The following is a 64,592-nucleotide window of genomic DNA, read 5'->3' on the forward strand; positions in this document are numbered from 1 at the left end:
CCAATACTCAGCCCCATACAGCATGGCCGGTCTAACCACCGCTCTATAGAACTTGCCTTTAAATTTTTGTGGCACTTTCTTGTCACATAAGACTCCAGATGTTAACCTCCATTTCATCAATCTCACTCCTATACGATGCGCGACATCCTCGTCTATCTCCCCATCCCCCCTAGATAACTGGCCTAGGGTACTTGAAACTTCCTCTCTTGGGGATGAATTGTGAGTCAAGCCTCACGTCTATGTCCGCTTCCCTTGATGCATCACTGTACTTACACTCCAGATATACTGTCTTAGTCCTACTCAACTTGAAACCTTTAAACTCAAGAGTCTGTCTCCAAACCTCCAGCATTTCATTAACGTCGTCGCGCGTATCATCAATCAGAACTATATCATCAGCGAACAACATACACCATAGCACCTCACCTTGAATATAGTGTGTTAGTGCATCCATCACAGGGGCAAATAAGAACGGGTTAAGCGCAGACCCTTGGTGCAACCCCATAACTATCGGAAAGTGCTCTGAGTCACCTCCCACAATCCTAACTTGAGTTTGAACTCCCTCATACATGTCCTTTATCACTTTAATATAGGCTACCGGCACAACTTTCACCTCCAGGCATCTCCAAAGAACTTCCATAGGAACCTTGTAATACGATTTCTCTAGGTCAACAAACACCATGTGCAAATCCTTCTTCCTATCCTTGTACTGTTCCATCAACCTCCTGATAAGGTGAATAGTTTCTGTAGTAAAACGAGCATGAATCCGAATTGGTTGTCAAATATAGACATTGCCCTTTTCACCCTCCCTACTACCACCCTCTCCCAAACTTTCATGGTATTAGTAACTTAATGCCCCTATAGTTGTTACAATTCTAAATATCACATTTGTTCTTGTACAATGGTATCATCGTACTCCACCTCCATTCATCTGGCATGTTTTTCGTCCTAAAGATAACATTAAATAGCGCAGGCAACCATTTCAAGCCTGCTTTACCCACACACCTCCACAATTCCATCAAAATTTTGTTTGTTCGGTCGCTCGACACCTAATCATCTTGCGCATAGCTCCCACGACATCCTCAACCTTAATACTCCTACAATACCTAAAGTTTTGGTGAATCCCGAAGTGCCTCAATTCCCCTAGCACTATGTCTCTGTTCCCTTCTTCGTTCATAAGTCTATGAAAGTAATTGCCATCTCCGCTTACTAGCACATTTAACTATGTGCTAGTAACATAAATAATGATTGGTATTCTTTGAAACTAATTATATTACACTTACTCTGTGCAAATTCTTTGAACCGAGTAAAATTTACTAAGAAGGACTAAGTTAATAGAATTATTTGCTCCTTCTCAAAAACTCATTTAGTATTGTACACAAGACCAAAAGAATTTCGAAGAAAAAATCTTTTCTTCTTAATACTGCCAAAATAATATAGAATTCGAAGAGAACTGCAAATAGGGTGAAATTAAAAAATAGCCAGATTTACAACTGGTCGTTCAAAAATAGTCCAGTTTCAAAATTAATCGAAATTTAGCTAATTTTTATGTAAAAATAAATTTGAGCGAACACACTGTTCAAAACCCGAAAAATACGCCAGTATATTATGCTGGAGTTCTAGTATAAGTATACTTGAACTCCAGCATATTATACTGAAGTTCCAGGATAAATATGTTGGAACTCCAGCATAATATGATAGAGTTCCAGCATAAGTACACTAGAACTCCAGCATAATATACTGGAGTTCCAGCAAGTATACCGGTCCAGCATAATATACTAGAGTTTGGAGTACCGGTGCTCCAGTCTCTAGTATATTACTGGAGTCAGCAAAGTATACCGGTCCAACATAATATGCTGGAGTTCATACACAGGTGCACCGAACTCCAATATATTATGCTAGACCGGTCTCTGTTGCAGCAAAATAGTGGCTATTTTTTATTAATTTGATAAATCCGAAAACTGGCTATACCGTGCTATTTTTACATGCAAATAAGAGTAAAATGAAAAAGAAACTACCCAATTATGGTCTAGACAACTCATGCTCATGAGATGACCAATTGGCTTTGAACAAACTACTCACATGCAAATCTAAGCCCTGTGATTTTCTTTCTTTTATTAATTTTCTTGTCATGTTCTTTCAAGTTTCTTTTTGGACAGCCCCAACAAATTATAAACTAAAAAATTGAAATGGAGGAAGAAAACACATTCAACGTTAAAAAAATGATGTCCTTGACATTAAAGGCGGAATCAAAATTTTAACTTTATGAGTTATGAATTTTAGAACAACAATTTCAAGTATTAAGTTGATTTCCAAATTTGATATTTGTACATATTTAATAAAAAATTTAACACAAATATATAATTTGAATAAAAATTATTGAATTCGATTAAACTTCTAGCTCTACTCCTGTTTAGCTTACAATGTCATCTCTCTGTTAACGCCCACCACTAATAAGTACATGTTATATTTAAATAAACTTTGGATTACATGTAATTCAATATTGTGTGATGTACCAACAAGAGCTGCAGTGGAATGGTAAGTACTCCTTCATCCTTAATTAGAAGTCTCGTGTTCGAGCCCCTAGGTATGGAGTCGCCTTTGTTAGGGAACACTTTACTGCCTAATGTGGGACTTTTCGGTACGAATAGGGATTTAGTCGGGGAGTGCTTTACCGCCCAATGTGAGACTTTCCGGTACAAATCGGGATTTAGTCGGGCCCCAATACGAATACCGACACTGAATGAGAAACCCAGGAAAAAAAAACATTGTGTGATGTACTCTTTTTTTAAAGATGAAAAAAAGAGGGCGAAAACAATAGAAAACAAAAATTAACTATTCAATCTATAATGCCTAATATAAATAAGCCGTCCAAACCTTATCAAGACCATTAATTATCGACTAATTACGTAACACATCATTAATAAATTTCATGGGTCAGCAGAGCCGCCCTAATCAAACCGACCAATCAATTACGTTCCACAGAAAAACAGAAAAAACAAATTTAAAATTTAAAAAAAAAAGTATAAACCACATTATCGAATTTTATAAGATGGAAATTATTATAAGTTGAAAATATGAGATTAGGACCACCTTATTGGTTTTATTATTTACTGGCCAACTCTTAATGGGTTTTTGATAATGAATATAATAGTACTTAGGGAGAAGGTCCAAATATACCATGATAATAGTCCACGTCTTAATCACTAGTATTTAGTAGAACAAGTATGTGGCCACAATTTTTCCTAAGTAATAAGAAAATCCATGCCAACAAAATTTTGCTTTGTGCTACATTCCTTTTCTTTTTTATTTCTCACACTCGGTGTTTTGATTTACGACGCTGTTATTATTTTTCTGGTTTCTTTTGTTATTATGAATCTATCCGTTTTTTCTTTTCTAATGTTATTGTCTCTTCTGTTGAGCCGAGGGTCTCCCGAAACCTCTCTACCCTTCCGGGGTAGGGGTAAAGTCTACGTACACTCTACCCTCCTCAGACCCCACTAGTAAAATTTTACTAGGTTGTGGTGGTGGTGGTGGCGGCGGCGTTTTGTATCTACTTTGGAATCCAACTAATCCAGATTCGGGTCATATACAACAGATTAAAGAAAAAATACTGTAATAGAATTTTTTTTCATTCTCAAAGCTCGAATTCGAGACTTTTAATTAAAGTTGGAGAGATCCTATTAATCCCCCAAATTCTTGGTGTTCTTTGTGCGACATTCTCATCATGACTTTGGATCAAGACGTAATTTGCCATTTTTGCATTTGAAGGGGGTGCTTATAGTTCAAATTAATGTAATAACCTTTTAATTTGCCATTTTTGCATTTGAAGACAGATTAATGTTTAATTCCACACATTATTATGAAATACTTTATTTTCAATGGATTGGTCTAGTATGAAATGTCATGGAAGAGAATATCATAGTATTTAAGTTTTGTGCACTGTCAATAGATAAATATTTTATATTATCATTAAGTTACTTGCACTAATAAGTAAGAAGTATACTGAGGTCAACACAAACGGAACTCCAGAAACTAATTTCATGTTACAAAACTGTTACTGCAAGGGCAAAATTCATACAAGTTCCACACAATGCTGATCAACTAAAGACACAGATGAAGACATCTCAAAATGGAATCACATTAGCAATAGACCATTGTGTTCTCCTGATAATTGCTACCTCTCAGGCAGACACTTCCCTTGATAAATAAATAGAGTTCTTGTGGGTGATGTACTATGTTCATAGTATCCATTAATCAAAACTCCTCCTGCCAAAAGTGACACAATTCTTAGAGATTCTGTGTGATATTAATTAAGCAAATAACATATGCACATTTTCGCACCAAGCGTGTGTCATAGAGGTCAATGAAGTGTAAGGAGAACCATAATATCCCAGGTTCAAATCACAACGGAGACAAAATCAAGGGATGATTTCTTCCCATTTGCCTAAGCGTTGGTAGGTAGAGTTACCCGCTACCTGTATTTGGTGGGAGATAGCAGGTAACAGTGGAATAGTAGAGGTGGGGGCAAGCTTGCCTGAACACTAACGTCAATGAAAGAAAGAATATTGATGCCTATTTTCTGATTAAAAGAAAATTCGATTCACATATTACAAATCTACAATTATTCACATGTGATTCAAGCAAGGTGAGCAAGGATCCACTAACTGGAAAGTGCAGGGACAAACAGCAAAAGGCCTCAAAACAAGAGAGCATGGCAATATAATAACGATTGTTGAAACCAGATTAGTCAATCCCGTAAGCAGTAGCCCCAAATAAAATTTAAAAGACACTATTAATGCTGCTCTAAGTTGAAAAGAATGGACTTTCCCTCCCAAGAATCAGTCTCCTCTTCCCAAGAATATCGTCAAGTATCCTCCTTGAGCGAAAGGGTCAAAAACCATGCACACATTAGGTTTCTCCTTCTAATAACTTTCCTATTCAGAAGATGCAATATTAATGCAAAACAAACTAGTAAGGATCCTAGCATAGGTCAACAAAAGTAATTAGTTGACGACGCAACATTCAAAAGAACCGAAACTGTTGATCCATTCTAAACTAACCACAATCAATTCTTGGAAGTTCTAAGAAAAGAAGCAGTAGACCCATAAAACTAGCCATAAACTATAAAGCAGTTAGCAACTTCTACACTGTATTGGCATTTTGTGGCAGCTATGCCTTCAGTTAAATGGTGCTCTCGAAAAATGTTCACATTATGATGCAGCATCAGCATTTGGACTCTTAACTTTATAGATTATCACTTACCTGATATTGCAAAGCAAGTCAGGAGCAAAAGATTTCCTGGTGGATGCCTAGTACCACTAAACGTTTCCTTCAACAGCATCTTTGCTCTTGTTCGACCTCTTCCTTTTCTTCCTGCTTCTCACTGTCCCATCCCTGTTCTGGCTTTCCTGCACCTGCACTTGAACTTCCACATTCACCAAGAGGGGAAAAAAATTGGGGGAGGGGGTGCGGATAATAGTAGTACAGTTTATAACACTTCAGTTGGCGAATATGGACTTTATGGACTTTTTGGGGAGGGAGGCTATATGGACGTTTTGCTTCTTATGTATACTGCTCTTAACTAAACCTTTATTAAGTTCGAGAGGTTATAAGCAACATCTGAAAATAGAACATCAGGACTCGTGGCGGGGTGAGACAACCTCTAAACACCTCGAGGCAAACTTAGGGCCCTAAGGTCTAGTTGAACTGGCATTTCGAGAGGAGGGGTGTTTACTCTATATACGCATTGCATCTTGGACTATTTGCCTATACACCCCCAAGAATTTCTGCACACTTTACATCTTGAATTGTCCGCCAATCCACCCTGTATGCCCCCATATATTTTATTTTAAAAAATTTCTTTTACATAATCCACTATAGGTCATAATAAAATACTGTTCTAAAATCTGAATCTCACCTTTCCTGAGGTAGTAACATTTGTATCAACAGATTTCTTTTTCTTCTTGACCGAGAGTGGATTTGGACCCTGTAAAAGGCAAGGCATAAACCATAGTTAGTCAGGGACACATTTAATTGAACATGATTTACCACAATAACGTCCATAATACCATCTTCTGTACGTAAATATGGTCGACTCAGTCAACTTAGAGGAATGACAGGCCAAAAATTCAAATTACTACATGATATATGCAACAAATATCATGAACTCCATAAGCCAAAATCTTTTCCCACTCAAAAATAAGAGACGGCTACACGCACAGCTATAGTTAAATACACACATACATGATCTATATTCTATACAATACCACACTTACAAGAAAAAACATAATATCTCATATCAAGTATCTGCGTAGCCCTCTCGCATAGAGAAAGAAAAACCTTGGTTCAGATCTTAAATATCATAATCTCAGCACAAGTTAAAATAGGAGGATATTAATTTAGAGGAAAATCATTCTTTATGAATCAAGCATCATTGAGAAAGAGGTGCAACCTCCGAGTGTAGTAACTTTTCAATCCCATATGCATCTCTTCAAATTTTAGCTCATATGGTTTTCACCTTCATGATTAAGGTGACCCTGGAGTCTTTTAACTGGCCAGACTTCTTTTCTCCAGAGTTTTTCCAGCACTGATTTTTTGTTTGGTCACCTTACTGGGCATCGTACGGTTCCTAGCTCTTAACAATCATTCCAGAAACAATACCCAAGTTTCAGAAAACTGCTTTCATAAGTGATTTCCAAAAAAGCTTCTGGTGACTTCCATTTCTTAAAATCATTTATTGTTTCTCAAAAGTTCGAGGCTCAAAACTAGCAAAAGCTGCAACTCCAAATCAACCAAATCTAGGCAGAGACTTAAAATCTCCAGGCGACCAATGCTCCAATCTATTATTTCATAGATTCTCTTGATCCTCAGAGAATGTATAGGTTTTCCTAGTTTATCGAGACCCTTCCCTAAAATCCTAAGAACCATCATCATTTGGGGTCCTCTAACCGTTTTTGACCCTACTATAAAATATAATATTGTGCTAATTCCATAAAACAGATATGTAATGGTAAAAGAGACCACAATAAACAACACTATGGATCAGCACTTTTCCCCAAATGAAAATGCAATAAACACCATGTGAAAAACTTATATTGATAGTATAAAAAAGTTATTTTTCAAGGTTGCGTGCTTTAGATAGTCGGAGGCTTGTTTGATATCAAACTTTATTTTTTGCATTGTAAAATCACCAAGCAACTAAAAGTGTTATTGTGCATCTTTGAGGTGAAGTGTGGTCCATGCCAAGAACAATGAAGAGGACCTGACAAAGGAAATAATCAATTTGGAATTCTATCCCTGCATGTATATACAGCGAGGGGTATAGAGGGAAGGAACCTCAGTTTTTTCAAGGAAGAACTGATGGTGTCCTTAGGACTGAAATACAAGTGTATTATTTTGTTGGCTTTCTCTGTTGCTTCTTTCTACATATACCAGCCCCATATACCAGCACTATCTTCGTGTTATTCTGCTTTAATAAAACGTTAAGTATAATGTTTCACATGAAAGTGGAGAATATGGTCTTAAACAACAATATTTCAACAGAATGAGAAAGCAACATGTTAGATTTTAAGCTGTGCAAGGGAAAATAAAACATTATCCGAACCCTGACCTTAGCTTTCTTTCTCTTGAAGCGAGCTTTATCCTTGACATCATTTCCACTATGCTTAACACTTGTCTTGATGGTCTGGACCTGTGAAACATTGTCTACCTCTTCCTCTGGTGCATCGGAAGAATCCCCTTGTTCGTCGCCAGACAATCTCCTCTTTTTCCCAAGTCTAAGCATATTGTACTCCATGTCAGTCATATGAAGACGTTCTTCTTCAGCAGATTTGGCAAACTGACGTTGATATGACGATGGTTGTTCGAGAAATAATGCATTCCTAAGAGCATAAATTACAGGCACACCAGGTATCTACCCCGGGTCAGGAAAAGGGGAAACAAAGGTCAGAAAAAACAGGAGAAAAGCCAGTTGGTATATACATAATAAAATGTTCTCCTAGGATCTTATGGGATTTTTCAGTTCACATTTTGTAATAACATGAAATGTCTGTATCACAATATAGGACATCATCAATACCATCTCCGACGAATAATTAAGTTCAAATACCTTTTGAAGACTTCTCCGTAATTCAGCATCTTGAGTAGCAACAAAAAAGTGTTCAGAATTGTTCTCCCCAATAACTTCAGTTATGCAAGCTACAGCACTTTGCCGCTTCTCATGGTCACATCTGCAATACAGTCAGATTCAGACTAAGTGGCATAACTCAAACGAATGTCCTGAGAACTGAAGCAACATATCCTGCTTTTGAGCGGAGCAAGCAAGAAGAAGAGAAGAAATGGCTAACCGCGCCATAATAAGATTATTAGCTGCATTCAGTGATTCACGATAGGAACTACCAAGGCTCTTCATCTCAGCAAGAACACATCTGCAAGCAAAGGCAATATGAACTATGAATTGACCAATAGACCAAACGGTTTTAAAGCAAAACATATTTAGCTAGTGCTCCGAATTAATGCAAAGAAAGTTAAGTCATGTAAAGCCAAGTGGAGAAGAGACAAATGGAGCTGGTGAAAATAAACCTGGTAGTAAAAAGTTTAACTGAGGCGCCTAGAATATTGGCCAATGCAGTATCAGCAGGTGTTATGCGATTCGCAACAAGATGATGCACAAATGTTCCATCACAAAGGACTTTAAATGGCTCTCTAAACCCAAAACAAGCTGTGTAAAACCTCACAGCTCTCCTATGCCGCTTCTGCTTTTTCACTCTCATCTGTCAGCATTCATTAATTTGGGGGGAAAAGAGGAAAAAAGAGTTAAACTTCAACAGCAAAAGATGAGTACGACGGATGAACTGAATTGCAAATTTTATTTGTTAGAATAAAAAAAATTATTAATATAAACAACAGGATGTTTTTTCTTTCTTATATCATGTTATTTCTCTTTTGATAGCTGAGAAATCCCGAAGGCCAGTGGCACACGCCGCACGGTTCAAAATTTGGTGGATAATGCACCGATTCCTCTATCATTCTCCGCTTAAATACCAGGTTTTTGTCTGCGTCAAGGTTCGAACCTATGACGTGCGCCTAACCAACACATCACAAGTTGCACTCTAATCACTAGATCAAAGCCTCGGGGCATAAGATTGATGTCTTTTTGACATATACTTATAATAAATCACGTAAATGCATCCATAAATCGGCACAACATACAGACGGTAACTTCTAAGATGCAACTAGGAAACACAAAGAATGCTAAGAATTTTCAATTGGAAGAACCAACTACAATCCTAGTAATAAAATACCAAATAATTCTAAACTTTTTTCACACTGGAAAAGAAAAAATAAGTAAGATAAAAATGGACAGACAGAAGGAAATGACCCAATAGTTCATGGACACACAAAGGACTTAATCTCAAGGCTCAAACTTTAAATTCATTACTTGCAATACATCAACAAGTCATAGCACCCAAAGCCTAGTGGTCTATGAAGTGAGAGAAAAACCTTGAGGTCTCACATTCAAATCCCACCAGAGGCAAGAAAACAAACTTAGTTCTTCTCTTTCCATCTGCCTAAGCCTTGGTGGCACTGTTACCCAATACTTGTGCTGGTGGGACGGCAGTTACCTGGTACTTGTGCTGATTGGAGGTTGCAGGTACCAGAGCGTAATAGTCGCGTATGTGCAAGTTGAGACCAAAACCACCATCATAGAAAATATATATATATTGTATACCTATATATATAAATAATTGATTTTTTTACAATATCGGTGAATTTTAACTTGTAATAGCAAGTTAGTTACCACTTATACCGAATTACCAATAATGCTTATCAAGAAATTGACCAGAAATTTACCTAATAAGTGACATGATTGTGTAAATATTTTTTTACACCGTCAATGCACACAACTTAAACTCGTCTATATTCATTAGTACTGAAGTTTACACAAGTAATAGGATTCACCAAAAGGTTAAAACAAATAAAGGCCTTAAGCTCAAGGAGCAGTATCTAAACCAAAAATACAAAATTTTCTACATGAATGTAACAGAGCTGCAACGCAATTTGAGCAAGTAACTTCGTATAAAATTCAAAGAGGAGGAGAAAATATGATGCAGCAAAAGAGGTAGGTTTACCTGGACTGGAGAATCTTAGACCGACGATAACCGCCGCCGAAGCTAGTGAAGCAACTATGAAGCAGCGCAACTCGTCGGAAGTTGGCGGCGGCGGCGGCGATTTGAAAGAAACCTTAGTGTTCGGACTGAATTTTTTTCCTTGTGAAATTTTTAAAAGTTTATTTTCCAGAAGAAAAAACAAAGAATTACTTTGTACATTGGGCTGCTTATGTAATTGTAGTAAGATTTACAGAAGGTAGCCACTTTTAGGGGGAGAAATTCATAAATAGCCAGATTTACAACTGGTCGTTCAAAAATAGCCCAGTTTCAAAAGTAATCGAAATTTAGCTACTTTTCAGGTAAAGATAAATCTGAGCGAAAATACTGTTCAGAACCCGAAAAATACGCCAGTATATTATACTAGAGTTCCAGCATAAGTATGCTTGAACTCCGGCATATTATACTAGAGTTCCAGGATAAGTATGCTGGAACTCCAGCGTAATATGATGGAATTGCAGCATAAGTATACTAGAACTACAGCATAATATACTGGAGTTCCAGCAAGTATAATTATCTAGTATAATATACTGGAGTTTGGAGCACCGGTGCTCGAGTCTCCAATATATTATACTGGAGTCAGCAAAGTATATCAGTCCAGCATAATATGCTGGAGTTCATACACAGGTGCACCGAACTCCAGTATATTATGCTGGACCGATCTCTGTTGCAGTAAAATAGTGGCTATTTTTCATTGACTTCTTAAACGCTGGCTATTTTTGAATGACCAATCCGAAAACTGGTTATACCGTGCTATTTTTACACTTTTAGGGCTGCTAATAGAAATATAGCCAGTGTTTATAATTTAAAAAATAGCCCCAACTTAAAAAGGGAGAAGCTGAGAAGGATAGAAATAAGACGTTTCTGTATCGCCAATTGATATTTCGACCCAAGTAACAGAAGTTTAGGAGGAAAGCCCCAAGCCACAATTTTAAAATTCGCTCGTAAGAATTTTTCACGGATTGCCAAAATTTTAAGTAAAAATAGCACGGGCTAGCCAGTTTTTGGATTGGTCATTCTAAAATAGTCAGTGTTTGCAAAGTCATTGAAAAATGGTCATTATTTTGCTGCAACACGAAAAGCTCCAACATAATATATTGGAGATCGGTGCACCTGTGTATGAACTTCCAGCATATTATGCTGGAACTCCAACACGCGTAAATTTTAGCATAAGATACTGGAGATCGGAGTACCTGTGTATGAACTTCCAGCATATTATGCTGGACCGGTATATTATACTGGAACTCCGGTATATGATCATCAGGATTTTGCTAGGAAATTTTCAATATTGTAGCTGGAAAATTTGGAGATCGGCATAATTTTTGGAGCTTCAAAATTTTGACGCTAAAAATTTTGGTGATCGTCAAATTTCTGGTGCTTTAAATTCTAGCAGGTGCTTTAAAATTCTAGCGAGCGTGTTTTAAAATTCTTATGTGGGGCTATTTTCCCAAATTTTTTCTTAATGGGGTCAAAATATGAAAATTGGTTTAAAATTCAGGGGCGGCTCGAGAAGATTGGTGGCCGAAAGCCAATTTTTAATGTGGGGTCTTTCAGCAAAAATCAATTCAAAAGTTGTTAATAATTTCTTTTATAAATAATTTAATCTCTCCTAAGATATTATTGATCGTAGATAATAGAACCAGATTCAAGAAGTTGATAACTTAATATCGAAATAATTTTTGATGTTCTAATATACTTGTTGAAATGCTTGAAACCTGAGAAGAAAGAAGGAAAGAAAGAATGGCAATATAGTTTTATTAAACAGTCCTCTTAACTCTTGTTTTTTATAGAAAAAATAAATTTTTTCTTTCTACATAGAACAATATAACTATCGAAAACTTAAGTTTTTTTTTAGAAATCAATTGATGAGAAAGATAAAAAATAAGACTTGAAATATTGAAGATACCAAAAAACAGATTCTAAAAATTTATTACACGTTTTTAGTGAGAAATATAAAAGGAGAATAATAATATCGGCACCTCACTAATGATATCAATCCTAAAATTCAAATAATAAAAAGTTTTATATTCGCGACAACGGTTTAGGGAGAGTGATTCTCTTTCTCTAATTTTTGCTCAAAGTTTTACACCACTACTAAACTAAAAGTTATCTTTACCTTTTTAAAAATATTTTACTTTTTTATTTTAAAATACCTAATATATTTAGACCCTATCTCTAAAGATTGTTGTGAGATGTATATGATCCAATTTACCTTAATTAGATATATTGAGTTTGAGCCCTGTTAAAATGTGTTCTCTTTTCTACTAGGCTTTACGCAGTACGAATCTCAATTAGTCGGGGTCTCAATACAAATACAAGTAGGAAACAAAATGAAAAATTTGGGGGGCCCAAAAATTGGGAGAAATTAAAAAATAGCTAGATTTACAACTGGTCATTCAAAAATAGCCAGTTTCAAAAGTAATCGAAATTTAACCACTTTTTATGTAAAGATAAATATGAGCGAAAATACTATTCAAAACCCGAAAAATACGCCAGTATATTATATTGGAGTTCCAGCATAAGTACACTAGAACTCCAGCATAATATAATGGAGTTCCAGCAAGTATAATTTTCCAGTATAATATACTGGAGTTTGGAGCATCGGTGCTCCAGTCTCCAGTATATTATACTGGAGTCAGCAAAGTATATCGATCCAGCATAATATGCTAGAGTTCATACACAGATGCATCGAAATCTAGTATATTATGCTGGACCGGTCTCAGTTACAGCAAAATAGTAACAATTTTTCATTGACTTCGTAAACGTTGGCTGTTTTTAAATAACCAGTCCAAAAATTGGCTATACCGTGCTATTTTTACCCAAAAATTGAGGGCCTAAAGCTTTTTGCTTTAGTGGCTTGACCCTTGGGCCACCCTGTTAAAATTGTCCATCCACCTTGATTTTTAGACATAAAAATGCTACAAAGTAGTTGAAAAATAATCACACAAGCTATATTAATTTGCCAAAATTGAAAAATTGTGAGTTTGAAGCTAAGGTAAAGATGGAGTTGAAGATCTTTGTTTCAAAACCAAAAGGAAGAACATCAAGATAAAAGCAAATAACATATTGATATGGAGTACATGATCTCTTATGGCCCATATACAACAACAACAACAACCCAGTGTAATCCCACAAGTGGGGTCTGGGGAGGGTAATATGTACGCAGACCTTACCTCTACCCCGAGGGGCAGAGAGGTTGTTTCCAGGAGACCCTCGGCTCAAAGAGGCAACAAGAGACACTATATTAGTACTATCAATAGACTCATAATAAAACAACATAAAGTACCATAAAATTCATAACATAACATAAATACCATAAAAAACAAAGTAACAGCAATATTTACAGATCACCTAATATAATTTGAATAAAAAAAATAAATCTATAAAAATCGTCTAAATTTTAATTTATTTACAGATCTTATGTAGTAGTATTATTTTTTATAGATCTCCAGTAATATTTGTATATAGGAAGTGTATAACATATACAATTGAGTATATTGCCTAGGTACTGAAGTATTTGAAACAACTGCTGCATACATATCTCTTCGTGCTCTTACCATTATGTCCTCATTTCTGTGAAGCAAATCCTAATGCAGTTAGAGAACACATTGAAGGCTGAAGCTATACACATTATCAAACAAGTAAGATTAATAGCAGTTTTTTCGACCAATTAAGTCCACAAAACGACCGAGAACCAGACCTTTTGCATCCAAGGATATGGCCTAGAGGTCAATAAAGTTGAGTGAAAGGTCATGGTCCAAAATGCAATAAAGATAAGTGTTAGGTGATTTCTATCCCAGGTTCCGTCTTTCTTAGCTTTGACGGATAGATTTATTCGGTAATTACGCTAGTGAAAGGTAATAGATGTTTGATGTTTTAGTTGAGGCGCACATAAGTTTCCACACGTGACCTGCAAAATTTGATACCATTCAATCTAGAGATAATCTTGATATAAAAAGAGAAGAAGAAAATCTCATATCTACCAAGAAATGTCTCTTTTTTCTGTTCAAAAGAAGAAGGGATGCTTTAAATGCCTAAAAAAAAGAGTAAAAAAAGAGTAAAAAAGAGGTAAAGAAAAGAGTAATGTCTGAGCCCGGGTTCGAACCGGGGACCTCTAGTGTGTGAGACTAGCGTGATAACCAACTACACCACCCAGACAAATTGATTGATATGATAAACTAATTCCAGATTTTAGCTTATATAATAGTCTAATTAGTAACTATTTTTTTTTTATGTTGAATGATATTGTTATCTCAGTTGAAACCCCCACTTCTCTGAACCCACAAGATAAACAAAAAGACTATTTTGTTGCCCCTGCTCACTCTAATTAGAGTTAATTTCATCAATGTCAAATAGACGGCCACTGTTCCTTTCTGAATGTGTGTATATCACAATACATCACATAACGCGTTTCACATTACTTTTTCTTAAAATAACGATAGTGTCTTGGTCAACTTGCGCATAACGAGTTTCATAATACTTTTTTTAATAATAATAGTGTCTTGATCAATTTGCGCGTGTTTCATCTATTCCATATAGTATTTGCTACCACCTTCCACTAGTCAAATACCGAATAATTCTACTTATCAATACTTAGGCACATACTTCATATATATAAAAACATGCGTATATATTATATTGTTGCACCTTTGTATGCCTAACATGTATGCATTTTGGTATGTAATAATAACATCAATTATAAGAAAAGTGTAACGACCTGACTGGTCGTTTTGAGTATCTGCACTTCGCTCGATAGTTTACGGATATGAGTAGCTCCGTCTAATGCATTTTGACTTATGTGAATCGTCTGTTTTGGTTTTCAGGTTATTCGGGACTGATTTAGAAGAATGATTCTCAACTAGGGAGCTTTAAATTTGAAAGAGTTGACCGAGTTTGACTTTTTAGTATTTGACCTCGTATTGGAATTTTGATGGTTTCGTTAGCTCCGATGGGTGATTTTGAACTCAGGAGCACGTCCGGATTGTGATTTGGAGGTCCGTAGTTGAATTTGGCTCGAAATAGCGAAAGTTGGATTTTTTTGAAAAGTTTGACCGAGAGTGGACTTTTTGATATCGAGGTCGGATTTCAATTTCGGAAGTTGGAGTAGGCCCGTACTGTCAAATGTGACTTGTTTTCCAAATATGAGGGCAATTGGACGTGATTCGATAGGTTTCGATATCAGTTGCGGAAGTTTTAAGTTTTAAATTCATTGATTTTTGGATTGAGGTGTGATTCGTCGTTTCAATGTTGTTATGTGTGTTTTGGGGCCTCGAGTAAGTCCGTGTTATGTTATGGGACCTGTTGGTATGTTTGGACGTGGTCCCGAGGGGCTCGGGTGAGTTTTAGATAGGTTTGGGTTGGGTTGCACTCGTTTTTTTATGTTTCGACATTGTGTCTTCAAGCATAAAATGGTACTACATTAAACAAATGAGCTACAATTTCTGTTTTTATTAAAGCATTAGATCCATATCGTAATTATGGAGTCATATCGAAAAGAATCATCGAATTTGGACATCGTATGATGAGTTTATGATCATTTTACTAAAAATTTGGTTGCCAAATTTTTCGGATTAATTATGAAATTGTCACTTCGTATTTAAAAATCTGCTCTATTTTCAAATATTGAAACCAACATATCTCCTTCAATATAAGGTCAAATGGAGTGATTCAAGTACCTAACTTGACTAGAATTTCACAAGAAATCCATTGGAGACATCAAAAGTGACGAGATCATTTGGCACAAAAAATGAGGCAGAAAAATGTTAAAATGAGGGTTTTGTTCATTTAACATATTTTGAGTTGGGCAGCTCGGAATTGGCCAATTTTTTAGGCGATTTTCACCATATGAATTGAGATAAGTATTCTCTACTCAGTTTTGGTTATACTCCATGAATCTATCTTTGATTTTAGCTTTTGGTAGATGAATTTTAAAGAGGAAATTGGGGGTTTTGGTCTAAAGTTTCATAATATGAATTTTTGAGTTTTGAACATTGATTTGGAGTTGGAATTGAGTGAAACTAGTATAGTTGGACTCGTAATTGAATGGGTTGTCGAATTTTATGAGTTTTATCGGGTTCTGAGGCGTGGGTCTGAGTGTGATTTTTTGCCACATTTGGGATTTGATTTAGGATTCGATATTTATCATTTGGAATTATTTTCCTTGGGCTTTATTTGATGTATTTGAGTTGTTTTTGGCTAGTTTTGAGTCATTCGGATGTCACTACGCGCGTGATGGCATTTTTGGAGCATCGATAGGCTTGCTCGGTATTGTAATTGGCTTGTTCGAGGTACGTGTCTTGCCTAACTTTATTGAGGGAATTTTTCCTCCTATTTGACATTGTTTGCTACATGTGGGGGTGATACATATATGAGGTAACGAGCGTATATGTATGTGTCAGGGTTAATCATGATCGGGGGTAGATTATATTACATTTGCGTTTGTAGAACTTCGTGACCTTCCTGCTTCATACCTTACTTGACTCTTAAATGCTAAGAACATAATATTAGATGATAGAAATCAAGACATAGCTTATTATAACTTGATAAAACTTGACGGAAATTCTGAGAATACATTGATGTGTCTAATTTGGTTATCTCTATGCAAAATCATTATATTATTACTACGGCCGATATTCTTGAAATACTAGACTCTATACTTGTGTAATGGATCATTTGTGAGATTTGTGGAAGTATTTGAATAATACGGTTCTTAAAGGTTGTTAAATCATTGTTGACTTGGAAAGTTGTGACTTGAAATTTGCGTGATATATCTGTTAAAACACTCCCCTCGATGTTATTTATACTTCATGCCTTGTCATTTTATTGATATTCATATGCTTGGTAAGGAAGAGTGTAAAGCACGAAGGGTGATGCCATGTCATTTTGTATATATTATCATGTGAGAAAGAGTGTAAAACACGACGGGTGATGTCGTGCCATATCATTTGAGAGTAAAAGCACGAAAGGTGATGTCGTACCATATCATTTGAGGGTAAAAGCACGAAAGATGATGTCGTGCCGTTTTATTTATATTGTTATGCTTGTATGTTATAGTGAGGTCATGGAACGATGGGTGTTTCTATGCAGACGAGGATGAGGGACATACATTATGTTTGATATTAGTCTTCCATGTATACGTTCATGTCTTTACCTTGAACTGTTATTGTTATAATTATAGATCTGATATGACCTATTGCTATTGTCCTGTCATTGATCTCTATCTCAATTATTATTGTATTGCTCATGCCCTCAACTCGCTTAACTTACAAATACCATGTTTATTTTCTACTTTTATAATTATGCTCATATCGTATCTATTATGTTGCACTTTAATATAAGCATTCCACTATGCTAGCCATTCATGCTCTTATTTGTCAACTTGTAAAAATTATGTGTTTCCTTCTTATTTGTTATATTTGTATTTAGGCCTCCAATATGCTAGTTAATTGAAGTTGATATTCCTTGTTTTTCAATTGTTGTTATTATTCACGTGCTTTCCGCTTAGTCTTTTATTGTGCCCACATGTGTATCCTTGTCTGTTGTTGTTACTTGTGTATTTTCTACTTTGTAACTTCTGTTATCGATATTTCTGTCATCTGGTTGGTTCTATTACTCGTACATTTGGGAAGATGAGTTGAACGCACGGGGGGTATTGTCGTGCTAATTGATTTGTCACAAAAATCATTTTATATATGGCGAGGCAGAGATAGAAGCACGAAGAGTGTTACCGTGCCGTTTGACTTAATATTTTGGATATACTTCTCATACTAGGAAAGATTGTAAATCTTCTACTATGATTCCTTTTAGTAATTGTTGACTGTCTCGCTGAGTTATATATGGTACTTTTATCTGCTATGCTTTGAACTGCTTTTACTGTTAATCTAATGTACATGTTATAACAATAAGCATCTTTTAACTAAAAGCCTTGTTACTACTTCGACGAAGTTAGACAAAATACTTACCAGTACATGAGGTCGGTTGTACTAATACTACACTTCTGTAAGATGTGTACAGATTTCTGGAACGGAGCTGTTGGTGATATCGAGTGTTGATTCGAAAGATGTTCGCGCATTCCGGGTATAGCTGCCTCTTGTCCTTGGCAGTTTAGATCTTACTATTCTGTTTATGTATCATTCAAACAGAACATATATTATTCGTACCAGCTTTGTAAATTCCAAGTTTTAGAAGTTCATGAGTCGTACTATCAGGTATTGGATAAATTGTAAATGTTAAGTTATTTATTCTTTATTTTCTTATAATCTCTATTGAGTTATATTGTCTGTTAGTTGGCTTACCTAGCGGGTTGAGTTAGGTGTCATCATGACCAGAAATTTTTGGATCGTGACAAAAAGCCACAATGATCACATGTATAAGTTTTTGATAGAATCTCGAGGAAAAAAAATTCTTATAGATACCCTATTTTGATGTGGATTATAATATTATAAGAAGGCTTAACATAACATAAACACGATAGCTGCTTCTTAACATTCTAAGAAGGATACAATCGATTATTGCTTAGCATGCTGATAAAAATACTTTGAAAAAAAGACTAATATAAAGATAAAATTTCTCTTAAAAAAATTCAACAAAAATTTAATACTACACTAAAACCAAAACCCGTCACAATAATTTGCTAAGGATACGAGTTATTTCCTCTCCTCCTTTGAATCTTTGTTGTTTTCAAAGAACTTTTGACTCTTTCCCATCTCTCTATTGTCTCTCTCTTTAGTCACCTTTTATATCCAAACTTTCAAAAGCAAATTAACAAAGGGTCCCCCAAAATAAATTCACCAAGGTACAAATATAGTTAGAAAGATCCCAACAAATGCAAAAAATGTTGGGTAATTTTATATATTTATCTAAGTTTTGATGGATAGACTTATCTAATATTTATATTAGTAAAAAGTAACACATATTCGATTAAAAATTGAGGTGTAACAAGTTGATCGGTCATCATCGAAATAAAAAGGATATTTATATAAATAGCCTATATATATATATATATATATATATATATATATATATATATATATATATATATATATATATATATATAGAGAGAGAGAGAGAGAGAGAGAGAGAGAGAGAGAGAGAGTATATTGATTGTACGCAATTATTGGCATAATACACAAGTTATGGATATATCATACATCCACCGACTATTTTAGTTTAACCGATTAGGTGAACGGTTATTTGAGTTAATTCTTCCTGAGATTGTTACACAAATAGCCAGTCAGATTCAATATTTACATATACATAGATTATACGTTGATTATATACAATTATACACATATAATACACAAATTATACTTATATCATACCTCTCGCGACTATTTTTAGTTTAACCGATTAGGTGGACGACTATTTGAGTTAATTCTTCCTGAGATTATTACACAAATAACCGGTCAGATTCCATATTTACTTTTCTAGCCGGTATACATAAATTATACATCACTTTTAATTGGGGGATTTGCATCTATACCCGCTTTTTGGGTGACGTTTTAACTTGTGCCCACTTTGCAAAAAAAAAATTGCAAGCGTACCCACTTTTTCGCGTAAGTGCTGAAGTAGCAAAGACAATCACGCAAAACTTCAGCATTCTAGTAGACGGGCCTGGAGTTATTTAGTTCATTTGTAAAAACTTAAGCACTAGAATAACTGAAGTTTTTTTGTCCTGGATTCATTAGTTTTGTCATAAAGCTTTTTCAAAAACTTCAGCAGAAGATGCTGAAGTTATTTAGTTCATTTGTAAAAACTCAAGCACTAAATAAGCTGAAGTTTTTTTTTTTGTCATGGACAAACTTTTTCAAAAATTTCAGCAGAAGATGCTGAAGTTATTTAGTTCATTTGTAAAAACTTCAGCACTATATAAGTTGAAGTAGCATTTTGCAGGAAGAGTGAAATATAAATGGCAAAGCTTAAGTTCTATCTGTAAAAATCGAATCAGCATTGAAACATTTCACAAATTTCAAGTCAACAATCAATTATCCCACAAACGTTACACAAAACACTAATAATCCAAAGATGTTTGTTCTGACACTGCTGCAACCATTGCATTCACATAATGTAAACATTCTACCAATACAATGTTAAAAACAGAATGAAAAATTCTCTTAAGATGGTGGTAGTATTAGAGAATTAATCATAGTGCCTTTCAGTTGTTAATAGAAGAAGAAGAAGAAAATGAAGGAGGAGAAATGAGCTGAAATTGTTTAAAAATTGGATACAAATTAAAATTAAAAAAAAAATAGGTATAAATTAAATGAGGTGATCAAATAGGCACACTTGCAATTTTTACTTTTTAATTCTTCAACTATAATGAAATTGAGAAAGAGAAAAGGTCTTTCTTTATCTTCTCTCTCCACTTCTTGCCCAGAAATTTGAAATACTAATATTAGCAATATGACAAAGACATATTAATACTTAGGTGCACCCAACTTAGCCAACTGTCTACCAATGACCTCTAAAGCCAACCCCTTAAGTCAGAAACAAACTCTCTCTCTCACTGACTTCTGTTTGAAACCCTCTCTAAAACCCCATTAAAATAATATTATTTCTAAGTCTAAAAAAGAAAGGTGTCTGTATCTATACTGACTCTACTCCTTTACTTTAATTCAAAATCAAGAAAAGCTCAAAATTTTCTATTTCATTGCACTTTTGTCTTTACCCTCCCTCTTCTCTTTCCTCTCTCTCACTTCAAATCTAGGGTTTCATTTTTCTTTTTCTTTTTCATCTTTGTTTTTGCTAAAGAGCTGTTTGTCAACTTTTTTCACTCAAAATTACAACTTGGGGTTGTCTTATAGAGTTTTAGATTTTAGCCATTTTTCAGTCTTGAGCTTTAATGTGTGATTTTTTTGTAGTTGTTTTAGTTCAAGTTCAGTGTTTAGCTTTTTTTCACTATAAACTACAACTTGGGTTGTGTTATATAGTTTTAGATTTTAGCCATTTTTCAGTTTTGAGCTTTAATATGTGATCTTTTTTTAGTTCTTTTAGTTCAAGATTCAACCTTTAGCATTTTTAACTGACTTTTTTCCCCTTGTTTGTGGTACTTTCTTAACTGGAAAGTCCAACATTTCCCTTTATTTTTCTTGTTTTTAGCTTTATAGTCCATTTCTGAAATACCCCACTTAAGCCCTTGTCAAGTTCTTGCTAAGTTATGTTAAAAGTTTCAATATTTTTGTATATAGAAGCTAAAAGAATCAGTTTTTAGTTGAGAAAATTTTAGTGAGTAGAGTTATGTTGTTTTTAAGATCTTTATTTTGGTTGAATTTTGAGTTGTAGTGTTAGTATTTTTGATAAATTTATGTTAAAGTTTCAATTTTTTTGAATATAGAAGCATAAGAGAATTAGTTTTTTTTTTAAGTTGTGGAAATTTTGGTGAGTAAATGCATGGATGGAAGGGAAGGGATGGTGTTATCTGGGGGTGGTGGTTATTATCTCAATAGAGGGATTAGTGGGTCTAATTCAGGGTCTGTGGGACCCACAGGGGTAGTACCTGTACCACCTGGTTACAATGTAGTTCAGTCCAATGTAGGAGGAGGAGGTGGTAGTTTGAATAGTTCTAGTACATACCAAGTTGTTGGGAATTCATCACCTAATAATTTTGGCCATGGTATTAATATGAGTGTTGTAGCGTCTAGTGTTTCACCTGGTGGTGATCCAGTGAAAAAGAAGAGAGGTCGGCCGAGGAAATATGGTCCTGACGGAGGGGCAAAAATGTCATTAGGACTATCACCCTTGTCATCTAGTCCTTCAACTGGCTCTATTACTCCGGGGCCAAAGCGCGCTAAGGGTCGACCTCCTGGAAGTGGATGGAAGCAACAATTAGCTCCACTTGGTAAGTTCTAAGTTGGTTGAACTTAATGGATTATGACATTCTATTAATGTTGTGTAAATTGATGAGTTAGGAGTTTGTTTGAACTCTATTTTGTATTTATTTGTCTAAAGTGTGTTGTAAAGATGATTTATAACTTTTGCATTACATTGGGAATGAGATGATATAATTTCATATTGTGTATTTATGAGCTTAGTTATCACCTACCAACATGTGATGTGACTAAGCTTCCCCTGAGCCGAGAGTCCATCGGAAACAATCTCTCTACCTTCATAGGCTGCGTACACACTACACTACTCTCCCCGGATCTCACTGTCGGATTATACTGAGTTTGTGTTTGTTGTTGTTGTTGCTGTGCTTCATTATCACCTAATTGTTACTCCCTCCGTCCCAATTTATGTGATGATGTTTGATTGCATAGAGTTTAAGAATGAAAGAAAAACCTTTGAAACTTGCAGTTTAAACTTGAGTCATGGATTTTTGTATGGCTATAAATCATCTTACTAAGGGTAAAATGGATCTTTTAAAGTGAAATTGTTACTAAATACAAAAAAGGTGTCATTCTTTTTGGGGCTGACTACGATGAAAAGAGTGTCCCATAAATTGGGACGGAGGGAGTATGAGTTTTGGGGTTTGAGTTATTGTGTCTAATCTGTACTATATGGTGATTTTGCCACTGAGAACTAGGGCTTACGGCCTGAAACTTGTTTACATTTAAAAAGGAGAACATAATCTTATGAGGAATCCAAACTCAGTTTGATGCCCCTATTATTATTATGTGTCCTGGAGAAGCAAATTGCTTTGCTTTTATTTCTTGGTATGGAGATACCTTAAATGATGTTTTCCGCAACTTATAAGGTCTTAATGCTATTTGAACAAACCAACTTCATTCGTATATCTTATGTTTTTCTTTTATTGTGATTATCTTTTCTGTTAGTACTGGTGGGCGGCAACGCTTCTCACTTAGTATTGCTAATTCTTGAACTTGGCCGATTAATTTTTCCAATTGCAGTACTAGTAATTCGGAAAATGTCCCATTTATTAAGGTGTAGTTCTGAAGACAAATTGCTTGCTGCAGGTGAATGGATGAATAATTCAGCTGGATTGGCTTTCACTCCTCATGTTTTACACATCAATGTAGGAGAGGTAATGTCATCCCTCATTTCTTAAAATAGTTTTACCTATTTTACAATGTTTTTTATACATTTGAAATCATACTAGCTTAAATAAGGCGCATAAATGGCACCGAAGGGTGTAGTCTAGCGGTACATCGCTTCATCCGAAGGCGTACACGCAGAACTTAGTACACCGACAGGGAGGTCCAATGATCCTCTTTTCAATTTCTTACTCTCTCGTGCGATTAACTCTCAAGCCATAGCAAACAAGTAAAAAATAGACCTCGGTGAAAGCCTCTTAGTCAGTCGAACTCTCGGGAGTTTCCTAAAAACTTAGTGAGAATGTCAATTGCGAGCTCAAGTGGGAGGTCTCAGTTCAAATCCCATCGGAGGCAAAAAACACTAGGTGATTTCTTCCCATCTATCTTGATGGATAGAGTTACACCTGGTTCCTGTTGCTAGTGGGAGGTGGCAGGTATCTATGGAATCAGTCGAGGTGCGTGCAGGCTGGCTCAGACACCACGGTTATTAAAAAAGAAATTAGGCGCATAAATGATTGAGAATTCATGTGGTATGTTACCATATGATCAGCACTGCATTGAAAAGTTGAAGTGCTCTGTATAATTTCACATAAGCTCATGGCTCCTTGTTTACACTTGATGTTGTTGGGAAGACATCCACAAAGTTTCTAAAAGGAAGAGTTCTTACGCAGAATTATGAAAATATGATAGCAGCATATGTCTTTGTATGCTAAAAACATATGTGTGCCCTTAACATTATAATCAGCCAAAATTTTTGCAGCCTATTTTATTTTTGTATGATGCAAAATATTCTTGCTTGTTTTGCCTGTTCCGTATATGCAATGGGATAAGATAGTACCTTAATGTCTGCAGGATGTTGCGGCAAAATTACTGGCGTTTGCGGAACAGAGGCCAAGGGCTTTATGTGTCTTAACAGCTAATGGTGCAGTTTCTGCTGTAACGTTACGGCCTCCTGCAAGTTCTGGTTCCACTGTCACTTATGAGGTTAGAGTGCTTTTTATTAATTTATAATTTACTTGGTATTGGGACTTTCTAAACTTCCTTTCAGCCAAATTGTTGATCTTCATCCCTTCGATTGTAGAAACAGAATATATCCTAGATTACTTATTGGTGTTTGTGTAGTGCTGCAGTTAGCTTACAGATCTTTATTAGAAGTGTTGTTTATGTAATGGGGTTAATTAAGAAAATCCATTAAGGCGATCATGAATACAGTCATTGATGATGAAAAGGCTAGTGTTGATTTTGTATTATTTGTTGTGCAACTGCTTAATTGTAACATCTTAATAACATGTACACCATGTCAAGTGAAGAACTTTTACGTATTTTTGTAAATCGTGGAGTTCTTACCTTAGAATTTTATCCTTGTTAGTAATTGTTAATCCTAAATAGCATATGGTAAACTTTGACGCTAAATCAGAGTTTCTTGAACTCTCACCTTTTCTGAGCACTGTTGGTGGAGGAATAGTGTTCAGAATGGAGGCAAGGCTGAATGCTGCTCTGCACCGGTGAGGAGCCTTGGCTGATATCATTCCGTTTTTCTAAGGCAGAACCTTTTGGTGAACTCAAATGCTCTAGGGTTAGAGGTCAATGATTTTGATGTTGAGATCTTGACATCATACTTAGAGAGTATCCCTTCCCAATACTCCTTCACGACCCTACTATATGCAATGACATCATCGTCACCAAGGTAGCATAGGCCTTATCCCGCTTCCGGGATAAACACGTGCTGCCAGCCACACCACCCTGCGATGAGAGACAAACAAGAGGGGCCGAGAAGATTAGAACAATCTTATTTATCCCTCTATATTGCTTTATACATACTGAAATTGTCGTATTAATGCCGGATAAGTAAGTTTTGTGCCAATAGAAATACATGTCAGTAACAGTTCAGGCAAAGCTTATATAAGAAAACAAGCATTTCATATGGTCAAGTGTTGATTAAACCCTCTAGGACATGATCTGGACAAACATAAGACTTCTTTAACAAGATAGTAAGAATTTTTCTAACATGGCAATGTCATTTCCGATATTCATAATTTCTTCGATCTCAGACATATATTTCTAACCACAATTAGATAGTGGTGTTTAATAACATGAAAACCTAGGCCAACATTTAGTCATGGATAATAAAAAGAAAATAAAGTGACACCTAGGTCATGATATCTAGAATAATTACATAAAGATCTAAAGCAGGATGCTTTCACACACAAATATATTTCAGACCTTTAATATTTGACGTAGCAGTGTATGTTCTCTGTTAATACTGTAATCAGGTTTCAGGTTCTCTTGATCTACATTTAAAATGTATTTTGTATTTTCAATTAGTTGAAAAAAGTAAATTAACAATTAACCTTACAAACATATTTTCTAAGATGTTAAAAAAACACGTTTGATCATATGCTGAAGCATATTCACAACACGTTTGACATTATCCATAGAGCATACTTAGGTTGAGACACTTAACAAGAGAGTGCCGTTTGCTTAAATGTAACAAAATGGTAAGAATCCCGATAAGTGACTCTGCATTTGTTTTCTTCTGTCCTTTTCTCCAGCCTTTTCGTGTCGTCTTCTCTTAGCTTCTTTTTTTCCCTTATGGAACAATCCCTTGTAGAAGCTTCTGGAGATTACACATCTTGTTCCTGATATCCTTTGTGGTTGCTTCATTACTTAATTTTTGGGTGGCTACATGCTAAAATGATGAAACAAAAAGTATGGAGGAGAAAATGAACATATTGCTTGTCGCGACGATGTTTGATATCTAGTAGTTGATCTACTGGAGTGGTATATATGACTATGGTTTGTTAGTATCTATATATAATATAAAGTTGGGCTTAGAGTAGGTGAGAGTTTTTGGCCAATATTGTCCCTTATCTTTGAGGGTATGTCTATTTTGGTCCCTCAAATATAGCCCTGAGCATATTTAGTCCCTTAAGTATGCTAAAGTTGAGCACCTTTAGTCTCACTAACACAGAGTGTTAAAAAACTAACGGTTTTACCCAACTTTGATTCGCGAAGCAAATGCTTTGAAGCAAAACGTTCTCTCCTTTTATTGGATAACATAAATTGTCGCTTTAATTTCTCATTTTTAGAAAATGTCTTCTAAAATTTGACCTTGAAAATATCCCCTTTTGTGCGAGTTTTCAATGAGAAAATGACATTGTATAGCTGTTTTAAAAAAATAGCCAAAAATATATACTGTAAAAATAATAGTATAAAATTTGTATGTTAATATACAAAAATTATACAAATTTTAAATACTTTTTCCTCATGTAAATAGTTTCTGGCACGGGTTTAAAGTACAACCTGATTATTCGTTTGCTTCAATAATATGCTTAGAAGTGATTCTGACGGCTCTGTTTTTTCAAATTTTTACTTTTCTTTTTGGAAAAATCGACTGAAAATTTTAAAATGTATATATGTATGTATATATATATATACACAAAAATATACAAATTTTATACATTTTTCGGCTATTATTTTTATAGCGGCTATATAATATCATTTTCTCATTGAAAAATTGCATTTTCAAGGTCAAAATTTTAGAAGACATTATCTAAAAATGAGGAATTAAAGTGATAATTTGCATTATCCAATAAAAGGAGAGGAAGCGTTTTGCTTTTGAGCAGAAGATTTGCTTCATGAATCAGAGTTGGGTAACACCGTTAGTTTTTAACATATTGTGTCAGTGAGACTATAGGTGCATCCATTTTAGCATACTTAAGGGACTAAATATGCTAAAGGTTATATTTGAGGGACCAAAATAGACCTACCCCCAAAGATAAGGGACAATGTTGGTCAAAAACTCGAGTAGGTGATGTGGCACCTCTCTATGGCTAGCAAACACATTATCTTTTTCCTCACATTTTGCTGTTCTTTTTTCTCAAAAAATATGGGGAAAAAAGATAAATGTGTTTGCTGGCCATAGAGAGGTGTCACATCACCTACTCTATGACCAACTTTATATTAGATATAGATACTAACAGATTGTAGACATATATACCACACAGTGGGTCAACTACTACATATCAAACCTCGTCGCAGCAATCAATATTTCCTTTTCTCATAGGGACCTTTTAACTGTTTGAGGCACGATACATGTTCGGTAAGGATACTTTAGAATCACTCAGCAGTTGGGTGACGAAGTGTGTATATGTTTTAAGTAAAGAAACATATCTATAGAAAGTGGAAACAACTAACCATTCAACATTGGACAAAGTATAACACCTTGTTTTTAAGAGTATTTAGATTGTTTATTATCACTGACTGCTATAATTTACATTTCTTTTCAAATATAATGCTTTATATTGCCAAATTATGTTGATGTAGAGTTCGGAAAGGACTAACAATTCTACTGCAGACCTTTTTGTTTATGCATAATTCTTCTGCTTGAGATGAAAATCAGCCGATATGTTAAAGTTCTTCAAACAATTTAAAACCTATGGGCCAGGTATTTGTCTTTTGGTGGACCACCCTTAGTAATCTAATGATTCAAATGAAATCGGACGTTTTATTTTTGATAACCAAGAAATCCTCTTAGATCATTGGTGCACGGTTCAAAACTCAGTGGATAATGGTCGAGTCTTCCTATAAATCTTAAGTTTGTTGTTCTTGTTACCCTTTGCCAGTACGCAAGTCATTTACTCATTTCCTTGGGAGTCTTTTGACCCTGCGGAATGAAACTTGTGCTTTGATTAAACTGATGTTTGAATGTTTGTCATGTTGTGCAGGGTCGTTTTGAGATACTATGCTTGTCTGGCTCGTACTTGGTCTCTGAAAGTGGTGGCCCACGTGATCGCACGGGTGGTATAAGTATCTCGGTTAGTAGCCCTGATGGGCATGTACTCGGGGGTGCCATTGGTGGTAGGCTCATTGCAGCCAGCCCTGTACAGGTATATTGTTGATTCTTGTGAAAACTTGCTCATAACATATTTGGATTATGCGAATCTCCGACACGCTACCTTTGACGTGGAGGTCAGAAGTATCTGTTTCCTATGTTCTATGTGACAAGCAAATAATTGAATTTTTTTTTACAGGTGGTTGTATGCAGCTTTGTATATGGTCCAAAGATGAAGAGCAAACAAGAAACTAGTACCAAAGGCGAGAGCGAGTCTGCTGAAAAGCCATCTACAACGATTAATACTACTGTGAATCAAGATCCAACTTCAAATTCAGCAACCGGTGTTTGGCCACCGAGTTCAAGGCCTGAACTAAGAAATTCCCAGCCGGAGATCGACCTGACGCGTGGATGATTATAATTTGCTTCAATGGACACATTAGGGGGTTTGCATATATGTGCTGTTGTTGTAAATGAAACGCGCGACGGGAGATCAGCTCAACCATTTAACTAGCTGCCCTTTAGTAGATTGAAGGATTGTGCTAACAAACTCATGTAACAAAAGTATCCTTTTTTAGGTTCTTTAAAGTAGCAATGGTAGAAGTTGGTGTTGGTTGGAATTAGATTGTAATATTGCTATTTTTAGAAGGTTAAGTGTGATTGACTATTTTATTTTAGCAAAATTGATTAACGCACTTTTTCCCTAATTTTTTACTGTAGCATTTGACTGAGGTATTAATTTAGAAGGTAAAAAAAGAACTTTGAAGTTTTGGCCTATAGATGGCAAAGTTTGAGTTTTTCTTTGATATATTGCCAATATTTGCCACAACTTTCAATCTCTTTTCCCTTTTCTGCTTTTTGGGTTTAGGTATTTAGTATTCAAAATTTACTAACCCGATTAATTCATATTTTTGTCGAGGTGACACATTAAGGGGCCGTTTGGTACATGGAATAAGGATAATAATCCGGGATAACGGCTAGGATGGTTTCAACATTCAAGCAAAGTTTGAGTTTGTCTTTGATATGATCTTTCTATTCTGTGTGCCAATATCTGCCACAAGATTCAACTCATTAAGGGGTCGTTTGGTACATTGAATAAGGATAATAATCCGGGATAATGGCTAGGATGGTTTCAACATTCAAGCAAAGTTTGAGTTTGTCTTTGATATGATCTTTCTACTCTGTGTGCCAATATCTGCCACAAGATTCTTCTTAGGACCTGTTTGTCCATAGATTTTGGAATTTCTTTTAAAAAAAAATGTGTTTGTCCATGAAATTTTGCAAGTTTTTGAAAAAATTTCAAAAATGTATTTTTCAAAAAGCAAAAAGTTGTTTTGACTACTTTTTCAAAATTTTCGGAAAAACATTTTTTCCCACGCACAAAACTGTAATATTTTTTTCAAGTAAAAAGCACATCCAAATATAATTTCAAATATCATTTTTTAACTTAACTTCAAATACTAATTTTTTTTCAAAAAATATAATTTTATGTTCAAGCGCCTACTAAGTCAAGAACTTTGAATATAACACCATCATTGGAGTTTGTTTTATTCTCATCTTTTGGTTCAGAACTTCATTTTTCTCATCTCCATTCATGCAAATGGAACTATAGTCTATAAGCATACAATGTAAAAAATGCAGATGAAGTGATATGCTATTGTTGAAGCAAAAGTCACAAATTAATCTACTTGAGATTCATGTATTACCAATTTTAGAAAAAGAAATAATAATACATATTTCCAAACTTGTACTTCCTTCAATAGTGGCAGTACTACTGTTATCCTCGTATTCCCTATTTTTAGATCGATATTATTACCTGGTGTTTCATTTGCTTCCTTTTTATTTTTTATGGCTGCTGTTACCATTTCAATGGTGCTAGTGTTATCCTCGTGTTCCCTATTTTTAAATTGATATTATTACCTGATGTACTTTTTGCTTTCTTTTTTTATTTTTTTCTGGCTGTTGTTACTAGTGGCGAAGCCACATGGTCACAAGGGTGGTTAACTGACCTCCCTTCGTTGAAAAATTGCGCTGTGTATATAGGTAAAATATTATATTTTAGAGGTATATAACACATATTGAACACCCTTTGTTAGGAGTTTTTTTCACTTGTTTCAAATTTGAATACCCTTGAGAAAATTCCTAGCTTCGCCACTGGTTGTTACTATCTCACTTTCCGAATTTTGCTTTATTAAACCGAGTGTCTTCCAAAAACCACCTCTCTACCTTCACAAGGTAGGGGTAAGGTCTACGTACATACTATCCTCTATGACCCGACTTGTGGGAATACACTGGTACGTTGTTGTTATTGTAACCAATGACACATGTATTAATTAATCATAATAAGGGAAAAGGTTGTAGGAATAGGTCTTATTATACATAAAGAAGTAAACAGGCCATGAGAATTATTTATCTGGTCATGAATATCACATTAGCACCTAAATCAAATGCTGCAGAAGAATACATAAAAAGCAATAGAAGAACAAACTAAGACCTCAAACCAGATGTAATGTCTTAGCTTCCAACAACTTACAACATACTATCTGTCCTAGCCGGCAGCCGGCGGAAGAAGTTGATTGGCGCAGAAGGCAGCCTATGGCAAAATCTCGGATGTCTCACCAACAACTTACAACATACTATCCGTCCTAGCTGGCAGCCGGCGGAAGAAGTTGATTGGCACAGAAGGCAGCCTATGGCGAAACCTCGGATGCCTCATCATATATATGCCTATAAGAGCTGCAATTACCTGGAATGGCGTCACGTATAGGACCAATGCAGCTATAAGGCAAAATGTGACGAATAAGGCTGTGGCACGTGGATCACGCCAACTCAGCAGTGACTGGAATCGCTCGCCTTGAGTTGCAACGTCACCAACGACTGTTTGAATTCGTCCAGCTACACTCCTTAGCCGATCATATCTCATTCGTACCAGTTCAGGGCTACGGCTAGTTGGGAATGTGTCAAACTCTTCATCTAGCTCGTCGGGGTGCACTGACTCGGCTTGTGATAACTTTGTGTTCATGTGAGGAGGATACCTAGGCCGGTATCGGTAATTCCACACTCCTATTAGAAACATGTAAAGGAAAACAGTTGGTAAAATAAGCTCTGGAAATGACACAAGCATAAGGAAGAGAACATGCACGAGAACTGTTGTGATCGAGTTCTTCCACATGCAGATGTCTCCGAACCACTTGCCAACAGCAAATAATCCTGTGAAAATTGACATCAGACGGAAAAAATTTGCTTTGCTACGCCTCATGCTCCAGAGGTGTGAGTCTACATCAGACATGTATTCCACCACTTCCTTTCTCAGCGGGGGTTCTGCTCGTCCCAATCGCATGGCCACTATGTTGACTGCCTGATGCCGTAGCATGTCAAGTTGCATGACAGTGAAAGGCCTTACATAATGCATTTTTGGCAAAAGAGGACACGAGTATTTGTAAAGCATGTTGGCAAATGATGTGCACGTAAAACGGATTGCCAAATGCAATTCTCCCATCTTCTTAACACCAGTAGGGTGAAGAACCAGCAATGGATATGAATGTGTGTAAACTCTGCCTGTTTCAAGTGTCGAGATACGAATTCTAACCTTCCCAACTTTTAGATCTTTGGTACCATTTGAACCTTTGTCTCCCAGATGGCTGTTATCAAACACGCCAACGGTGAGAACTGTAGCTGGATCGAATACCTCCCAAGTGTATTGCTCATTGTACTTGGGACAGAGGTTATCAACAATTGTTCGAGTTCGAACCCATTTGTGACCATACTTTGCTACACAATACGTATCTGATGTGCCCTTGCCATCGCGTGTTTTCATAGGATGAAGTCCCACAGCATTTAAGACTCCAAGTTCCAGAACACCAATTGGTGGCCTCCACAGCTGTTTTGCTGTCGGGCGAAGATCACTACTATAATGTGTGGATTCGTCAAGGACATGATAGCCTCCGTCAAGACAAACTCGGAGATGAAGTCTGCTTGAGAATTTCTCCTTCTTCAACTGATCAATATCAATGGCCACCGGCTTTTCCAGGTTAAACCAACGAGAATGAATCATTTTATCATCGGCACGCTTCTCAACCATGCTTAAAGGGATAATGACTCTCCCAATGATCTCGTCTTTTCCTGGAGCCACACGATCCTCGACTGTGAGGACGAGGTTGTCTTCAAATGGTTCTGCAGCAACAAACAGGAGATCTTCATTCCAAAGAGGATTGAACGTTCGAGCCTGAACTGGCTTAGTTTTCAAAACTTGGTTTCCTATCTGTACCTTCACATAAGCATCTGGGAAACGAGTTTTCTCTGTCGGTATCAAGTCTTGTGCCTCAACAACATTAACGCGGACATACCATAACCGGGGTGCATGGTACACTTTTGAACGGATAAGAGTGGATGCAGCTGTGTCAACAGATAGAGCTGCATCAGAATGCCATGCATCAGGAAATGCTTCATCGGCTTGAGTGCCGATCCAGACAGCAAGCATGAGCTCCCCCTTTATCTTCTCTCCTTTCTTATCTGCGAGCCGATACCACTCTGGAGCTAGAGGACTATCTGGCGGCACACGCATCGGGACTTCATTGAGGTCAAATCTGCAAAGGCCTACAAAATCATCTTTGAGAAGATCCTTGTCCTTGACTACGACTTCGAGCACAGACGCCTGCATCCTCTCCCTAGAGAAGGCAAATACTACATTCCACGAAGGATTTTGATTTTTCTCAATGTGCTTCGTAATTCCTTTGTAATTTCCGATCCTAACCTCAACATAAGGATCTACACTCCCTGTAACATCCATTGCAGGAAGCTCTCGAGCCTTGACAACTCTAACAAAAAGGAAGTGCATCTTCTCAACAAGATCATAAGTACAACCAGACATCCTGTCTGTACGAATAACACGACCACCCACAACTCGGCCCCCTCCAAGGAATGGGCTTGTTTCCTTAAGTGCATAATCAACAGGTTGTGCCATTGTCGCAGAATGCATCCGGACGAGCTGAGGTGGAGGCTGTGGTTCCGTCGGAACCTTCATGTCCTCAGTCATATATCTTGTTCCTTGATGATGAACAGCAGCAGGAGGAGGAGCTTGTTGTTGCTGCTGTGGGTGATTTGGATTGGGAAGATGATGGAACGTGTGTCTCACTTCCGATCTAGGAATTTTTGGGGCTGGAGTTTGAGCCGAGTGGCTGTGAACCTGAGAATCATTGGCTGCAGAAATAGGGATAGATGACTTTATCGATGGATCGTCAATAATATACACTTTAAGGCCGAGTTCTCCCCTCACACGTGAGAAGATACTGCGCTTTTCCAGAGGATAATGCAAGACAACAGAATCCGAATAAGGTACAAAGGAAGTCCCGTTAATGGTAATCTTGCCAAGAAAGGACCTGGACTGAGTGGCTCGAATATTGTTATAGACATAGGCATCAAGAACGAGCATATGGAGGTTGGAAGGGTCAGAGATGTTGAAGTAGAAAGTCTCGTTCCACACCGGACTCAGGTCCTTTTCCTTGATTGTAGTGCGAAACCTCTGACCATCAAAGTAAAGCTCCACAAAAGAACTAGATGATCCTTGACCATCTTTCGGCAAAAGATTATGGGCGCCAACCACTTCGACACCTAGCTTTAGGTTGCTTAAGATCATCTTTGAAAAATTATTGCAAAGAATACGTAGAACCAGCAGGAAACGAAAGATGGCAGCAGTACCTGAGACATATAAAGCAAAAAAGTTACTATGTAGCAACAGAAAGTGGAGGTACAACAACAACAACCCAGTATTCCCACAAGTGGGGTCTGAGGAGGGTAGTGTGTACGCAGACCTTACCCCTACCCTGGTGGAGTAGAAAGGCGGTTTTCTATAGACCCTTGGCTCAAGAGGACACAGAGTGAAGGAGGTAAAACATTTAAATTAAAGGTCGAGAACTGTTGAAGAAGAACAAAAATAAATGGTGAGGTAGGCCTCATGCAACAGTAAGAACTGATGAACAAAGAGTTTCAACTTGTAACTTGCACAATTTTTTGAAAGACGGCATTGGACCATAAACGAATTGGAATTAGATCATTCGGCCAAAAAAAATCACCACATTAAGGCGAGGTCCAACAAGGTAACAATATCCTATTCAAGTCATTAACAACTAATGAAACAGAACTAAACTGATCTTGCTTAATCAGCCACTAAACATCAACAAGTTCCCGATTGAAGCGACCTATGATTCAATAAATTGCTTGAAATCTAAAGGATCTGGTACAGAATACAAGAAGCACCTTATCAGTCGATATAACAAGTTGATCAACTGTACGAGATAAGTTCACAAAAGACCGAAACACCAATGCAAACTTGCAAAATAAGCAAATTTATCATCAATCTGAAGAACTAAGTGAACAGAACAACCTAACAACCTTAAGCAGAACTGCTTACAGCCTTCTCATGTAATTATCTAGAAATCGTTCCTGTAATAAAGACATATTTCTAATGCAAAGGACTATTGCCACCCGCACCACAAAAATGAGAAAGGAAGGAAAAAAAAGGCACTTTTAAAATATGATCTAGTCGATCCATGAAAATGTAGCAAAATTTGCAAGATTCACATTCCCACCCTCTATCCTGAAATTTCCAAAATGGTGAAAATATAGTATCAGACTTACCAAAAGCAGAAGAATTTTTCACTTCTCTAACTCAAAGTCAGATCTGCAAAGTGCAAAAGCTGAGTTAGTTCTTAGCAGTCTCAAGTAACTTTGAACAACCTGATAATTGTGCAATTCACTAATAACAACAACAACAAACCCAGTGTAGTATATCCTACAGGTGGGGTCTGGGGAAGATAATGTGTACGCAGACCTTACCCCTACGTTGTGAAGGTAGAGAGGTTGTTTCCGATAGACTCTCGGCTCAAAAAGTGCAAATCACTAACAAATATAAATCAAAGATATATTCCAATGAAGTAAATCCGATTTAAACAAAAGACGTCTAACTTCTCAACATGGTGAAAACAATCATGTGACTATCTGAACAGAACATTTTCAAACCTGCATGCTATTACAGCAAAATAATCTTAGTTCATAATAGTATATAAGTAGTTCAGTTAACAGTATCTACTCATTAGGCAAGCCAACAAAAAATAATACTAGTCCCTAATAAAGACAACTATAAGGAATAACTTCAAATTAAAAATCTTACTTAACAAAATCAGCAGCTAGATAATATCTAACCACACTATCAAACAAGTCACAGAATCATTCTATTTGCATATTCTCGCCCTCTTTTTCCTGGCACTTTAAATCTGACAAACTAAAGAAATGATATTTGTAACTTTAAGAAATATAATGCACAAAATATGAGGTATGAAACTAATATGAGAGTCAACTCTCTTTCAATACCATGTGCTGGTCAGCCTCATGTGGAGATCTACAAACTTATAATATAAAAATAAAGAATTTAAAAGTTTTTTTTTCATAAGTAAAATTACAACAACAACAAAAAACCCAGTGAAATCACACAAGTAGGGTCTGGAAAGAGTAATGTGCACGCAGACCTTATCCCTAAGGTAGAGACAGTGGCGAAGCTAGGAATTTTTCTAAGGGTGTTCAAACTTGAACGAAGTGAAAAAAATTTGCTGACAAAGAGAGTTTAATATATGTTATATACCTCTAAAATTTAATATTTTACTTATATATACCGTGTAATTTTTCAACTAAGGGTGGTCAGTTGACAACCCTTAAGTGAATGTAGCTTCGTCCCTGGGCAGAGAGATTGTTTCCGATAGATTCTCGGCTCAAGAACAGAAAAAGAAGCAATAAACAAAGCTGAAGCAAATGGCACGGTATGTAATAACAAAGATCTAAAAATACGAAAATACAAGAATAGTGTCAATAATACCTGAAAGAATGACACACCGTGTAATAAGACGGAACTAGGAATAGGAAAATGTAAGACTAGTATTAATACTAATGGTAAGACTTTGATAAGTAAAATTAAAGAATTTAAAAGTTCATAAAAGCATGCTTGAAGTTAAAGTTCCTTAAGAATCGCTAAAGACACATGCACTTGTCATTTTCAAGTAAATCTACACCATAAATCACTAATATACATAAAGTTCATTGATCTTGACAAAAAGTAGAAAAAGGGAAAAGTGGTAATTATCCATGCAACTAAATTACAAAAAGAAAAGCCACAAATACTTTAATGCAAACAAAAAAGACTCAAACTTTATAATTAAAAGTGTTGAAATCAAATGGTACAATAATTACCTTTCAAGATTCAAACTTTTGCTATAAAAAAAGATTTTCATATTTTATTAGTTATAAATAACACATCCAGAAAAAGGGAAAAGTGGTAATTAGCCATGCAACTAAAATACAAAAAAAAAAAAAAAAAGAACACAAATACTTTGATGCAAACAAAAAGACTACAACTTTATAGTCAATCCAAAGAGATGAAATCAAATGGTACAATAATTACCTTTCAAGATTGAAACTTTTGCTCAAAAAAAAAAGATTTTTCATATTTTATTAGTGATAAATAACACATCCAGAAAAAGGGAAAAGTGGTAATTAGCTAGCCATGCAACTAAATAACAAAAAGAAAAGCTAAAAATACTTTGATGCAAACAAAAAGACTCCAACTTTAGCATAAATTCAAATGGATGAAATCAAATGTTACCATAATTACCTTTCAAGATTCAAACTTTTGCTCAAAAACAGTAGATCTTTCATATTTTAACTAAAAAATAAAACATACCAAAATACAAAAATATAAAAGAAACAAAAAAAAAGTAAATTTGAGGGAAAATAAGTACTTACTTACTTACTAAATAAAGTATTTAACCAAAAACAACATCAAAATTCTTGAGCTTGAGCTTGAAAATTCTTACATTTTCAAGAATGAAGACCAACAAAGAGAAAATGAGTACTAATAAATAGAATTTAAATAAAACCAACATCTATGCTCTTGAGCTTTTCGTTAAAATCAAGAAATTGCAAAAGCATTTTCTGGGGTTTTAAGCAAGTGCCTAAATATTTTTAAAAAATACCAAAATTTAAAGAATGAAGATGAACAAAGAAAAGGAGATGTAAAATAAACATACCCTTTTTCTTTACAACCTTAAATCCTGCAATTTCACCACCATTACCAAGACTGAAAGAGAAGCCAAAATGCAGCCATTAATTTGCAGTGTTTTTTGAAACGTTTCTTTGCATTAATATATAGTAGTACATTGTTGTGTGTATATATAGATTTTGTTTCAAATATAGAACCTTATTTTTTTAATGTCAAACATAGGAATTTAATGGAAGGGACTCAGGGGTGATTTTCTTGGGTTTGGGGGTGGGGGGTGGGGGAGGGGGGGGACTGTAGACTGTAGAGATGAAGTTCACATGGTCAGTTTTGAGATTGGATTGACACTATTTTCGAGTTAAAAAAAAAGTAGAATGAGGTCCACAACTAATGTACATACAAAGTTGTCTGTTTTGTTGTAGAGAAAAATGTGCTCATGCAATTTACATGAAGGTTGCAACTGTTTTTCAATCTTTAATGAAATCATTTTTTTTGTTTACACTTTTGAGTTAAATTATGATAATAATCAAATCTTGACAAAAGTGCAACTCTCACCATACAAGACCTTTTTTTTTTGTGTAGAAATATTAGGTTAAAAAAATAACAGCTCGATGTATAACGTATTCCGTATTAATGAAGGTTTCGAGGAAGCGCGACACATTAAGGGGTAAATTTATATGCAGACTAAATTATCCCGGGATTATATTTTCGGGACTAATTTATACCATATGTGAGGTGGGATAAAATCATCCCAAGTTTGATGGAATAATGTGGAATAAGATGAAATATCCTCGATTAAATTTATATTTGTGTTTGGTTGGCGGTATAAATTTATACCGTCAACTAGGAGTGACAAATGGGCGGGCCGGGTCGGATATGGTTCGGTTCGAAAAAAGGTAATAAAAATGAAAAAATTATCCGACCCGACCCATATTTAATACGGATAAAAAAATGGGTTAACCGGCGGATAATATGAGTAACCATATTAATAACTTTTGGGAAAATTCTTAGTTTCCCTAACTTGAGAAACCCCAATTTGAGGCTTTACAAATGTAAAAGTTAGATCCATTATTTATCCATTGGTTAACCATCTTCTAAATGGATAATATGGTTATTATCCATATTTGACCCGTTTTTAAAAAGTTCATTATCCAACCCATTTTTTAGTGGATAATATGAGTGATTAACTATTTTCTTTTAACCATTTACCAACCCTATCGTCAACCAAACACGGTATAAATTTAATCCCACATTTTATACTATCTTATCCCTCGTACCAAACGATCCCTAAGGGATGTGATGTAAAAAGTGTACCTTGACACAAATATTAGTGGATGTTTCTACCGCTCCAATCCCCATAAATTATAGGCAACTTTAGAAATATAAGATAAGGTAAGAATATACAAATTTTATTGGTAACGGAAATAGGTCCACCTAAGTAATGGTCCCAAATGGTACCTACCTAGTAAAAAAAAAAAAACTTAGTAGGCGTTTGGACATAAGAATTATAAAATTCTAAAAAAAAGGTGAATTTTTTTTAATGTGAAAATGATATTTGAAAATCAAAGTTTTGTTTGGACATGAATATAGTTTTGGGTTGTTTTTGAAGTTTTTTGAGTAATTTAAGTAAAAATTTTGAAAAACAGTTTTTTGGAGTTTTTCAAAATTTCAAAAAATTTTAAAATTTATCGTTAAGTGAAAATTGATGGCCTAACATTGATTTTGGGAAAAAGTGAAAATATTTCGAGAAAAAAAAAATCTTATGTCCAAACGGGCTCTTAGTTTTGGCATGGCAATTCTTTTTCCCTTTTTTTTTGTGCATCCAAAAGCTTTTTCTTTTGTTCTCAATTAATTACACTTAATTTACAACAAGTGAAAACATTTGCTTAATCCCTAGCACACTCCTATTCGACAAATTATCAATCTACATCTCTTATGAAAAGTTAATCATAATCAGAGGCTAAGTCACGATTTAAATTTTATGGGACTTAAATTTTAGGGTGGTAATATTAGATATTAGTAATTGGGTTTTAAATTTAATCTTTATACATATTTAATAAATTTTTAATACAAATATAAAATTTGGAATAAACTTACTGAGTTAAGCCGATCCCGAACTCAGGGGCGAAGGCAATGTATAAATTGGGTTCGGTCGAACCCAGTAACTTTGGTTCAAATCCTATATTTATCTTAAGAAGTTTATTGAATATGTACAAATTATTAACGTAGAACTCAATGACCTAAAATAATTAAAATCTCGAACCCATAAACTTTAACTTTTAACTCCGCCTTTGCCTGAACTCGTATATCGACTTCTAGCTCTGCCCGGTCCTAATGAACTTTTAAATAATATGATAGTACAAATTTTTTAATATATTTGCATGTAAAAATTAAACTTTGAATTTGAACAAAATATCGTTATTTGTTGGATAAAAGAAAAAAAAGAAAAAAGTCCCTATCATCATTATCTTTATTTGTTGGGCGTCGTGATCACAATATGGATTTTTAGGAAGGAGATAAATATAAATGGGGGAAATCATAACTTAGGAATTGATAATTGACAATGTCAATACTATGTATTTAATGTACTTGCAGACTACATTAAAGGCCTATCACATGGTCCCACATTCACATATTGTCTCACTTTTCGAGGCATGCTCAATAAAATTAACCAAATAAAATTAATACAATTTTAATTTAATTTAATTTGTGAGTAATAGTACTCCTTGAGTAACATTTACATGGTGAAAATGACAAAAATAATTCCGCATATATTGGTTTAATCAAAATTAGTCTTTTAAAAATATATATATTTGAGTAGATTCAACTTAATCACAATTGAATTTTTTTACCGACGAGAGTTGCGGTGGATTGTACTCCTTCATCATTAATCAGATTTCTCGAGTTCAAACTTTGGGTATAGTCGATTTTGTTAGGAAGCACTTTACCTTCCAATGTGGACTTCCCAATTCAAATTTAATCGGAACTTAATGGGGATATCAAATATCGGACAAGAAATCAAGAAAAATGAACACTTTTGAGTTCTATTATATGTTTTTTGGTTTGTCACTTGGTATTCGGTACCAGCATTAGGGCCAAATTAAATTTGAATTCACGCTGAAAAGTTCTATATTTTTTTTGGGGTGGGGGGGGGGGATGGGGGGGTTAAGCGTCCCTAACAAAAGCGACTCCACACCCAAGCTCGAAAGACATTTAGGCCTCAATTTTTTTTAAGATTAAGACGTTTGAATCTGAATACACACCTGAATGTCAAGATGTGTATTAAGATTAAGACATCTGGATATATTAAGATGTGTTTTAAGATCTGAGTACTAAATAATTAAGACTGTTTGATTTTTAACATCTCGATATATAAAATTTATCTTTATTTGAAAATTAATAAACATAAAATTCAAATGAAATACTAACTAATCTAATATTCTATCAATAAAATATATAGTTTTTTAAAATATGATAGTTGTTGGTGGTGATGGCTAACAGGTGAATGCCGACTAGAGGCGGTAGTTGGTGGTAGTTTTGGTTGATGATGGTGTTTCATGCTAGTAGCTAGTAGTGATTGGTAGTGGTGGTGGCGATTATGATTAAAGATGATGGTGGTGGGTAGTGATAATTAATAATGGTGGATGGTGGTAGTAGTTGTGATTGAGGAAGATGGTGGGTGGGAGGTGGTAGGTTATAATGATGGACAGTGTCGACTGTGGTTATTGATGGTGATGGGGTGGTCAGTTGTGGTAGTTGAGGTGGATGAGTGTTGATTGTGAGTGAGAATAATGGTGATCGAAGTAGTGGGGATAGTGGGAGGTGATGGTTGATAATGGTGGCGGCTATGATTGAGGATGATGGTGGCGTGGCGGTGGTGGGGGTGGTTGAGTATGGTGGTGGTGGTGGCATGGTAGTAGTTGATAATAGTAGGCGGTGGCGGAAGTTAATAATAAATATATGATAGCATCTTAATGAAATTAAGTCTCTATTATAGATCTTAATTATACAGACCTATTAAGTGGTTGTGAAATAAAAAAAAAACACTTAATGATTAAGATTTGAATAATTAAGATTCATACTTTAAAAACAAATGAACTTAATGTCTAAGATCTGAATGATTAAGATTCAGACCTCCATTAAGTGCAAATAAATGAAGCCTTAATTAAGGATGGATGAGTACTTGACACTCTACTGCAACCCTTGTTGGTGAGTTCTGTTATATTTAATATCGTCTAACTTCATTCAAAAATGAAACTTGAATTTTTATATCCAAATAGAAATGACTTTTTCGAATTTGATCACTTCTCAGATTCTGTACCTATTGATTCTAGCAACTGATTGCGGAGTTGATCATTCGGACCATTCAATTCATAGATGTAGATCTCGGACCTAGGAATGGGGATATTTTCAAAACTCACACAGAAAAAAGGATTTTTCGTTTTTTGCACCCCGTTTTAATCTTGCAGCAATTTTAAAAATATATCTATAAGAATCCATCTTTTAGAAGAAAAATTATATATATGTCCAATCTCTAGTGATGGTGAAACCAATAAAAATGTATATCGTTCGACCCGACCTCAGACTCTTTCTTCCCGACCTATTTGACTGTCTAGCATAATGACAGTTGTTTTTAATGGAGTTGAATTTGAGAAGCACTTGAATATTTTAAACTGAAGAAATCATTTAGACGATCTTTTCTCAATTCATTTTCCCCCCATTCGCAACTTAAGAAAAATTCTAACTTTGATAGATAAGGGGAAGGTCTAAAGAAGGAAACATTGATTCATTAATTGTTTCATATAAATAGAAGGTAGAAAAAAGCATATGAATGTGTTCAATTAGCTTGAATATCATTTGTTTTTTAAGTTACAATTTGAAAATAAATCTTGAGATGTTTGTTCCAATGTTTTCTTTAGTTTAAGAAGCTCACATGCTATTCACGAAGATAACTATCGTCGTATTTTTAAAATGTGATAATGGAGACACAAGATGCTCAATATTGATAAACTTAAAGGACTAGGGCTACTCGAATCGTCGAACATATAAAGAACGTTGTTAAACCAGTACGTAAACATAAATGACTGCTTTTATTGTTTTATCCATTTGTAGGACACCATATATATTTTTGATAAATAAATTATTTTTATCACGATTAATTGAAGTAATTTTTTGTATGCTCTAATTGTACTAATTTTATTTCAAAAAAAGAAAGAAAAGAATCAAGTTTGGGTTAATTGAAAATTAGATATACTGACCACAGTAGTTCAAACTTCAAAAACCTGCCATTTTATTTTGAGTATATAAATGGAGTTGGTTTAGAAGTGAAAAATTTGATATCTTTAATATTATAATAATGGAGACAAAACCGCTTGTATTTGCGAATTTTTCTGTTGATTACGGAGCGGTCTGGTGCACTAAGCTCTCGTTATGTGCAAGAATCGGGAAGGACAGTGCACAAGGATCTATTGTATATAATGTTACTCTATATTTTTGCAAGAGGTTGTTTATGCGGCTCGAACCCGTGACCTCCTGGTTCAGTAAAAATAGCAAGAAGTACTCGTAGTTGTTGTGATAAAGAGAAAACCACTTGTATTTGCCATCAATTTCTCATTTGTAATCAGTGAGAACAGAAAGAAGCACCAGTGGTCTAGTGGTAGAATAACCCTGCCACGGTACAGACCCGGGTTCGATTCCCGGCTGATGCACTCTGAGCTGTGATGATTATTGCACATATTGTGAGACTTGGGTCTTCACAACTTTCTGGTGTAGGATGAAACTCTGTGCTTCTGAGCTCTGTTCTTTTATTATTTACTGTATTATTTTTCTAAAATTTGTCATTGTTTCAAAATAACTACATTTTCAATATTATTTTAATTCCCCCCCCCCCAAATAATTGCCTATTCAAATACTAATTACAAACTAACATGATGAAGCAAATGGATCCAAACTCTCTAGCTATTAAGCTTTGCTGATTTGATTTTTCCAACTAGCTTGTCGATTAGTACTGAATGCAAGTTGGTTCAGACACTATTGTTTTAAAGAAGTTATTTCTTAGGTGCGAGTTTTACGAATTATTTTGATGATTTTTTTTTTTAATTTGCGGCTAAAATATATCTTTCTTGTCTTGTCAAACTAGAATCACAAATCGAAATATATGATCAATACTCTGGACACACCAATCTGATGATGTCCATCTCATTGAAGAAGTATTAGGCATGTGCCTAATAAGAATTAGTTTGGTTTGGTAGCCAACCTTGTTGAATTTCTTTGGTTTGGTAGCCAACTTTGTTGAATTGTGAAAAGTGTGTGTAAATTGTCAAATATTGTAGGCTTTAGAGGGTGAAGCTTTGGCTATAAAAGGAGAGCTTCAACTCTCATTTCTACACACCAACAAAGAGAGAAAGAAAGAGTAAGGTTTCACAGACAAGGTATAAGAAAATAGTCTGTGAGGAAAATAGAGAGAGAGCGATATTGTAGTGAGGTGGGAATATCAAAAGAGGGTTATTTCTTTTGAGTGTTGTAGTGGTCTTTGGAGTATTTACCTCCGACCTACAAAGTTGTAAAATTCCTTACTATAGTGATATCAGTTGCTCCTCTCGGGGTCGTGGTTTTTTCCCTTATTCAGAAGGGTTTTCCACGTAAAAATTTTGGTGTCATTGTTACTCTTTTATTCTTGTTAATTACCGTATCTCGGTGCTACATTATTATTCCGCTTTATTACCGTGAATATTATTTTGGTAAGGGGTTTATTCCCAACAACTGGTATCAGAGCACAGGTTCTGCTCGTTCACTGAAATACTATTCACTGTCGGTAGTACTATACTTGGTGAAAAATAAAAATGTCCGGAGTAAAGTACGAGGTAGCAAAATTCAACGGAGATAACGGTTTCTCAACATGGCAAAGAAGGATGAGAGATCTGCTCATCCAACAAGGATTACACAAGGTTCTAGATGTTGATTCCAAAAAGCCTGATACCATGAAAGCTGAGGATTGGGCTGACTTGGATGAAAGAGCTGCTAGTGCAATTAGGTTGCACTTATCAGATGATGTGGTAAATAACATCATTGATGAAGACACTGCACGAGGAATTTGGACAAGGTTGGAAAACCTATACATGTCCAAAACGCTGACAAATAAATTGTACCTGAAGAAGCAGTTATACGCCCTACACATGAGTGAAGGTACGAATTTTTTGTCACATTTAAATGTGTTTAACGGACTAATCACACAGCTTGCCAACCTCGGAGTGAAAATCGAGGAAGAAGATAAAGCCATCTTGCTATTGAACTCGTTGCCATCTTCGTACGATAACTTGGCAACAACCATCCTGCACGGTAAGACTACTATTGAGTTGAAAGATGTCACATCGGCTCTTCTACTCAATGAGAAGATGAGAAAGAAGCCTGAAAATCAAGGACAGGCTCTCATCACAGAAGGTAGAGGCAGGAGTTATCAAAGGAGTTCGAACAACTATGGTAGATCCGGAGCTCGTGGGAAGTCAAAGAACCGATCCAAATCAAGAGTCAGAAATTGCTACAACTGTAATCAACCAGGTCACTTCAAAAGAGATTGCCCAAATCCAAGGAAGGGCAAAGGTGAAACCAGTGGCCAGAAGAATGACGACAACACAGCCGCCATGGTGCAAAATAATGATAATGTTGTCCTCTTTATAAATGAGGAAGAGGAATGCATGCACCTGTCAGGTTCAGAGTCGGAATGGGTGGTTGACACAGCGGCATCTCACCATGCCACACCGGTAAGAGATCTTTTTTGCAGATATGTAGCAGGTGATTTCGGCACAGTGAAAATGGGTCTCACCATGCCACACCGATTGCAGGGATTGGTGACATTTGTATCAAGACAAATGTCGGATGCACATTGGTTCTAAAGGATGTGCGGCATGTACCTGATTTACGGATGAACTTGATCTCGGGAATTGCTTTAGACCGAGATGGATACGAGAGCTATTTTGCAAATCAAAAGTGGAGACTCACTAAGGGATCATTGGTGATTGCAAAGGGAGTTGCTCGTGGCACGTTGTACAGGACAAATGCAGAAATATGCCAAGGTGAATTGAACGCGGCACAAGATGAGATTTCTGTAGATTTGTGGCACAAAAGAATGGGTCATATGAGCGAGAAGGGATTGCAGATTCTTGCCAAGAAATCACTCATTTCTTATGCCAAAGGTACAACGGTAAAACCTTGTGACTACTGTTTATTTGGTAAGCAGCATAGAGTCTCATTTCAGACATCGTCTGAAAGAAAATTGAATATACTTGATTTAGTATATTCTGATGTTTGCGGCCCAATGGAAATTGAATCAATGGGCGGTAACAAATATTTTGTTACTTTTATTGATGATGCTTCACGAAAATTATGGGTTTATATTTTGAAAACCAAAGATCAGGTGTTTCAAGTTTTCCAGAAGTTTCATGCTCTAGTAGAAAGGGAGACGGGTCGAAAGCTAAAGCGTCTCCGAAGTGACAATGGAGGTGAGTACACTTCAAGGGAATTTGAAGAGTATTGTTCAAGTCATGGGATCAGACATGAAAAGACAGTTCCTGGAACCCCACAGCACAATGGCGTAGCCGAGAGGATGAACCGCACCATTGTGGAGAAGGTGAGAAGCATGCTCAGAATGGCTAAACTGCCTAAGTCATTCTGGGGTGAAGCAGTTCAGACAGCCTGTTACCTGATCAATAGGAGTCCATCAGTTCCGTTGGCGTTTGAAATCCCAGAGAGAGTCTGGACCAACAAGGAGGTGTCCTACTCGCATCTGAAGGTGTTCGGTTGCAGAGCTTTTGCACATGTACCAAAAGAGCAGAGAACAAAGCTGGATGATAAATCTATTCCCTGCATATTTATCGGATATGGAGATGAAGAGTTCGGGTACAGACTGTGGGATCTTGTAAAGAAGAAGGTCATCAGAAGTAGAGATGTAGTCTTCCGAGAAAGTGAAGTTGGAACTGCTGCTGATATGTCAGAAAAGGCGAAGAATGGTATAATTCCTAACTTTGTTACTATTCCTTCTACTTCTAACAATCCCACAAGTGCAGAAAGTACGACCGACGAGGTTGCCGAGCAGGGGGAGCAACCTGGTGAGGTTATTGAGCATGGGGAGCAACTTGATGAAGGTGTCGAGGAAGTGGAGCACCCCACTCAGGGAGAAGAACAACCTCAACCTCTGAGGAGATCAGAGAGGCCAAGGGTAGAGTCACGCAGGTACCCTTCCACAGAGTATGTCCTCATCAGTGATGAGGGGGAGCCAGAAAGTCTTAAGGAGGTGTTGTCCCATCCAGAAAAGAACCAGTGGATGAAAGCTATGCAAGAAGAGATGGAATCTCTCCAGAAAAATGGCACATACAAGCTGGTTGAACTTCCAAAGGGTAAAAGACCACTCAAATGCAAATGGGTCTTTAAACTCAAGAAAGATGGAGATGGCAAGCTGGTCAGATACAAAGCTCGATTGGTGGTTAAAGGCTTCGAACAGAAGAAAGGTATTGATTTTGACGAAATTTTCTCCCCCGTTGTTAAAATGACTTCTATTCGAACAATTTTGAGCTTAGCAGCTAGCCTAGATCTTGAAGTGGAGCAGTTGGATGTGAAAACTGCATTTCTTCATGGAGATTTGGAAGAGGAGATTTATATGGAGCAACCAGAAGGATTTGAAGTAGCTGGAAAGAAACACATGGTGTGCAAATTGAATAAGAGTCTTTATGGATTGAAGCAGGCACCAAGGCAGTGGTACATGAAGTTTGATTCATTCATGAAAAGTCAAACATACCTAAAGACCTATTCTGATCCATGTGTATACTTCAAAAGATTTTCTGAGAATAACTTTATTATATTGTTGTTGTATGTGGATGGCATGTTAATTGTAGGAAAAGACAAGGGGTTGATAGCAAAGTTGAAAGGAGATCTGTCCAAGTCATTTGATATGAAGGACTTGGGCCCAGCACAACAAATTCTAGGGATGAAGATAGTTCGAGAGAGAACAAGTAGAAAGTTGTGGCTATCTCAGGAGAAGTACATTGAACGTGTACTAGAACGCTTCAACATGAAGAATGCTAAGCCAGTCAGCACACCTCTTGCTGGTCATCTAAAGTTGAGTAAGAAGATGTGTCCTACAACAGTGGAGGAGAAAGGGAACATGGCTAAAGTTCCTTATGCTTCAGCAGTCGGAAGCTTGATGTATGCAATGGTATGTACTAGACCAGATATTGCTCACGCAGTTGGTGTTGTCAGCAGGTTTCTTGAAAATCCTGGAAAGGAACATTGGGAAGCAGTCAAGTGGATACTCAGGTACCTGAGAGGTACCACAGGAGATTGTTTGTGCTTTGGAGGATCTGATCCAATCTTGAAGGGCTATACAGATGCTGATATGGCAGGTGACATTGACAACAGAAAATCTACTACTGGATATTTGTTTACATTTTCAGGGGAGCTATATCATGGCAGTCTAAGTTGCAAAAGTGCGTTGCACTTTCAACAACTGAAGCAGAGTACATTGCTGCTACAGAAACTGGCAAGGAGATGATATGGCTCAAGCGATTCCTTCAAGAGCTTGGATTGCATCAGAAGGAGTATGCCGTCTATTGTGACAGTCAAAGTGCAATAGACCTTAGCAAGAACTCTATGTACCATGCAAGGACCAAACACATTGATGTGAGATATCATTGGATTCGAGAAATGGTAGATGATGAATCTCTAAAAGTCTTGAAGATTTCTACAAATGAGAATCCCGCAGATATGCTGACCAAGGTGGTACCAAGGAACAAGTTCGAGCTATGCAAAGAACTTGTCGGCATGCATTCAAACTAGAAGACAGTGCTACCTCCTCTAGATGAATGAGACTGGAGGGGGAGATTGATGATGTCCATCTCATTGAAGAAGTATTAGGCATGTGCCTAATAAGAGTTTTCTTTGGTTTGGTAGCCAACCTTGTTGACTTGGTTTGGTTGGTAGCCAACCTTGTTGAATTAGTTTGGTTTGGTAGCCAACCTTGTTGAATTTCTTTGGTTTGGTAGCCAACTTTGTTGAATTGTGAAAAGTGTGTGTAAATTGTCAAATATTGTAGGCTTTAGAGGGTGAAGCTTTGGCTATAAAAGGAGAGCTTCAACTCTCATTTCTACACACCAACAAAGAGAGAAAGAAAGAGTAAGGTTTCACAGACAAGGTATAAGAAAATAGTCTGTGAGGAAAATAGAGAGAGAGCGATATTATAGTGAGGTGGGAATATCAAAAGAGGGTTATTTCTTTTGAGTGTTGTAGTGGTCTTTGGAGTATTTACCTCCGACCTACAAAGTTGTAAAATTCCTTACTATAGTGATATCAGTTGCTCCTCTCGGGGTCGTGGTTTTTTCCCTTATTCAGAAGGGTTTTCCACGTAAAAATTTTGGTGTCATTGTTACTCTTTTATTCTTGTTAATTACCGTATCTCGGTGCTACATTATTATTCCGCTTTATTACCGTGAATATTATTTTGGTAAGGGGTTTATTCCCAACACAATCTAGTATTTTGAGTTATAAAAATCTATTCCTATCTCATGAAATTGTAGATAATATAAATTCTTAAGTGAAGATAAAACAAATTATTGTTCAATCTTGCACCAAGTGTATATCAAAAAAAGAGAAGGTTGTTCCGGTAAATAAAAAGCCTAAATATTTTAAATTTCTCTTGAAGTTGAATTTCGAAATTTTTAATATAAAAATTCAAAATTTTACAATCCTTAGTCCTTACGTCCAAACGCCTATTAAATATAACAAAGACAGAAATATCTCAAGTAGGAAAGTTGAGAATTGATCATTGTTATTACATAATTTTGTGAATTATCCAATAACATAAAGCACAAAAGGATTTGTGCATTTCCGACATGATAATTAACAATTTATTACACTATTTACGAATAGTTATTTTGCAAATGGCATAAAATTGGGTAATTTAAATTGCAATTTATAAGTTGTATTTCAGAAATGCGACTTTTTTTTTTTTTTATAAGTTACATTTCTCAAATGATTAGAGACCATTTTTGTATTTTCTCATCTTTTTGGCTGCTGAGTATCTCTCTGCTTCAGTGACTCTTAAGTTCTTGCCACCTATAAAGGTTATTTCTTTCCCTGTTATTATTCTTTCTATTTTCAGCATCTACTTATCTATTAATAGTGGTACTTTATTGCAATTAATTTTGTTAAATTTGCTGTATTGGGTGTAATAGTTATCTGAAATAAAGTCTGTTTTCATGGACCCCAAGTGGTTTCTTGAATTGTTTCAGCTGACTTTAAAGGGAAACTCACTTTAATTATGTCTTGCCTGATTATTGGTGATATTTTACAGTTTCGGTTTAGTTCTTGGTTTTGTTGTTTATATCTGTAAAGTTATCCTTTTTTATTGTCGTTTGTTTGATAAAGAAGACAATAGCTTATTTAAATAAGCTTGTTTGGCTTAGTGGGTTAGTTGTATCTGTATCTTGTTTGTTGGTACTGGAAAATGTGGTAATTTCATAGGTAGGTTTGGAATTTTGAGTGAGTCGGGGCGAAGTCAGAAGTCTTGTTAAGGGTGTTCAAGATTTAATAAATATGTGTGTGAATAGTAATTTTTGACCTTCATACGTTGTATAATTTGACGGGAGCATTGGCATAACTGGTAAACTACTCTTGCAGAAATGTAGGGTAAAACTGCGTACAATAGACCCTCATGATCCGGCCCTTCCCCGGAGTGCACCGGGCTGCTCTTTTGTTATACGTAGCATAATTTTTCAGCGAAGGTTGTTAAATTAACCACCCTCGGCATAGGTAGAGTGGTCTTGTGCCTACAGTCTTGTGCCTACTGCCTTAAAAGACAAAGGATTTACCAGTATAAGGATGAAATGGGTCCTAATAAAGCGGAACGGATAAATATGAGTCATATAGGTGATCCGAACTAGTTGGGAGTTGAGGCCTAGTTGGTTTATTGATCCGTTATATATAGTCTGAGCTGAAGATCATTCATCTCCATTGACCGTAACGCAGGTCTGCCATTGGATGATCTTCATTGAAGAACATGTTCTAAAAGACTGATAGATCTGAATGCTGTTCATTGAAGTCCTTTGGGATCTGAATGCCGAGTTCACGAAACTTGTTATGTGATAAGATACAGTCTTTTATATTGGAAGCATATTGGATGGAAGTCCTTTAGGGTATTCGACCAGAGGCGGACCTATGTGTTAAAGTGAGGGTCACCGGACCCCATAAGCTTCGGCAAAAATCTTGTATTACATATATGTATATATCTTGAAAATGGTTAATTTAAAACACTTGGTACCCTGAACACTAAAATCCTTTAGGGGACACTAGTTGAACAGAATATGTGGCCCCGTCGCGTAAAAATCTTGGGTCTACCTCTGTACTCGACATACTTTATTCACTATATACTTTGACTGTAACAACCCCTTGTGTACATCATTGTATTTTGGGTCAAAACTAACTTTGAGATCCTTGAGTAAAAAGAATATGCATTTATGCAATACCTTTGGATTTTATTGTAGTTTAACTCCTTTAGGAAAACATAAAAAGACATGCAAAATATGGCTTTCAAGAGAAAATACACACATTATGATACCATGTATCTACGCCATCTTCTAAGGAATGCATGATACTATTCTTATGTTATCTTCTTAGGGTCAACTGATTATATATTTCTAGTCTTAGATCTTCAGGATAGACTTGAGGCTTGAGAGATTCCCACCTCGTTAGTCATTTCTTTTCTTTAATCTTCCCTGGATTGACTTGAGAAATTCCACATGTTTTCAGCTTCGTGAGTGTTGACTTCCATAGAACTTGTTGATGGAATCAAATAGCCCAACATCTTGTGAGGATTATGCTGCTGATATCTCTTCCATCAGGCAAGCTCAAGTACGCATTGAGCCCTTTGTGCACAAAACTCCTGTCCTCACCTCAGAAACTTTAAATTCTATTGCTGGAAGAAAGCTCTACTTTAAATGTGAATGCTTTCAGAAGGGGTGAGAAGCTCTTTAATGATATAGAATAGAAGGATGTTTGTTTTCGTAGCTTCTCTGTGATGTGTGTTATTAGTGAACTAAAATTTCTGCTAGTTTGACTTCAAAAAGTGCTAATTTAAGGGCATTCATGCAATTTGTCAGGGGGGCTTTTAAATTCCGAGGGGCCTGTAATGCTATTTATTCACTTGCTGATAATCAGGCCGAAAAAGGAGTAGTAACTCATAGCAGGTTCACTCAGAGCTTTCTGGTTTCTGTGGTTTACTATCTTTGTTTGTTTTTCTGGATATAAACTGATTTGCTTCCTGTCGAATTTAGTGGAAATCATGCTGCAGCTCTTGCTTTGGCTGCAAAACTACGTGGTATCCCTGCATATATAGTTATACCAAAAAATGCTCCGAAATGCAAAGTTGAAAATGTCAAACGTTACGGTGGTCAGGTTATCTGGAGTGAGCCATCAATGGAGTCCCGAGAGAATACTGCAAACAAGGTGTTGCAAGACACTGGCGCTGTTCTTATTCATCCCTACAACGACGGTCGCATCATAAGGTAACATTTTTTTCTTTATCATTTATTAATAGATGGTATTTTGTTCCAGTCTGTCGTCTTGTTTAAAATTCTTACTGCCAAGCCTTATCATTGCGTATAGGCAAAGCATTAACAGAGACAAATGGTCTAGCAAATCTTTTCTTCAAAACACTTTTGCTCTTACGCATCAAAGATTTCTTGCTTTTGTCTCCGCATCCTTCTAGATGTCCTTAGTTGCAAATGTCTGGTACCTTCTGTTGGAATAGTGAGTGAATAAATGGCTTCAAAGTTCCCTTTTCTGTGAGATGAATCCAGCTAAGTGGTGATTACTATTGGTAGGTATGTACATGCAGTTCTGGATTCCTTCCGGTCCCCTCCACCAAGAAAAAGAAACATAAGATTATTTTGCGGTTATTTGTTTTCGAACTCTTGAACCCATATCAATACTGAAGCAACATGCATCTTGTCTAAGTTGCTCCGACATGGCAGTTAGGTGCCGCACCCGTGTCAACACGACACTAGTGTGAGTGTGAGTATGGGATCCGTACCGGATCTGGTCAATCGATTTTGGGTACTTTGACCACGACGGACGGAAAAATTCGAGATGAGATAAAATTTGATTCACGAAATCAGAACCAAAACTAGGGTAGATTTGAAGAAAATAACATATCTTATCTAGGAAATCAATCCTTTACTTATCTACAACTTGAGAATAAAAAAAAATCCACACTTTATAAGCTATACGTAAGTATTCCACAAATTTTTTTCATAATTTAGAGATATTTTTATATTTTAATTTTTTTGAATTATTTTTAGCCCGATCCCTGCACCCGTATCTGTACTTGGATTCGTATCTTCGAATCTTAGAATTTACTTCTCGAAGGATCCGACCTCTAAATCCACACCCGTGTCAGACACCCACACCCATGTCCGAGCAACTTAGAACTTGGTTTGTCAGTCTTTCAGTTAACCTTCAACACAAGAATGTAAGATTCTTAGATGAAGTGGTTTTGATTATTATATTCAGTATTGGGTGGGAAAACTGAAGTGTATCAAAGAAATTCAGCAAACGACATCTAAAAAATAAGAGAATAAGAGATTAAATGTCTCAGCTTGAGAGAAAAAATTGCTCAACCAGCTGCTACAGGGAATGGTGCGTCAATACTTAATTCTAACCTCTAAAACTCATATCAAAATGATTTTCTTTTTCTTGTAGTATTTTATAAGTAAAGAATGCACTTTGTAACCATTATGTTTCTTTTTTTCCGTCTCAGCATCTAAAAGGTATAAAACTAATATGAGTGTCACCCTTTATTCTTATATTAAAGAATAGACATTTACAGCAATTTTATTACGAACAATTCCAAGTCGAACCTTGAACTTCTATTTGAAGTGTAGTGAATAGTTTTTGATCTTCCAAAGTATACTTGCCCAAAAAAATCAACTGTTTGCAAGGAAACTAGATGGAACGATCTCTACTAATATAGATCTCCATTTATATGTTTCGTGTTTTTACAGTGGGCAGGGTACAATATCACTGGAGTTTCTGGAACAGGCTTCAGAGATTGACACTTTAATAGTTCCGATTAGTGGTAAACCAACTTTTTAAAGACTTGATATATCGTTTGCATGTAAATTTTAATTTGTATGTCATCCACATTTTCTGGTTTCGAATGAAGGTGGTGGTCTAATATCAGGAGTTGCCTTGGCTGCCAAGGCCATCAATCCTGCCATTCGCATTTTGGCTGCTGAACCAATGGGAGCCGATGATGCTTTCCAGTCAAAGATCAACGGTAGGATTACTAAGTTATCTGAAGTCAACACTATCGCTGATGGGCTTCGAGCTTTTCTTGGAGATCTAACATGGTAAATTCTTAGAGCTCCTTCTACTCTAAACTAGTGTGTGTCAATTTGGCGCTTTTCATGGTCAAAGTCAAAGTTTTGTTGGTGGAAACATCGGGATAAATCAATATTTTAGAGATCATGCTATTTTCTTGGTTCACTTTTGGTGTATTTACCCTTGCATTAAAGAAGCCTCTTTCTCCATTTGCCCCTTTTAGTGTCGACCAAGCGCCATAAGGCTTTATTCATTTGATATAATGTTTATCAAATGATCTCTAGCATCCGAAACAACCTCTCTACCTCCGCAGGATAGGGGTAAGGTTTGCGTACACATTACCTTCCCCAGACCCACTTGTGGGATTCCACTGGGTTTGTTGTTGTTTAAATGATCTCTGGCATTTACCTTTAACATCAAATTACAGGCCTATTGTTCGCGATCTCGTGGATGACGTTATAGTTGTTGATGATAAAGAGATAATACAAGCTATGAGACTTTGCTATGAGATTCTAAAGATTGCAGTGGAACCAAGTGGAGCTATTGGCCTTGCAGCTGTTCTTTCTGATGGTTTCCAACAAAATCCAGCCTATAGTGAATGCAATCATATTGGCATTGTAATTTCTGGAGGCAATGTTGATCTTGGTGTTCTTTGGAATTCGCTCGAGAAATAAGAAATTCCATATTCAATCTCTTCCCTCATAGGAACCAACTTTCATATATTCATGTATTGTGCGGATTCATCATAAATTGATTAGTTTTATGCTGTCAGCCTACCGCAACTATGTTTTTATCCGGGCTTAAGACTGATAATGTGAGCAAGCTCATACGTGTGCAGTAATAGCAATAGTTGTTAGTTGGAAATTACTGGAAAATGAGCTATCTAACATGCAACGATGGAAGAAACAGAAGTGAATTCAAAATTTAAATTTGATAGTTTGACTTTTAAAGTTTTTAGTACGAAAATTATTGTACCTTTAAAATTATGATTTTAGGTCTAATTTTTGTTAAAATTTTAATGGGTTATCACTTATATATATCATTGTTTTGCGTCGAAAATATTGGATTTAGATAGGCCCATTTTCTAAGAGCTACATCCACCATCAGAAGAGAACTTAGTGAAAATAGCACGGTCTAGCCAGTTTTCGGACTGGTCATATAAAAATAGCCAGCGTTTATCAAGTCAATGAAAAATAGCCACTATTTTGCTACAACAGAGACCGGTCCAGTATAGTTCCAGTATATTATGCTGAGTATACTGGAACTCCAATATATTATGCTGAGTATTTTTTCGGATTTTGAACAGTGTTTTCGTTTAGATTTATCTTTACATGAAAAGTGGCTAAAATTCGATTACTTTTGAAACTGTGACTATTTTTGAATGACCACCTCTAAATCTGGCTATTTTTGAATTTCTCCCGAGAATTTAGCATAAGGTTCTTTTTTTTAAAATCCCTTTTGTTGGAGCTATTTGATACTTTGGTGACTTGAACCCATAATTCTTGAGTTGTAGGTGGGAGGTGCTAACTAACTGAGCAACCCCTCTTGTCACTTAGCATAAAGTGTGTATTTGATTCATGTTTGAATTCATAATTGAGCGAAGTGTTAGTGGTATATATATATATATAATGTTTTATTATTATTCAGTTTATAAAGTCATGAATATAATGATCCTTTAAGTTTGCTAAAAGTGAGTAATTTTAGATTCTATCAATATTTAACAAACTATGTTGTAAATTTAACTGAAATTGTAACTGTAACTGTAACAAAAGATTTATTAATCAAAAACATAGAAAAGTCTCGTCAAATATTAGAAACACCATCTCAAAAATATAACAGACACTATGAACAAATTAATAACAGCAGAAAATGCAAAAGCTACATCTCCAAATGTGAGTTTCGGCTAAATTTTATTTTTTCATAGCTTTCACTAAATCTAATAACCAAAATTCGTTAAATATTTACTGAGACTAAAAAGACTCATTTTTGCCAAATTTAAAGGACCAAAAATTCTCAGGAATACATTTTAGAGACTATTTTAGATTTACCCAAAACATATGGAACCATTTTCGTCATTTTCTATTCCTGCTGTATGCTTCTCTTATAACTACCTTTTTTAGGGTTTTAGATTCCGTTCCCTTTCTGAAGCACGAGCTCCACAGCAATGGATACCCAGCCCCCTCCTCCTCCACCATGTTGGAGCAACATACTAAAACAACCCCCACCACCACAGAAACCGCAAGCTCCGGTCACCTTCACCTCTGCCGTACCACCGGCTACGGCGGCAGGTACTGGAGTTTTGGTCGGGAGCTGCAAGTCGACGAAGGGGATAGCGGTAGCAATAGTAGACGCAAACGCAATAATTCAAGGGGGAGATAAGCTGAATCATTCAGCTGACCGGTTTGTATCGGTACCTGAAGTGTTGAGCGAGATTCGTGATCCTAATTCTCGTCACTCGCTTAATTTCCTTCCGTTCACTGTTGATACTATGGAACCTTCTCCTGATTCTCTTAAGAAAGGTTTAAAAGTTTGATTTTTTTAAATTTTGTACGTATTTGTATATTTATGCGCTATGTTAAATGTGTAGTTTTGTTGATTTTATTAACCTTTTATTTATATTGCTTTGGTTTAGTTACATGAAATTAATCAGTTCGCATAATATCGATTTTTCCTCAATCCGAAGTTAGTTGAGGTCGGCATCGCAATGCTTGCTAACCATTTTGATATTGTGAAGATTCATCATTAATTTCTAGTTTTATTCTTGCTGTCAATTTATCTCAAAAATCTGCTCTTTTATTTGGGCTTGGGACTGGCAATATGAACAAGCTCACACTTTAAGTGAATTTGCGCAGGTGGGGGAGGGGGGTATAAGTAGAAGATACTATGTTTTGTTGATAGCTGAACAAACTTGATAGACAGTTGTGGATGGCTCGATTAAGTCATACACATCTCTCGTGTGTGTGTGTGTGGTTCTACTGATAAGTAAGGTCACATTGTATTATTTTTAAACACCGACTTGTTGAAAGAAAAACTGTGGTGAAATATGTGAAGTATTTTTGTTTTTTATATATCTTTGTTGTTTCTTCTCAATTTGTTTGCTTAATGGCCACTAAGTCTGATTCCAATTGCAGAGGTTAGAGTCTAACTGTATCAGAAAAGTTGTTGAGGTAGCGTTTGATGGTAGCTGAGGCCCAAGAATGTTTATAGTCTAGTTAGAGATTGGTATATCAATATAGATAAGTGTGTGATTTGTAGAATCTCTAGTTTTAGAGAAACCCAGAAGCGTATGTCAGCTCAGGGACATGTGTGAGTTTTAGAGAATGTCCAATTTTAGAGAACTATGCTCAGAGTGTTATTTTTAATCTTGGATATCTTATTGAATATGTTATGTTACCTGTCTTTCCAGTTATCAGCTTTGCAAGAGCTACTGGTGATTTGCAAACACTTTCCGATGTGGATCTCAAGCTCATTGCTTTAACTTACACTTTGGAGGCTCAATTTCATGGAACTCATCATCTCCGGGATTGCCCTCCTCCTATTCACATGGTTAATGTGAAAAGGTTGCCAGAGAAGGAGTTGCCTGGATGGGGCTCTAATGTCCCTAATCAAGAAGAGTGGGATGCAATAGAACATGCAATGGATGCTGGAGCAAACACCAACTCTAGAATTCTTCCCTTGAAAGATTTGAGCTTGAATGTTATTCCTCTTGATCAACAAAGTAGAGATGGTTCAACCTTGAATGGCGGTGATTCTCATTCTGAGGATCAGATGGATGCCGATGGTGGCTTCGGGAAACCTAGAAAGTACCTGCCGCAGAGAAAAGAGGTAAAAATGGAAGGTAAGAAAATGGTTGCTGATGGAATTGATGCATCACAGGGACAATATGATGAGGATGGTGATGATTGGCGACCTGCTGTCAGCCGAAGTACTCATAGGAGATTTCTCAGACGAAAAGCTAGACGTGAAATGTCTGAGACATCATCTAAAATGGATGATATAAAAGATGCAGCTGAAAATGCAGTAAATGAAAACCTTGACAACTGTCAATACGATGATATGGCTATGTCCCATATACCAGAAGAAAATCATGAGGCGAATGGAGAGGGCAATGCGATTACTGAAGTAAGAGATGGTGAAGAAAATCTGTCTACGATTTTGAGTCAAATGCGGCTTGAAGAAGATTCTGCAAAAGATCTTCAAGTTGATGCAGATGTAAACATTCCCCTTGAGGGGTCTGAATCCAATGATGCTAAGCAAGACAGTAAAGAATCTGAAGAAGATGAAGGGGAGAATTTTGACTCTGCTGATAGAGGAGCGGAAGATGCAGAGATGGCCAGCCAGATGGATGAGAGCATTGAAACATCATTTGTAGATGATGACAGCAGTGAACAGAGTTGGATGTTAAAATCCTTGTCCGAGTCAAGCGTGGCTTGTGTGACAGGTGATTTTGCAATGCAAAATGTTATTCTTCAAATGGGCTTACGCCTTGTGGCACCTGGAGGAATGCAGATCCGTGAGCTGCACAGGTATGTACAAGATGCTGTGATCCCCACCCCCCATCCCCCAAATAAGATAAAAGAAAAAAAATGTATTTCAGCTTTGTACTACTCTGTAATATCCATTGTCTATTCTTCATGTTGTCGAGTTATCATGAACGCTGCAAGATGACTATTGAAACGGTCCTTCTATTGAGCCAGTCAATACGCTTCTCCTTTATGCTTGGAGTCCTCTAATATTTGGTTGTATAGGAATGTGATTTGCTTACAGTAGCATTTTCTATTTTCAGGTGGGTGCTGAAATGCCATGCCTGCTATAAAGTTACAACAGATGTTGGTAAGATTTTCTGTCCCAATTGTGGAAATGGGGGCACTTTACGCAAGGTAGCAGTGACTGTTGGAGAAAATGGTATCGTTCTTGCAGCGCGTCGACCACGTATATCCTTGCGAGGGACGAAGGTGAGAAATGAGACCTCATTTTCTAAGCATCTCCAATTTTAATACTTCTATAAATCACATCCTGGCACCTAATTAAAACAGTAACTTGAGTATATGCTTAGCTAAGCTCACATTTGTCACTTTTTTCTGTAAATAGCTGGCTCTTTTTTTTTAATCCAATTACAACAGAATGCATTCCAAAATCAAAGATGAGTGGCTTGTGAGGCATAGTCATGAGGCTTTTTACTCTAAATAATAGAGGGTGATTTCGTGTTAGTTGCACACTGCTCACACATGCGAACTGAAATGTGTTCTATGCTTATCAATCGTATATAAAAGTCGGAATAGACACTGAAGCCACTGCTTAGAATCCTCTCTTTTCAAACTTATACTTCACCTAAATGTCTGAGAATCTTAAAATTTTGTTGATGGCTTTCAATTTCAGTTTTCCCTGCCTTTACCTCAAGGGGGTAGAGATGCTGTTACCAAGAACCCCGTATTACGCGAGGACCAACTTCCTCAGAAGTTTCTTTATCCTAAGACGAAAAAGAAGAACAACCAGGTTGGTTTCAGCAAATGTCTCTTTCCCTCTTTTTTGTTCTTTCTTTCAATCTCTATGATAAATATTTTAAGTTCACATTTTCAAGTTTGCTGAGAAGTTGAGTTGATTTATTTTGTAGGGGGATGACATATTTACTCCGGACACTCTTTTTCTCCACCATACTAGTAAGAAGGCTCCTCTGCAGCCTCCTGTTCGCAAAGCACTAGCTGTTTTCAGTGGAAAGAGGAATCCTAACGACAATCATTATTCTCGTGCTAAAGTTTGAATTTTTGATATAGCCATTCTTATAAGTTCAAAATTTTGTATGAGAGAACTGGGTTTTCTATATTACTCCTTTAAATTATGGTTGAAAGCTGTGAAGATTAATGTGCACCATTTTTTTTTTTTTGCGTGTTTTATGGATAATCTCAGTAAACATGAGATACAGTTTGATTACAAATGAAATTGAGTTTCTGCAGTTCTTGTTTCCTTTCTGGTATTCAGTCATCCTTATTGAAAGGCATAGCAAAATGAAAGTGTAATCATCATTTAGTTAATGTTTCAACGCCTCAACGGCTTTGGTAGATTAGACACAGGTTACATGGATTCGATCTTACTGCAGACAAAAGGGAGGGAACTACACATATAGCCATTTTTAACTTTATCCTGAAAAATTAAATTGAAAAACTGAAATTTAAGACACGCCGGTTAATATCTAAATAACAGCCCTTAATAATGGCTACCTGCTGTTATTTCTACGATAAAAGCTTGACATTTAGGTGGAGAAGGATAGAGGGTTTACTTAACCAACATTTTTTCTTTGGGGCCCGACTAAATTCAGATTCGCGCCGGAAAGTCTCACAAAGGGGATAAAACGTTCTCTAATAAAGGTGATTCCATAACCGGGGCTCGAACTCGAGACCTCTGATTAAGGATGAATGAATATTTATCACTCCACCACAACCTTTATTGGTTACTTAACTAGCATTATTGTTACCAGTTTCTGGTGTATAAATAGTATCATTGTACCTACTTTCTAATTTATGTCACTCGATAGGTACTTAATTTGTATCATAACATTTCTTTGCTGAGTTTAGTTGGCTTTTCATGTCTACAAAGCGTGACAGGAGTGAACTATGTTGCTTTCATCAGTTAGAGAAGATTGTCAAATTAATATTAAGTCAGGGAAAATGCCATACTTATTTTTTAGTTAATCAAGCCATGCATAATAATTATCAATTTTTACACTTTATAAAAGCCTTAATCCATCTGCTTCTTCCCCAAATCAACCCCTCTACTTAACATTTCTTCCAAAACTTGAGTTATATGGTCAAGTTATAGGAGAATTGCACCATATAGAATAGAAAATCTTTCTTAATAAACTAGGCGACTTGCTAAATCGACGCTTTCTTGTTCCTCCCTACGTTCTATACGAATCCTATCATCCTGACTAATCTGAATTCCTATCGTGTAGAACTATTAAAGGAGAAAACGCTCCACATCAAGAGTTTTTTCATTTTCAAGGCTCGCACACAACTTGTTCCTATTAATTCCAACACGCTATCAATCAAAGATACTTCAAATGGGACAGGTTTTATATAAAGCATTCTTATTATAAGTTATTACTCTATTTGTTGTTTGTTTCCTTTTTTTCTTAGTTTACAAATTCTATTGCTTAATTTTTTTTTTAATGTAAATATTGGAAATCTTATATAGCAAAAGTTGGTGGTAAAGATTATGACAATGAGCGACGAAAAAACTAAGCAGAAAGCTATGGAGGCTGTTGCTGATATACATGGTATTCAAGAAAGCTTTCGAATAATTTTCGATGTATTTGGTACGATGGAAGTCATTTTTCACAAAAATAAATAAATAAATAAATAAAATTCATCAGAAAGTCATTGGTGTTTTGTTATTAGAAAAGGTTTTCTTGGAAAACATTTTCTATCTAAATGAAGAAAATGGCATCCCTCACTTCTGGTACGAAAGTCATTTTTCTTACAACTATCTTAACTTTTAATATCATACATGTTATTTAATTCAACTATATTATTAATCTTCTATAATAGGAAAATTCACAAAACACTCTCCGATTTGCTAATATTATTAGTAATCTTATTTATATATATATATATATATATATATATATATATATATATATGCTTTCTTCTACTATTTTTCGCTCATCAATCAACCACCGGAATATATTTTCCTCGAAATTTTTCGTGAAAAACTCATCCATGAAAAATGATGTTCGTTAAATTTTTGCTCACTAACCAAACATCGAAAAATATTTTCAATAAAAATGACTTCTGTTATACCAAATACAATCTTTATATGTTGCAATTTTCCAATCAATTTCCCCCCCTTTTTTTTGTTTATTTTAACTCATATATATGGCTAGTTATAGTTTTTAAGTTTTAAATGTGATAGGAGTTGATTCAATAGCAGCTGATATAAAGGAGCAAAAGATGATAATTTTGGGTGAAATGGATAGTATAGCAGTTGCAAAAAAGTTAAAGAAAGTTGGGAAAATTGACATAATTTCAGTTGGTCCAGCTAACCAAGAGAAAAAGGAAGAAAAAAAGGAAGAAAAGAAGGATGAAAAGGCTGTGGATAAGAAATGATCAAATAGATGCAAATGATATTTACATTAATTATATTATCAGTGCAATTTAATTTATTGTAACCGGTTATTTTTCTAATTTTCAAGCAATTAATTTCACTTATTATAATTTTTATTTGATACTGCAAAATAATTTTTATATTGTCAATGTATCGTATTGTTACTTTAAATACGATGTTTGTTTTGATTGTTACTTAAATTTTATTGTATTGTATCGTTAAATCCGTCATTACGTAATGACGAAATGTGCCACTTTATGTAACGATCGATTTGGTGTGGTCGCGTCATTACCTTGTCTTTTCTCTCAATCTCACTCTTCATTAATTATTATTAAATAATTTTATTTTATCATTTACCCTGCCTTTTTATATAGTAATTTTACCATGTACCATAATTTTTCTTTATAATATTGCAAGTTTATTCTTCATATTGATGATGCGTGATATCATGAAACGATGGCAAATTAAGCAACACAATTTATCGAAATATTGTATTCATTAAACAATACAGTACAATACGATACATTATGAAACGATATGTAACCACCATCCAAACAAGCTGGATTATCATTGTTTAATTTGTAAATTAATTTGAGTTTGATATCAACTCTCTATAACAACATCCCTATATAATAGTCATTCACTATAAAAGCCTAGTTTTTCCGGAACTGAATATTACATTATGTTATAATATATATCCTCTATAACAACACTTCACTATAGCATCAATTTTTTTTTTGAAACAAACGAAGCTATTATAGAAGGTTTGACGGTGTTTATTCTCATTTACTTAGCTTTTAGAATCACATCAAGCAAAGGTTTGGATAACTCGATCGCAAAATTCAACCATTTCACCTATTTTAAAAAAATCCTATTACTTTCGACCGTGCATAATTATCTATTGTATATATAATTATTAGCTTTTTTGTTTTTCAAAAATATAATAATATTACCATCACTTTTCAAAGGCGGCATTTACATGCACGCAGGAATAATCCTTTCTAATATATAGTAGTAGTTTAATATGAATTTTTTATACCTAATCATGCTGAAAAATCAGAAAAACACGTAAAAGTAGCCTGTCATAGTCAAATTTGTTAAAAATAGCTCGTTTGCATAGATCAACTTGCAGTACACTGGGGCATGGCTAGAAGGTAATGTCCGTTTTTTAATCCAAACTTTTAATTATTTGTACTAATAAATCCATTTTTTTATGTACAAGAATTAAATTTAAAATCCAATTACTAACACTTGATGTCGGTAAGTTCACACCCCGGCTCCACGATATGACCAATACATATTTAAATATGCTTATCCAACGTACAACATCCCCGGTGTAGTTTCACAGATAGGGTTTGGGGAGGACAATGTGTATGCAGATTTACCCCTACTTTGTGAAGGTAGAGAGGTTATTCCTAATAAACTCTCGACTCAAAGGAGGCAAAATCATAGTAATGTTCGATGGAAATATGGTGGTGGAGAAGCCTTATAAAATTAACAACAACAACAACAACAACCTAGTATAATCCCATAAGTTGCATAAGTGGGGTCTGAGGAGGATAGTGTGTACGCATACCTTACCCTTATCCTGGAGTAGAGATGCTATTTCCGATAGACCCTCGACACAAGAAAATAAAACCTTATAAAATTAAGAAACAATAATAGCTAGGTAATACGATAATCGAAGCAAAAGAAATAATAGCTAGTAATAAAAATTTAAGAATAAGAAAATACGAGAACCTTCTACCCTAATGTTCAACCCCACCCTCCTATCATATACAATCAGACCTCTTTATAATAGCATCCTTTTATAATAACACTTCACTATAAAAGTTAAGTTTTTTCGGAATTAATTTTTATGTTATGTTATAATATATGTTCTCTATAACAACACTTCGCTATAATATCCAAAAATATTTGGAACAAACGAGCCTGTTATAGATAGGTTTGACTATATATAACTAATTTTCGTACAACCTCACATTTACTTACCTATCACGGATCACTACTTTTAGTTCTTTCTAAAAGTATAGCCTAGTTGCATTTGTACCTAACCATTTTGAAAATCAGAAAAGACACGTAAAAGTGAGCTATCAAAGTCAAAATCATTTAGGGTGTGTTTGGTATAACGAAAAATGTTTTCCTTAAAAAACAAGTAGTAATTTTATTCATTTTTCGGTGTTTGGTACGTAAATTAAGAAAAATGGCTTCTCAAGAATATTCACAAAAAAATTAGATATAATAAACATGAAGTCATAAATTTTCACCAACAACCTTCCGAACCCACAAATTTCATAAACTTTCGAAATCGCGAAATTTTGAACCCGTAAACTTTATAATTTCTAAACTCGTAAACTTCCAAACACATAAACCTCCGAACTTATAATTTTGGAAATTGTAAAATTTTGAATCTTTAAACCGATCTCGGTGGTCGCCGTATCATTAAAAAAATTTTTTTTCGGGGGGGGGGGGGGGGGGGGGGGGGGGGGCAGTAAAACGAAAAAAAAAACAGAAATTTAAATTACAAAAAAAAAGTAAAAAAAAATTATGGGGGTGGGAGGGGTGGGGGATTAGGGTGGGTGGTGCAGAAAAACGAAAAAACAGAAATTTGAAATTGCAAAAAAAAAAAAAATTAAGGTAAAAAAAATATTTTTTTTGCGGGGAGGGGTGAAGGGGGGAGGGTGGAGTGGAGGGATAGTAGGGTGGGTGGTAACGAAAAAACTGATTTTCTTTTTTAAAAAAGAAGCCTTTTTTGAAAAGAGAGGGTGGGGTGAGTTGGTGAGGGTGGGAAAGGTTGAGAAAGAGTTTTGAAAAATGTTTTCCCTTCTCTTGATAAGGAAAACATTTTCCTCCAATTAAAGGAAAATGAGTTCATAAGGAAAATATTTTCCAAAACATTTAAGCCAACCAAATATGAAAAAATTAAAAAATATTTTCCTTCATACCAAACACACCCTTAAACAAGTGCGTGCATATATATATATATATATATATATATATATATATATATATATATATATATATATATATATATATATATATATATATATATATATATATATATATATATATATATATATATATATATATATATA

General features: G+C 35.7%; 6 protein-coding genes and 2 non-coding genes across 11 annotated transcripts; 5 read left to right on the forward strand and 3 right to left on the reverse strand.

Moving 5' to 3' along the window:
* Positions 1-3,946: 3,946 nt before the first annotated feature.
* Positions 3,947-10,271, reverse strand: LOC107828412 (uncharacterized). Of its 2 annotated transcripts, XM_016655708.2 has the most exons (8): positions 10,131-10,271; positions 8,581-8,771; positions 8,346-8,426; positions 8,108-8,228; positions 7,610-7,912; positions 5,918-5,986; positions 5,263-5,414; positions 3,947-4,266 (listed from the first exon to the last, which is right to left on the reverse strand). In XM_016655708.2, the coding sequence occupies exons 2-7, from the start codon at positions 8,769-8,771 to the stop codon at positions 5,319-5,321; spliced, it is 861 nt and encodes a 286-aa protein (XP_016511194.1). In that variant the 5' UTR covers positions 10,131-10,271; the 3' UTR covers positions 3,947-4,266; positions 5,263-5,318. The 2 variants fall into 2 exon arrangements, with proteins under 2 accessions (XP_016511194.1, XP_075109353.1); XM_075253252.1 differs by lacking the exon at positions 8,581-8,771 and having other exon boundaries at positions 10,131-10,269.
* A 3,979-nt stretch (positions 10,272-14,250) lies between these two features.
* Positions 14,251-14,324, reverse strand: TRNAV-CAC (transfer RNA valine (anticodon CAC)). The gene has a single exon. It is a non-coding gene; the product is annotated as a tRNA-Val (tRNA).
* Positions 14,325-20,612: 6,288 nt separating this feature from the next.
* On the forward strand, positions 20,613-28,777 carry LOC107828411 (AT-hook motif nuclear-localized protein 5-like). Its single transcript, XM_016655707.2, has 5 exons — positions 20,613-22,002; positions 23,078-23,145; positions 24,008-24,139; positions 27,883-28,044; positions 28,189-28,777. The coding sequence occupies exons 1-5, from the start codon at positions 21,555-21,557 to the stop codon at positions 28,402-28,404; spliced, it is 1,026 nt and encodes a 341-aa protein (XP_016511193.1). The 5' UTR covers positions 20,613-21,554; the 3' UTR covers positions 28,405-28,777.
* A 1,545-nt stretch (positions 28,778-30,322) lies between these two features.
* Positions 30,323-37,364, reverse strand: LOC107828410 (multiple C2 domain and transmembrane region protein 7-like). Its single transcript, XM_016655705.2, has 3 exons — positions 37,064-37,364; positions 34,626-34,668; positions 30,323-33,686 (listed from the first exon to the last, which is right to left on the reverse strand). The coding sequence occupies exon 3, from the start codon at positions 33,622-33,624 to the stop codon at positions 30,616-30,618; it is 3,009 nt and encodes a 1,002-aa protein (XP_016511191.2). The 5' UTR covers positions 33,625-33,686; positions 34,626-34,668; positions 37,064-37,364; the 3' UTR covers positions 30,323-30,615.
* Positions 37,365-42,744: 5,380 nt separating this feature from the next.
* On the forward strand, positions 42,745-42,829 carry LOC142181382 (small nucleolar RNA snoR114). The gene has a single exon (XR_012710049.1). It is a non-coding gene; the product is annotated as a small nucleolar RNA snoR114 (small nucleolar RNA).
* Positions 42,830-49,018: 6,189 nt separating this feature from the next.
* Positions 49,019-54,171, forward strand: LOC107828409 (serine racemase). 3 transcript variants are annotated; one of them, XM_016655702.2, is made up of 7 exons: positions 49,019-49,142; positions 50,827-51,035; positions 51,177-51,263; positions 51,351-51,581; positions 53,079-53,152; positions 53,240-53,426; positions 53,825-54,171. In XM_016655702.2, exons 2-7 carry the CDS (start codon positions 50,860-50,862, stop codon positions 54,069-54,071), a joined length of 1,002 nt encoding a protein of 333 aa, XP_016511188.1. In that variant the 5' UTR covers positions 49,019-49,142; positions 50,827-50,859; the 3' UTR covers positions 54,072-54,171. The 3 variants fall into 3 exon arrangements, with proteins under 3 accessions (XP_016511188.1, XP_016511190.1, XP_075109354.1); XM_016655704.2 differs by lacking the exon at positions 49,019-49,142 and adding an exon at positions 49,164-49,203; XM_075253253.1 differs by lacking the exon at positions 49,019-49,142 and adding an exon at positions 49,225-49,358.
* Positions 54,172-55,518: 1,347 nt separating this feature from the next.
* LOC107828407 (RNA-binding NOB1-like protein) lies at positions 55,519-59,350 on the forward strand. Its single transcript, XM_016655701.2, has 5 exons — positions 55,519-55,916; positions 56,804-57,923; positions 58,184-58,352; positions 58,777-58,893; positions 59,012-59,350. The coding sequence occupies exons 1-5, from the start codon at positions 55,562-55,564 to the stop codon at positions 59,156-59,158; spliced, it is 1,908 nt and encodes a 635-aa protein (XP_016511187.1). The 5' UTR covers positions 55,519-55,561; the 3' UTR covers positions 59,159-59,350.
* Positions 59,351-60,159: 809 nt separating this feature from the next.
* LOC107828414 (heavy metal-associated isoprenylated plant protein 39-like) lies at positions 60,160-61,697 on the forward strand. Its single transcript, XM_016655710.2, has 3 exons — positions 60,160-60,463; positions 60,589-60,670; positions 61,306-61,697. Exons 1-3 carry the CDS (start codon positions 60,455-60,457, stop codon positions 61,497-61,499), a joined length of 285 nt encoding a protein of 94 aa, XP_016511196.1. The 5' UTR covers positions 60,160-60,454; the 3' UTR covers positions 61,500-61,697.
* The last annotated feature ends 2,895 nt before the right edge of the window (positions 61,698-64,592 follow it).

The sequence above is a fragment of the Nicotiana tabacum genome, chromosome 5 (genome assembly GCF_000715075.1).
Source record: "Nicotiana tabacum cultivar K326 chromosome 5, ASM71507v2, whole genome shotgun sequence".
In the NCBI taxonomy this organism is placed as follows: Eukaryota; Viridiplantae; Streptophyta; class Magnoliopsida; order Solanales; family Solanaceae; genus Nicotiana; species Nicotiana tabacum.

Bases quoted from the DNA above. Each gene is read 5' to 3' on its own strand.
- LOC107828411 (XM_016655707.2), top strand. From the start codon at position 21,555: ATGGATGGAAGGGAAGGGATGGTGTTATCTGGGGGTGGTGGTTATTAT. The intron at 23,146-24,007 runs GTAATGTCATCC...TAATGTCTGCAG, and splicing joins TACACATCAATGTAGGAGAG to GATGTTGCGGCAAAATTACT. The intron at 24,140-27,882 runs GTTAGAGTGCTT...CATGTTGTGCAG, and splicing joins GTTCCACTGTCACTTATGAG to GGTCGTTTTGAGATACTATG.
- LOC107828409 (XM_016655702.2), top strand. From the start codon at position 50,860: ATGGAATCAAATAGCCCAACATCTTGTGAGGATTATGCTGCTGATATC. The intron at 51,582-53,078 runs GTAACATTTTTT...GTGTTTTTACAG, and splicing joins AACGACGGTCGCATCATAAG to TGGGCAGGGTACAATATCAC. The intron at 53,427-53,824 runs GTAAATTCTTAG...ATCAAATTACAG, and splicing joins TTTCTTGGAGATCTAACATG to GCCTATTGTTCGCGATCTCG.
- LOC107828414 (XM_016655710.2), top strand. The intron at 60,671-61,305 runs GTATTCAAGAAA...TAAATGTGATAG, and splicing joins GGCTGTTGCTGATATACATG to GAGTTGATTCAATAGCAGCT.
- LOC107828410 (XM_016655705.2), bottom strand. From the start codon at position 33,624: ATGATCTTAAGCAACCTAAAGCTAGGTGTCGAAGTGGTTGGCGCCCAT.
- LOC107828412 (XM_016655708.2), bottom strand. From the start codon at position 8,771: ATGAGAGTGAAAAAGCAGAAGCGGCATAGGAGAGCTGTGAGGTTTTAC. The intron at 8,229-8,345 runs GTTAGCCATTTC...ACTGTATTGCAG, and splicing joins AATAATCTTATTATGGCGCG to ATGTGACCATGAGAAGCGGC. The intron at 5,987-7,609 runs GTCAGGGTTCGG...TGCCTTTTACAG, and splicing joins TCAAGAGAAAGAAAGCTAAG to GGTCCAAATCCACTCTCGGT.
- LOC107828407 (XM_016655701.2), top strand. From the start codon at position 55,562: ATGGATACCCAGCCCCCTCCTCCTCCACCATGTTGGAGCAACATACTA. The intron at 55,917-56,803 runs GTTTAAAAGTTT...CTGTCTTTCCAG, and splicing joins TCCTGATTCTCTTAAGAAAG to TTATCAGCTTTGCAAGAGCT. The intron at 57,924-58,183 runs GTATGTACAAGA...TTCTATTTTCAG, and splicing joins CAGATCCGTGAGCTGCACAG to GTGGGTGCTGAAATGCCATG.